The sequence below is a fragment of the Sapajus apella genome, unplaced genomic scaffold, assembly GCF_009761245.1.
Source record: "Sapajus apella isolate SASKATOON/1434 unplaced genomic scaffold, GSC_monkey_1.0 scaffold87, whole genome shotgun sequence".
NCBI classification, from domain to species: domain Eukaryota; kingdom Metazoa; phylum Chordata; class Mammalia; order Primates; family Cebidae; genus Sapajus; species Sapajus apella.
Genome location: NW_022437027.1, coordinates 5017243 through 5089331, shown reverse-complemented (window position 1 = coordinate 5089331; position 72089 = coordinate 5017243).

Here is a 72089-nt window from a genome sequence, read left to right as displayed (position 1 = left end):
AAAGCACAAAGAAAGAACAAACAGGCTTCATATAACTAGGTCACACCTATCACATTTTACCCTCCAAGACAATTAGTTGGGTTGGAATTTCCCAGTGAAAATATACATTTTATTAAACTGGAAACAGAACCTTGATAATGATTCTTGGATCCCAACATGAACAAAGTATTATATATTCTTGTCAGGAAAAAATATCAAAGTGAGTGCAAAAAATCTAGTGATTTTTGGAAATAAAAGTGATTGCAAAACATTTTTTTGGCTTAGAGTATAACTCAAATAATGATGCCTTATTTGGAATTGCTTCAACCTAGACCATTCAATATTTATTTGTTTGTATATGCATCTTAAAAAGCATGTGAGATACATAAGCAGTGTATGTATAAAAAAGACAAAAAAAGCATGCGAGAAAGAAGTAGAAAACACAGATAACTTCTACACGCCCCTACTACTTATTTCCCTAACTACGAGTATTTGTAGCAAAATTTATTTTCTTTCTAGTACTATGAGAGATTTATCCATGATTCAGTGGTATTTTGTTTTATTTAAAACTAGAATAAAGTAGATATGTAGAAAATTATATATCTATTAAATTTTAAATAACAAAGAGGAGGCATTATTATATTAAATTATTTTAATAGATGTTCAGTTCACTGAGGATTATCAAATAATTGAAAAAGATTTTGATGCAGGCTAATCACTTGCATCCAGGAATTCAAGACCAGCCCGTGCAATGTGCCAAAATCCCATCTCTACAAAAAAATACAAAAATTAGCCAGGCGGGGGTGGCATGTGCCTATAGTCCCAGCTGCTCAGGAGGCTGAGGCAGGGAAATCAATTGACTCCAGGAGGTGAAGGTTGCAGTGAGCCAAGACTGCACTCCAGCCTGGGCGACACAATGAGACCTTCTCACAAAAAAAAAAAAAAAAAAAAAAAGAAAGAAAAAGAAAAAAAATTGTCATTTTCCTACAGAATCGCTCTCCAATCACTGATAAAGAATACCCCTCTTTCTCAAGGTTTCCTAGAAATCTCATTTAACAAAGTTAGTTTAAGAAGCTTGACCACATCTAATGTTTTTATTTCCTTTGCCACAGTTTTTCCCCCTTCCACTAATTTCTACCATAAAACAACTTTTAAAAATTTTTTTCACAAAAGATACTTTATGTAAGATTGTAGAGTTCACCAAAGTACCCAGATATCATGAACCAAGAGAAGCTCTGGGGATGATAATCCTTTGACAAACCAATGTAACCACCTGAAGCCAATTATAATTTAGGTTTAACAAAAAAAAACTTGGAAGACAGTGGCTTTTACTTAAATCTTGAAATGACTCAGACATCCATGAAGACTGATCACTCTTTAGATGGAGTCTTTTATAGTTATATATGTCACATATATTGTTTTTCTTGGAGCTAGAATAAAATATGTGAAAATATTATAAGAAACACTTTTATCTGTGATATTTCTAATCCTGTTGGAAGTAGAAAGTAAAGACACATCAGAGTAAAATCAATTCTTATGAGATATCCAGCATAGTTCTTCATTCTCCAGAAAAAAAAAAACAGAAATATTCATACTGGAGCCTCCAAACATTCTGGCATTCATCTGTCACTAAGGTACTGTATTCTTTGTCTCCTTTACACAATTTTAATTCCTTAGTGGGAAGATGGGTATGATACAATGATTAGCCTCAAAAATTATTCCAAATTTTAAAAAGTGATTGGAAAAATACACTGGATGCAAGCCAATTTTATGAACTCGAATTAAAAGATTTTGGGGCTCAGAGAAAGCACATTTTAGAATGCAGAACCAAAAAGAAGATGGCCTTTATCTACTATTGGAAATAATCACTGCTTGCCCTGACAATAGTTCAAGTATGAACTTACGCTCAGGTCTTTCTGTATTCAAGTTTAGGATGAGACCTAGTCATCTGAAATTGAAGGACTGTGAAATTAAAAGTTTATTCATTTCAGGACTTCCCTGTAATGTAGAATAATGATTCAGTGTGTACTTGAGGACTATTCAGTCTGTATTAAGGACTATGAAGGACTATCCTGTGTTACTGACACTATCAGCCTCCAATAACCAACAATGTCTTACATACAGCTCATTATCCAAAATGAAGCCAAAGCCATTATTATATTGACTGTGGCTTTTATATCCTGTAACTGTTCACGGTAGCAATGATTGTACGGGAACAATCAAATTGATCTGTTCATTCAACATAGATTGACTGAGTGCTTCCTCTACATTCCATTCTCCCTAAATTGGCCAAAATTATATTTTTAAAATGTAAATCAGATCATATTATTCCCTACTGAAAATACGATAAATTAGTGGTTCTCAACCTCTGGCAATTTTGCCTCTCCAGGGACATTTGACAATGTTTACAGACACATTTAATTGTAGAAACTCGGGAGTACCTGCTACTGGTTTCTAGTGGATAGAGGCCAGAGATGCTGCTAAACATCCTACAATGCACAGGACGGCCCTGCAACAACAAAAAATCTGGGCTAAATGTTTACAGCACTGCTGTGGAGAAATCCTGCCCTAAATCCAAATTCCTTAACCTAATGTGCAAGGTCACATATTCTGACTTCTGCCTCCCTCTTTAACCTTTCCTCTGACCACATTCCCTCTTGCTCATTATGCTCTAGCCATGCTGGTTTAATGTTGTATTTCTTGAACCACCCAAGCCAGTCTGTCTTAGGACCCTTTAACTTGCTAATCTCTGGTTCATTTCCTTGAAATGTTCTTCTACCCGGAGTGGTCTTCTACCAAAACTTTGCATGGCTGCCTCTTTCTCAACGTTTAGATCTCTGTTCCAATGTCACTTGCTCAGAGAGAGTTTTTGTAAGCATTTCATCTAAGGCAGGGGTCTCCAACCCGGGTGGACCAGTGCCAATCTGTGGCCTGTCAGGAACCTGACCACACAGCAGGAGGTAAGCCAGTGAGCCAGCATTCCCACCAAAGCTCGGCCTCCTGTCAGATGAGTGGGGCAGCATTAGATTCTCATAAGAACGAGAATACTATTGTGAACTGTGTATGTGAGGGATCTAGGCTGCACATTCCTTATGAGAATCAAATGTTCACCCCACGCCCTGGTCCATGGAAAAATTGTCTTCCATGAAACTGGTCCCTGGTGCCAAAAAGGTTGCGGACTGCTTATCTAAGATATGAACATCCATTCCACCCCTGTGACTCTCGGTCTCTTCATGGTTTCATTTCCATTCATGTACTTAACACACTGAATTTACCTTCTTTATAAACTTCCTGTGGTTCCCTTAGAATGGAGGCTACAAAGACATAGAAGCCTGGACAGATGCCTGGCAGAGGACTAGCCAGTCTCAATCACTCTTCCATTCCCTAAACATGGAGCTCGGTCAATCTCACTCTCCATCATCTGCTGAGCCCAATTACAAGGTCAAAACATAGGAAAAGAGATGGGGCAAAAAGTGAAATTACAAAGCTGACAAGAAAGGAAAAGAACATGCATACAAATAAATGATCCTAGACTTAGAGAAAGTAGTACATTTTAATTCTTCCTTTGTTTAGAATACTGTTTTAAGTATTTTTCGTGGATTACCTCATTTAATCCTCATACCACCATCACTCCCCCAAAAACTCTTAAGTTCTATTGAGGAATGAGATCCCTTCCTCTTAAGCGTCTAAGACCACTTCTCTTTAGCTTTGCATTTCAAAAGAAGTAAAAGTTGAGACATAGCAGGCATGACGTCAGTGGCAAGGCTGGCTGGCACCACTAACCACGCCTGGAGGTTACAGATTAAACCCCCCACCCTTAATCACACTCCTATCTATAGATTGCAGGCATATTATGGAGAAACGACCTCCGGAAAGCATTGTCCTCACTCAATCTTGCTCAAACCCCCACCTAGTTATGTATCCCATGCCTACTTCATCGATCACAACCCTCTCACATGTACTTTCTAGAATTGTAAAAGGGTTAGGATTTTCTTTGTCGGGGAGTTCGGTTCTTGAGACCTCGAGTCTGCCTTGACTCCAGGCGAATAAAAAGCCACTTCCTTCCCAATTCGGTGTTCGAGAGGTTTGTTCACAGCAGCCCCTGCTTCACTATTACTATTCCTGACTTTAAACATAAGGTATAGCAGCACAGAGAGGTTAAGTGACTTGCTCAAGCTCACCCACTCATGGAGTAGTGACACTGGAAATTAAACCCAGGTACCCTGCCTTCTCAGCTCTGCTCTCTTACCCCCAACCTTCCCCAACCCCATGCTATGTGCAAGGTAGAAAACTGACTGCTTAGGAATGCAGAAGGCAAGGAATCTTCATTTCTTCCTCCTTTATTTTTTCATATTCATGTTCTCTTTGAAATCAGTAAAGCTACGAGAATAAAGAGAGCAGCAGCAGAAGAAAGAACTGCCACAAAATAATGGATATAAAAAAAAAGGAGATTCAAAGATTTAATATAGTGAGATTCATATAAGCATAGATGTAAGCTTATATAAAATGTGTTTAAAATATGTGCTTAAAATGTATGTAAAAGACACACTTCTAACAATTGTGAAAGACTATAGAATACTCACCCCAAAGACCAAGCTTTGGTGCCAATTTTTCTTGAATGTGTTTTATGATGATATTTAAGTGGGGTGAAACAGTTGTTTTTAAATTGAATTAAAATGGCCCTCCTTTATTCTCGTTTGCTTTGAAGCACAGAGTCTAACAAAGAGTCTCTACCATGCTTTGAAAAGAAAATATAAATCCTCTACCAGCACAGTGTCAAATGACTACAATTGTCTTCTCCTTTCTCCAGTTTCCTGCTTCTTATTCTTAAAACAATGTAGTATTAGGATGTCCCTCTTCCAAGTTTCCAACACACTATATTTGAAACACGTGAGTTTATTTGTCAGAACTCATCATATCCTCCCTTCATATTAACAGGAAGCAGGGCTCAAAATCTCTGATCCATGTAATATTATTATGGCTAGAGGAGAAAACCTGGGAAAATAGTTCTTTTCTCTGTGGTTGTCGGGTCACATATTTTATCCTGCAAATGTTGGCAGTGGATTCAGTCCACCATTCACAGACATTAGGTATTGAAGTGATCATATTAATGATGAGTAGACATTGTCTCTTCCTTACACAGACAGCCCCACAGTTCCTAAAGGGATTTGTTCCTGAAAATTGTGGGTTACATAAACTTGACTATTTCGGCAATGCAGCTCCCCCAATACCTTCCTATGCAAAAGTGGCCAAATGATTCACTTTTAGTTTGGTCATGTGTATACATATATGTGTGTACTGACTAGCGCTGGTTTTTGAAACACTGAGTAAGCAAGAGACACCTCAGCTAATCCTCTCACTTGGGCAAAAGCTGGAAGCATTCTCCTTGAAAATTGGCGCAAGACAAGGATGCCCTCTCTCACTACTCCTACTCAACATAGTGTTGGAAATTCTGGCCAGGACAATCAGGCAGCAGAAAGAAAGAAAGAAAGGGCATCCTAATAGGAAAAGAGGAAGTCAGACTATCCCTGTTTGCAGATGACATTATCCTAGTTCTAGAAAATCCCATTGTTTCAGGCCAAAAGCTGCTTAAGCTGAGAAACAACTCAGCAAAGTCTCAGGATACAAAATCAATGTACAAAAATAACGAGCATTCCTATACACGAACAACAGTCACTCCAGGAGCCAAATCAGGAGCCAAATCCAGAAGAAATCTCTTATTCACAACTGCCACAAAAAGAATAAAATACCAAGGAATACAGCTAACTAGGGAGGTGAAAGATCTCTACGAAGAGAACTGCAAACAACTGCTCAAAGAAATCAGGGATGACACAAACAAATGGAAAAACATTCCATGCTCATGAATAGGAAAAATTAACATCATTAAAATGGTCATATTGAACAAAGCAATTTAAAGATTCAATGCTATTCTTATTAAACTATCATTGGTATGCTTCACAGAACTAGAGAAAACTATTTTAAAATTTACATAGAACAAAACAAGAGCCTGAATAGCTAAGTCAATCCTAAGCAAAAAGAACAAAGCTGGGGCATCATGTTACCCAACTTCAAACTGTACTACAGAGCTACAGTAACCAAAACAGCATGGTACTGGTACAAAAACAGACACATAAACCAATGGAACAGAATCGAGTACCCAAAAATAAGACTGCACACCTACAACTATCTGATCTTTGAAAACCTGACAAAAACAAGCAATGGGGAAAGGACAGTCTATTTAATAAATGCTACTGGGATAACTGGCTAACCATATGCAGAAAATTGAAACTGGACCCCCTTCCTTATAGGATACACAAAAATTAACAAAGGATGGATTAAAGATTTAAATGTAAAACTCAAAACTATAAACATCCCGGAAGACAAACTAGGCAATACCACTCAGGACATAAGCACAGGCAAAGATTTTACGACAAAGACACCAAAAGCAATTGCAACAAAAGCAAAAATTGTCAAATGGGTTCTAATTAAACTAAAGAGCTTCTGCACAGAAAAAGAAACTATAAACAGAGTACATAGACAACCTATAGAATGGTAGAAAATATTTGCAACCTATGCATCCAACAAAGATCTAATATGCAGAATCTATAAGGAACTTAAAATATTTACAAGACAAAAGCAAACAACCCTAGTGAAAAGTAGGCAAAGGACATGAACAGACACACCTCAAAAGAAGACATACATGTGGCCAAAAAGCATATGAAAAAAAGCTCAACATCACTGATCATTAGAGAAATGCAATCAAAACCACAATGAGATACTATCTAACACCAGTCAAAATATCTACTATTGAAAAGTCAGAAAATAGCAGATGTTGGTGAGGTTGTGGAGAAAAAGGAACACTTCTACACTGTTGGTGGGAGTGTAAATTAGTTCAGCCGTTGTGGAACACAGTGTGGCAATTCCTCAAAGACCTGAAGACAGAAATATCATTTGATCCAGCAATCCCATTACTGGGTAGATACCCAAATAAATATAAATTATTCTGTTATAAAGACATATCCACATGTATGTCCACTGCAGCACTATTCACAACAGCAAAAACATGGAATTAACATAAATGCCCATCAATGATAGACTAGATAAACAAAATGTGGTACATGTACACCACGGTATGCTATGCAGCCATAAAAAAGAAAAAGATCATGTCTTTTGCAGGAAAATGGATTGAGCTGGAAACATTATACTTACCAAACTAACACAGGAACAGAAAACCAAGTATCATGTGTTCTCACTTGTAAGTGGAAGCTAAATTATGAGAACACATGGACACATAGAGAGGAACAACACATACTGGGACCTACCTGAGGATGGAAGGAGGAAGAGGATCAGGAAAAATAACTAATGGGCATTAGGCTTTATACCTGGGTGATGAAATAATCTGTACAACAAACTCCTGTGACACAGTTTACCTATGCAACACACCGGCACTTGTACCCTTGAACTTAAAAGTTTTAAAAATTACTTCTCTCTCTCTCTCTCTCTCTATATATATATATACACACATATATATATGTATGTGTGTATATATACACACATTGTGTATGTGTATATACATATATATGTATATAAAGAGATAATTTTTTACATACATACACATGTGTATATATACATATACATGTATGTATACGTGTGTATACACACACACACACACACACACACACTCTCTCTCTAGAATTCACTAAATATTATATTAAAAGAGACACCAGGTGAGGAGATAGAGATCCCTATCTCACTGCTAAATAAAATACTTACAATTTGCTACTCTTTCACCTAGAATACTCCTGAAACTGGGATGCTCATAAAAGTTGTTAAACATGTAACAGATAAAATGCCTCTTATGCTAAAAGGTACTAATATAAGACTCCATTCTATCATGAAATCATATAATCTAGAAGCTCTATACTGGGATATAAACATGTTTATATATACACACACACACAAGCATGCACATATGTATATATAAAACACATAGTCATGTGATTGACTTTTAAACTGTAACATGCTGATGAAATGTGCACAGTATTTTTTAATATTAACCTAAAACATTTTTACTTCTGATCATCTCTTGTTCTTGAGGAAAGTGGAACCCAGCCTCAAACAAACAAGTCAATTTTAAGTCTTAGATTCGTTTGTTCTATTAACAAGGTTTGTCTTTATAGAACAAGATGTTTTCCTTGGAACTTGGAGATCTTACTGTAAGTCAGAGAATAGCAGGGGAAGACAACATGAGGTAAGAGAAGTCTCCATGGTACATGAGGGAGGAAGCTCTTCTAGACCAAGGAGAAGGAGCCAAGGGAAAAACACAGAAAAGGAAAGAAAGTCCAATACAGTGTCCTTGTTGAACAGGCAGGGAGGGTTGAACCCCAGATGGAAAAGTGTGGTTGAGTTGCCCAGAGTTAGCAGGAAGCCAGAGGTTAGCAGCTTATTCCTTGCCTTCCTGGAGCCAGCCTAGGAAGCCTGCTCCCTCCCAGAGAAGCGCAGCCTTCACAGGGCACTATGTAACTATGGAACCAGAGCAGTGAAAAACAAGTAATCCCAAGAGATGCCTAGGCACTGAATTCCAAAAAGCTCTGAAAACCAAATGTGTTTTTTATAACTCATTTGATGATAAAATGTGAACTAAACTTACTTGAAGCTGTTTACAATTTTCATTTACCCAGATTACTTTAATGTATTTGATTATAGTGTGCTGGTTATAGATAATATACAGTCTATGTACCTATTGCCTTTCTAAACTTCAAAAAATATATAAACATTGCAAAATATACCTGACCCCACTGGTTTCAGATAAGGAAGATGAGACTGTATTGAAAACTAACGATGACTTTGCAGGCTTTCCTTCTATAACACCTGTATAAGCTACTGAGAATCCTTCCATTCTGCAGAATAATAGGCTTGTAGAAAAATTAAGATTGTGACTTATTATTCAAAACCCATGCAAGTTTTTCAACTGCTGACTAATAAAAATAATCATTGTACCTTCTAAGATAACGAGCAAAAATGATAAATAACTGACAAATGTAAATAACTTACTAGCTCAGCAAGCATGCAGGATGCCTCAGATGATGCTAAAAGTACACAAAAATAAAGTGAGGATGCTGGTTTGGGAGCACTGAAAAATGCAGATATTGGGTTAAAAGCAACCTGCTGGCAGCTCAGAGCCCTGTAAAATTAAAAGCGCTTCTCTCTGAGAATAAATGCAGGGTACAAGTGTTCATTTTGAATTTTCATGAGATAGAGTTAAAAGCGTTCTATTTTAGCTTGATTTCACACAGCTGTATTTCATGCAGCAGCCATGTTTAGGAATTTTGGTTTCCTGCTGAAAGTTATAATTCTACTTCCATTATTCCACTTCTTTTGCATAGGAAAATTGCATATGAACTAATACCACTTCCACTTTAATCTGAAATTATCTGTTATTTATGAATCACATATTCTGAGTGTATTAGTCCATTTTCACACTGATATAAAGAAATGCCTGAGACTGGGTTATTTATAAATGAAAGAGGTTTAATTGATTCACAGTTCTGCATGACTGGGAAGCCTCAGAAAACTTACGATCATGGCAGAAGGGGAAGCAAACACATCCCTCTTCACAAGGCAGCAGGAGAGAGAAGTATGAGGAGTGAAGGGGGAAGAGCCCCTTATAAAATGAGCAGATCTCATGAGAACTCACTCATTATTACAAGAACAGCATGGGGGAACTGCCCCCATGATCCAGTCACCTCCCACCAGGTGTCACCCTAGACTCATGAGGATTGTGGGGATCACAATTCAAGATGTTATTTGGGTGGGGACACAGTCAAACCATATCACTGAGTTTAAGGTCTGACTGTGTGGAATTGAATCTTAACTGAGGTCCCTAAATGACAAAAGAGATATAAAACCTGACCACAATCCTGGCCTCCAGAATTAGAGTCCAATAAGATGCTATACTAGAGCTGATGGCAAATGACATTTATGAAAAAAAAGAATGAAAATATCTCCAGACTAAAATGTGACAGGAGAAGCAAAGCTTTGGTCAGGCCTAGAAAAGTCACCAAACCATAATGTTAAATCTTTTTTTTTTTTTTTTTTTTTTTTTCTTTTTAATGTGGCCTTGCCAAAATTGTGAGTTTGCTGGGGCATAAGAGGCTGAATATTGAATCTGTACTTAATTAACTACTTCTCTTTAGACAACCAACTTAACCTTCCTGAGCCTTGATTAGCAAAAGCCACCTAATAACATGTTGTAGTGATATTAGATCAAATGCGATACAAGACGTGAAAGTGGCGTTGAGTAAAGGGCTCTAAAAGGCAAACTTTAAAGCTAATGTTTATTGAGTGTTTTCTAAAGCTAAGCACTTTTCAAAGTGCTTTACATATATGTTTCATTTAAACTTCTTAGAATGTAGTAATACAAACCTACATTTTCACAGATGAAATACTGAGAGAGAAAGAGGTTAAAAAGTTAAACATATTGGTCAATCTCAAACAGTAACTGCTAAGCCCCAGATCATATCCCTGGAAGGGTTTGGGTTAAAAGCCTAGACTTTTAAATGTGTTGTTTCCTGGCAGTAGTGATACTACATTTATTTGGAAATAACAAAGTTGAATTTTGAAAAGATATTCTTGGCCAGGTACAGTGGCTTATGCCTATAATCCCAACATTTTGGGAGGCCTAGGTAGGTGGCTCACTTAACTCCTAGAGTTCAAGACCATCCTGGGAAACATCGTGAAACCCCATCACTACTTAAAAAAAAATGGCTGGGCACATGCCAATAGTCCCAGCTACTCAAGAGGCTGAGGTGGAAGGATCACCTGAGCCTGGGAGGCAGAGGTTGCAGTGAACTGAGATCACACCACTTCCCTCCAGCCTAGATAAGAGAGTGACACCCTATATAAAGAAAAGAAAGAAGATATTCTCCAATTCAAATTGTTTGTCATTCAAAGAATCCTCTCCTTTCTTTTAAATTATTAAGGTTTTCCTGGTATCTACAGGTAGCAATCATTCTCTCCTGAATTGCTGCACTTGCCTTAAATAATTCAAAGAAAACATAACTCAGCATCTCAGTGCAAATGACAGATGGCAAGTGTAACAGGCTTCTATGGTTTGAATGTTGATATAGTTTGGACAGTTGTCCCCATTCAGATCTCATGTTGACTTGTAATCCCTAAATTGGAGGTGGGGCCTGGTGGGAGGTGTTTGGACCACGGGTGCGGATCCCTACTGCTTGGTGCTGTCTTCACAACAGTGGGTTCTCATGAGATATGGTCATTTTAAAGTGTGTGGCACCTCCTCCTCACTTTCTCTTGCTCCTGGTTTTGCTCTGTGAAGTGCCTGCTCCACTTTCCCTTTTACCATAAGTAAAAACTTACTGAGACCTCCCCAGAAGCAGATGCCAGCACTATGTTTCTTGTACAGCCCGCAAAACCATGAGCCAATTGAACCTCTTTTCTGATAAGTTACCCAGTCTTCACTGTTTCTTTACAGCAATGCAACGATGGCCTAACACAAATGTGTTCCCCAAAAAGCATGCATTGGAAAGTTAACACAGTATTTGCAGTGGGAAATGTTTATATCCTGAAGGCTCCATCCTCAATGAATTAATGCTATAAAAGGGCTTGAGGCTGCCAATTTGATCTCTTGCTCTCTCACGTGCTCTCTTGCCTTTCTGTCATGTGATGACACAGCAAGAAGTCCCTTACCAGATATTGGCCCCTCTACCTGGAATTCTCAGTCTCCAGGGCTATAAAAATCAATTATTCATAACTTAGCCAGTCTTCATAAACTAGCCAATTTTAGGTATTCTGTAATAGCAGCACAAACAGACTAAGACACAGGCAAACATGACTTCTGTACCTTAATGTCTTACACAATGTGCACCTTCATAAATAAAACTTGATAACTAAACCCACCTTTCATACCCAGAAGGGGTATTTCCTAACTACATAATGAAGGATGCCACCACAGTGCTGTAGGTCCATCCTAATCATGGAGGCAAAGGCAGGGCTTCGACTACAGAAGGAAAGGATGTACACGGACAACCAGTGAGCTGAAGACAAGCAGCCTCCAGACCTCTGTGTCTTCCTCACACCCATTTTAAACCGAAGACACTGCCTGGGAAGTTGCATCTACCCCTCCCTTGACAAGGAAGCTTGAGTGTAGACATTATCTCTATCATCAACCTTACCATATGAAACATAACTTTCTGTTCATTATCTTTCACCACTAGAAGATCAGCTTCTTAGGGGCAAGGGCTATGAATTAGGTACCTTTGAATCCCCAGCACCAGCACAGTGCATTGTGTGAAGTATACACCCAAGTGTTGAATATATGAACACATACATTTTCCACATTAAAAATATTTTAATAATTAGTGTTTTCATATAAGGTCATGAATCACTTAAAGTAACAGTAAGAACCAGATGGTAGCATTACTAAATTAAGCATTTCCATAGATTGGTATGCTTAAAAATACATTGGAGATCATCAAATTCTTTCATACAGATAAGGCTAGATAATTTGCCCAATAGCAAGAAGCTAGCTAGATCTCAACATTTTCTGCCCTGCATTTTATTTTCCTAATACATTCTACAAAGGCATGCAAGTCATTCTGGCTAAAGAAAAGTTCTTGAAATAAAGTCAAATTGAGGATTTATTAGTATTGGAAATGCTTGTAACTCAGAAGTAGATATATGTAGTTTCATTTGTGGGCAGATAAAGGGGGAAGTTTTGATGGAAGAAAGCCAATTGTGGGAAATAGTCAATAAAGTGAAGCACAACATATATGACCCTTGACTTATCTTAGTATGTCTCCGAGCAACAAAGTGATCTAAAGCAATCATACAAAAGAAAGGGCCGCACTTCCCAAACTCGCATGTATGGACACAGAATGCACACATGGTAAAGACTGCATGGCAAACATCGAGGTAAACGGACAAGTCGCCTCTAGCCCAAGGTGATTGTCCCAAAGGCTCCAGCTGCCCTGGGCCCTCACAGTCATCTTGAGGGCTAAGGCCAACAGCAGCTTGCACACTTGTAATGTATTCTTTTCAGTTGGTCTAGAGTAAAGTGAAATCAAGCTTTAATGGACAAAGGCTTAGTTTCAAAATCCAAGAAAAGAAAGAGAAGTTTGCATCATAATAATAACAATAAACTGGCTATGTAAACCCTCATAAAAGTCATCCCACCTCTCAATTACCACTGACGTGCACAACTGAGTAAAATTTTAATTCAAACTCATGAACTGTTTCCCTATCACTTTAGCACTGAATAGTTCACCTCATAAAATAGGCTGTATCCTATATGAGGTTTTTTCTGTCACATGGAAGAGTTTGTAAAATACTCCACGTGTTACCCACAGGTAACAATGAGCGATGAATAACCCTGGCATGAACACTACGTATCCCATTGCAAGCTTTTTATTCTGCAAGCTGTCATATGGTAGTGTGAACGTTTCTATTCAATTCCCCATGAAGAAGGTAGAAGATTTTAGCAGCCCTGAACACAAGGCAGACCACAGAAATATGGATTCAACCACAGGAAATAATAGTTACCACTGTAAACTGTTTACGCCTGGAGCCAACACACAAAACTAACGCCATAATAGAGATTCTAAGTCAGAACTGGAAATTACTGCCCAGGTCAAGCTACTCTCTAGAGTCTAGCTAGGATTACTTTGGGTGCATTCTGGAATGCCACAGCTGGTCTAGTTTTTATTGTCTTATATAATGAACTTTCACCATTTTTTTTTTAAATAATCCTCAACTCCCTGCCTTGGATAGTCAGTATGAATTTATCTTTTTCTAATTACATTAAAAAAAATTTCTTCCCATACCTATTTCAGACTCAGTTTAAAAAAAAAAATTCTATGTCCCTATGGAATTGTACCTAGATTTTCTTATTTAGCGCTTACCTTTCTGCAGAGTCTTTGCTCCTTTATTACAACGGTCACTTTTTTCCCTAAAACTGTGCCAAATTGTCAAATTTCCATAGGTAAGTCTAAGAGCCACAATAGATGTGTTATAATAGAAAGAATAGTTCATTGGTCAGGGTTCTAGATCATAAACCTTACCTGTATTCTACTATTCACTTATTTGTTAAGAGAAAAGAAAGGACTTTGGTGCTGTATGTCTTGGTTCTCCAATTCACAAAATTTAAATAAGAGTTTTGTGGTTTCTACTTGCCTTCTTTAACACTGGATTTTCTCCCAAATAAAAATTATTCCCTATTAACTTGGTGTTGCAAGGATTTAAACTAATTTATTGCTAGTTGCATAGCATTATACTTTGTAATAACACATGAAATCCATAGTACATTTTCAACACTTTACAATCCTTCAACCCCAGTAACCCACATTCCCATACATCAACTCTTAAAGTATGCTATCAATGGCAGAAATTCCTCAGAAGCATTTGTTTGAGCAATTGATGTGAAATAAATCATTTTAATTGCAGAAAGAAAAAACCATAGGCTTATAGGCTTACCTTAGCCAAGAAAATAGTACCCCTGCCTATAGCAATTTCAGTTTGAGTTCCACTCCACTTATATTCACAGTTATAGGAGAATCTATTAATTTATAATACATAAGTAATCCTTCCTTATCAGGGCTAAAACTGAAGTATCTACTAAAAGCTGTAGTTACTGTAAAAGAAAACATTGTGCCAATAAATGTGACAGAATGTTATATCTCACACAAAATAATCTTTTTTAAAATTTCCTTTATCTAGACACATTAAACAGCTGCTGAATTAAATAACCAGGAGCCATGGGCTGGAGGCTGTCTTTATGCTTTGAATTCCTACATAAGGAACTATAACCTAACTTACAACATAAATGAACCAAAACATGACTTAGAAATCTAATTTTTGTAACACATAGCCAGGTCTCAGCCAGTCTCAAGCAATCAAGAGCCAGCCATTCATAGGCTGCCAACTGAGAAAACCATATGCAAACAAGGCAAAAGCCTAGCTGCAAACAAGCAAGCTACTTCTGCACTTTTCTTCAGTGTTCTGTCAATAAATACTGCCCACAGTTGTGGAGTGGAGCTCCCTGAACTTCTTCTGGCTCTGAGTCCTGTCTGATTTATGAAACTTCTGTTGCTGTTGTTCAAATAAACTGTTACATTTAATTTGTTGAAAGCTTTTCTAACACACACAAAAAATGTTTTTTACATGTTTAATAAGATTATCCCTTGTTCCAGTTTAATGTCCTAGTAAGCAAAGCTGATTTTCAGAATACTGTTTTTTAAAGAGATGTGTTATTTAAGGTCTCTGAGAAGCAGACATCAAGATGGTATTAAATGTGAACAATGGTCAACTTCTAAGACGGACTGCAGTAATTCTCTCTATCCAGATTTAAGCCTTGCATAATTTCTTTTAAGTGCAGGCTGGTCAAGTTTTTGTAGCCAGTAGAATATGGAAAGGTAACAGGATTTGATTTCTGTGATTAAGCTACAAAATGTCTTGACTTCTAGCTTAAGAGACTGTCTCTTTACAGTATTTATGAAGGAAATCATTATGATGGAAAGACCCATGTGGCAAAGAACCAAGAGAAGCTTGCAACTAATAATCAGCAAGAGTCTGTGGTCCTCAAAAGAATAGCCTATGAGAAACTAATTCCTGCAGATCCTTCTGTATTTGAGCCTCAGATGACATCAAGCACTGGCTTACGCCTTGATTGAAGCTTTGTGAGAGACCCTGAAGCAGAGGGCCCATTTAAGCCATGCTTATCTTAACTATGTTGTTGTAAGATGCTAAGTTTTGGGATAATTTGTTACACAGCACTAAATAACTAATACAACATGCAAGTAATGTATTGGGGGAAACAGAAGAAGGCAGGAAGGCCTTTGATGCAGATCTGACATGTAAAACGTGAGAGAGAGAAAAAAGAAAAATTGGGCTGGAGGAGCCTTGGACTCTAGTACAGTCCTAGGCAAAGTTGCCCATTGGAAGAGTCTCACTTTTTGCTGGAACCACTCTGCCTTTTTACACTTGCCATGCCTAGTCATTGGCTGAGAGCAGTTGAAAGAACCATGGTCCTAGCATAAATGAAATGATGAATCAACAGGGGAAGCAGCTGGAACCCCGTAGCAGGAGAGCTGACTGGTGTATTTCCATGCCACAGAAGAGAAGCAAACCAACATTATAATATTGGGAAGAAAAAAAGAATATTTTAAAAAATCACTTTGTTTACAATATTAAAAATCGTATCTCCTGTGATAGGCTATTCTCAGTTGTATTGCCCAGAGTGAGCAGAAGAGCAGTTGGCAAGGCACAGGGTGACTCAATGCAGCAGGAGTGCGAGTTCTATCACCACTTGTCTGCATCGCCTCACTGAAATCACATATGCTGGATTGACAGGCTCTATCATTCTGCTTATAAATCTCTTGCTTTAATGAATATGGAACCTAATCTGATTTCTTTCTCATTCAAAAGGCACCTTTTTCAAGAGAAAAGAATTATTTGAGGACAAGAAAGAGTTGAAATAAAGTGATAGAGGAAAACCCTTGACTAGAGGAATGATGAAACAAAAAGGGAGACAGGGAGAAATATTAACGTGTCTTTTATACATTTGAATAGTCATTGAGCATAGTTCAGTGAGTATAAGACTGTCTTTTATTTTAGAAAAAGACAGAAATGATTCATGCATATGAGGAACCTGAACATGATTACCAGCAACTTCTCAATGAATTTGGAAGAGCTTACATTTGTTAACAAGAATTTTAAAATTTTTGACTAATCCAGTTCACAATCAAATAAAATTTTAGACTTGGCTCTGCCAGCCTGTATTAGGAGAATATTGAAGAAAAATCAAGGAGTTGCAAGGTAGAAGGATTGGAGTAGATGAATTACATGAGACGATAAAACTCCCCATGAGGGACTAAAGTACGCTCCCTTCATTGAGGTGATAAGGGATATATTCAGCATCATTGAGAAGCTCAGGGAGGCTATTTTCTGTGAGCCAGAAATGATGGCAGAAGGTACTTTAACAAAAACAAACTTCCTAATGTCTATATGGATGATATGACTTCAGAACAGCAAGGCAACATGACAGTATTTAACAATTAGGGGCAATGTAGATATAACTATTGTAATCATCAGAGTGATAACTGGAAGCCCCTGAAGTATGAAAATATATGTCAACAGCTAATAAGCCATCCTGATCCTGGAAGCAAGAGAGACAGACAGCCAATGAGAGTGTTGCTCAATTTATGTAAGAATTACAGAGAGGTGGTGTACAGAAGGTCAGTGTCTACATCTTATTAGAAAATGATCCCTTACCCACCTCCTGTTCTAAGCTAGTTTTCAGAACTTCCAAATCAACTGCCAAAACAAGAACATACAATATATATTAGATTATGCCCCAGAGGGACCTATAGCTATTTTTCAAGTAACTACACAGGGGAAAAGGAAATATCCAAATCCTTTGAGAGTAATTGAATATAGTATCAGAGCTAACCCTGATACTAGGAAACACAAAATGCCACGTTAGCCCCTCTATTGGACTGAGAATCTAATTGCTTCAAAGAGTCTGTGGATTCACTTTTAATGACTCCCCAGCCTCTAAGTGCATAATCAGAATTAGTTGCTAGCATATCCATTCTGATTATGTCACATTAGTTTTCTGATCTGCAGAGTAGCAATCATCAAGATGGTTAAGGGTCAAGTGAAGCCCTTGATAATACCCGATAGCCAACACAGTAAATCAAGAACCACACAATATCCTGTTTGGAATTGCAGATATTCTCTACTCTCAGAGTCACAAGATGTAAGGATGTTTCTCCCCGTCATGTCCTCATTCAGATAACCACTGCTGCCCTTCCAAAAACAGAGGAGGTAGGGGAGATAAATCACTGTAGTCCTTTGGAGAATGAAAGACAAAGATGTCTGCAGAAGAGGCATGTGAACATACCTGTGGAATTGGAGACAAGTTGTGCAGATCTCTGCCTCACATTCTTGCTAATCAGGAAACATCTATTAGCAGAGATTTTGAAGGTGTTCATGAATAAGCTAACTCATTCAGTGGAGGTAAACCAGCTTCTGTTCTTAGCCACCCCGGTGCTCACACAATGGGTGCATAAATAGAGTGACCAGGATATGAGAGATGGAGGCAATGCATGGCTCTATCATCTTGGGACCAGCTGCAGCAGTGGGGCCTGTGGCTTATTCCACTAATATTCCCATTGAAAGGATAGGGTGGGGAGGAGGGTCTTTCGGTTTTTCTTTTCAAGAAATTGTGGCTATCCACCACCGTGAAACATCAATAACAGAGGGGAAATCAATATATGAGGCATGAGTGTATCTGGGTAATGTTAACAGGTGCTCTGTAGCAGACCTGATTCATTCTCTAATCCATTTCATTATACAACAGCAATCACAGACCATTTCCAGCATGCTAATAGTTTCCTTCTTAAGTGCACTTTCTCTTTTCTTCTCTGCCTAAGGGCTTTCTCTGGCACCTTGGGCTCAGTTATAAGCAACAGCCTGCTTGCAAGGGTGTTGTTCTCTTTCATGCATGGGAGCAACATCTCTGCAAGCAGGTTGTACCTTGGAAATATAAGAGAATTAACACCGCAGAGGCAGTTCTCAATCAGTAAAGAATGAATGCTGGTAGCTAAATGTTCCAAAATCTCCATAACTTAATGAGATGATTCTGAGATATGTTCTTCATGGTTTCTTTGTGGAAGAGTATTAAGCTACAGTTCCTTAGCGCAACAACCTCCCACTGACACATCCTTTATTAACTTTTCTCATTTCCTTATGTTATTTCCTGTCATGCTTCCTGGGAGCATTTCCAAAATGGACAATCTGTTCCCAAATCCTTTTTTCAAATCTGTCTTTGAAAGAATGCAAGCTAAGAAAATATTAATGGCCTAAAACAATAGTAATAATGCCTTATGTCGGTTAAAATGTAATGAGAAACAAAATACACAGCTGTAGCATAAACTTCAGTGGATTGACAAATGAAATGTTCTAGGATCTTTACATTGTCTAATAAAGGGTAAAATTAACAAATAACATTAGATTTTAATGAATCAAAGATGTATGTTTTAATCTCTAAAATGACCGGTATAATTCAATAAGAATATGTACATCTTCCAAACTAAGACATTATAAAATATTATCCAATAAAAGCAACAAAGAAACAAAAGATATATAGAACAGGAAAGAAAAAACAGGTAAATTGTTAGATTTATGCCTAAACATAGCAGTAATTACATTAAGCAGAAATAGCCTAATGAACCAATTTAAAGGCAGAGACGATCAGACTATAAACAAAAGTATATCTATATGCTCAGTATAAAACACATGGTCTGACTTCTCCAGAAGATAGAGCTGAGGCCAAAACACGTGCAAATTCAGTGAGTAAAAATGAAAGACAAAAGTGATGTAGAGAAGGAGAAAAATAATAAAACACCTAGAATAAAAATATAGTTTCAAGATCTCAGGGAAGAGAAAGATTGGTAATTTTTTAAAAGTACTAATTACAAAGTAAAAATTGATAAACTGGCCTACATGAACATTAGAAGTAAGAATATTTGTTTATTAAAATACAAGCTTAAGGAATAAAAAAGCAAACCACAGGGAAATAAAATATTTTTAACATATATAATCACCAAAAGCTTTATAATATATGACACTCCTTAAAATCAACGAAAAAATGGCAAAGAAAGACAACCCAATAGAAAATTGGCAAGGGAACTTAACACATACTTTAGAAGAGAAGATATCCAAATGGTCAATAAACATGCGAGCAGGTGCACAACCTCATTACAATCAAGAAAATGAAAATGACAAGGAATTATTAGTGTGTAGACTCCACATGGCTAAAATTTAGATGATTGACAATTTCAAGTTTTGGTAGTCAGGCAGATCAACAGGAACCCCTTTATGCTGCTCTTAAGAGTATGAATTGTTTCAGTCTTCTTGAAATATAATTTATTATCTACTACAGTTTAAAATATTTATTCTTCATGACCTTCGTTCATTCCTACCTAACAGAAATGCATGCACATGCAATTCAAAAGACATATACAAGAATCATAGCAGCATTATGTACATCAACTTTAGAATGAACAGATAAATTATGGTATGATCATAAATGGAATACTGTGGTAATGAAATGAACAGCCTACAACAATACTCAACAATCTAAAAAATATAAAAAAGAGAAAATTATATTGTTCAAAGATCTGCTATTAGATAATAGTCTATAAAAAATCAAAGAGATAATTCCCATAAAAGTAAGAATAATAGTTTATTTTGCAGAAGACACAGAGTAGTTACTGGGTGGAGGGAACACTTCTGAAGTGTTAATAATATTCCACTTCTCATGAGAATAGATGGTTACAGAAGTTTACGTTTTGTGTTTACATAAACGAGCCAATTTATGTTTTGTATACCTTTTTACATATGTGTTATAGTTCATGGAAAAAGAAGAAGATTTTTAAGGGGAGTAACCCTGGAGGGCAACTCAGAATAAATCATAAGGGATCTCTTTTCTTTCATCAATGACATTGAGTTTATATTCTTGGGCTTATTCTCTGGTAATAAGTCACAAATGCATCTGTCATTTGTTGAGATTTCTTTGTTGAACAATCTCTTTGTTGCTCTGTAATGAAAATTGATGCACAAATTATATTTAAGTCACCCTCCCTGACCTTTTAGTGCACAGATCATCATCACACCACTAAATATAATCCTGTCTGACAAACTTCAATTTTCTGTATCTTTATTGCTAAGTTTCCACCCGTATCTGCCTAGGAAGGCAATACTTCTTGAACAGTCTGGTTATGGTTTTTGTAATGCCGTAAGGCATGTTTTGAAGCTTCTTTTCAATATTCTCTAATGATGTAATAGCTGTTTTATTCACTCTCATGATCATGAAACTCTCCTTACACTCCTTTCTTAGAGGTCATGATGTCCAGGGGCTCCAAATTTAATTGCTACTTTTTGGTTTTTTTCATATTTAATCTCTGGTTGAAGCATTACTTTTTTCATCTGTAGTTTTCAAAGAACAAATCAAATTTTGCTTCTCTTGTGCTTAAACTTGAATAGCTTCTCTGCAGAACAAAGAATGAACTTCTTAAGCATGTGTTATAGGGCCCCTAAAATCCAGCCTCAACCTTTCTCCCCAATCTCATTTGCCATGAAAAGTATACTCTATCTCATAAATCCACCCTCCCTAGAACACACACACACACACACACACACACACACACACACACACACACACTCTATTCCTCCTGTACACACTTCACATACTTTCCATAGACTTGTGTTCAAACCATTCATTCTGTCTATAGCTAACAAAAATAGCACCAAAAATGGAGATTAAGTCAAATATCATTTATAAACCTTGATCCAAAAATAACAAATGTAATATTAGCCAATGTAAAAAATACATTCTGAAAAAGTTAGTTTTGTTTTAATCCAAGAAAGTGAGAACATTCATTGAAAAATTTATTCATGTAATTCACAACTACAATAAAAGGGAACATTATTTAACTTGATAAAGGATATTTATCAACAATCTGCAATGAACATCTCAGTAAAGACAAAAATAAACCAAGGATGCCCACAATACCGCCAAGTCTGTATTGACCATATTACCAATGTAATAAAATAAGAAGAAAGAATAAAGTTAGCAATGTAACCATCCAGTGTGTTCACCTTGCTCACTGCCTACAGAGGACAGGGGAATTGCAACAGAGAAAGAATAATTCACACAGAGCTGGTTGTGCAGGAGATCAGAGTTTTTTTTATTACTCAAATCAGTTTCCCCGAGCATTTAGGGAGCAGAGTTTTTAAGGACAACTTGGTCCGTGAAGGGAACCCAGTGAGACAGTAGTGCTGACTGGTCAGGGATGAAATTATAGGGAGTTGAAGCTGTCTTCTTGCACCAAGCCAGTTTCTGGGTTGGGGGCTGCAAGATTAGAGGAGCAGGTTTATCAATTTGGGTGTTGCTAGCAGATCCATCAAGTGCAGGGTACACATAACATCTCAAGCACTGATCTTAGGAGCAGTCCAAGGTAGGTCAGAATCCTGTAGCCTTCAGCTGCACAACTCCTAAACCATAATTTCTAATCCTGTGGTTAATGTTAATCCTACAAAGGCAATCTAGTCCCCAGGCAAGAAGGAGTTCTTCCCTGGGAAAGAGCTATTATTGTCTTTTCGTTAAATCATAAATTATAAACCAAGCTCCTCTCAAAGTGAGTTCAGCCTATGCCCAGGAATGAAGAAGGACAGTGTGGAGGTTAGAAGCCAGATGGAGTTGGTTAAGTCAGATCTCTTTCACTGTCTCAGTCATAATTTTGCACAAGTGGTTTCAGAAATGGGAGAAATAAAAAGACAAAACTGTATTTTTTTTTTTTTTTTTTTTTTTTTTTTTTTTAAGACTGAGTTTCACTCTTGTTACCCAGGCTGGAGTGCAATGGCACGATCTCGGCTCACCACAACCTCTGCCTCCTGGGTTCAGGCAATTCTCCTGCCTCAGCCTCCTGAGTAGCTGGGATTACATATTTTTCCTATCAAAGATGAGAGTCAACTGAAAAATTAATACTTAACTAGCAAAGCAGTAAGATCACAGATGACGGGCAATGGATGCAGCAGACACTACCATGGCATGTATATGCCTATGTAACAAACCTGCACGATCTGCACATGTACCGAGAACTTAAAGTGTAATTTTTAAAAAATCACAAAAAAACACAGAAAAATCAAAATATAAATATCAATCATGTTTCTATAAATCAATTTTAAAATGTAATTTTAAAAAGTATATTCATAATGGCAACCAAAATCTTCAGAATATCTAAGGAAACTGAAAGAAATGTGTAATACTTGTGTGGGGTAAAAAGTAACATTTTACAGAAGTCTTTAAAGGGTTTATAAAAGGAGTTGAAGATACGGTAATTTATGGTTCTAGAGAAACTCAACTATTTTAAAGATAACAATTTTCCCCAAAAGTAATGATATTAGAAATCCCAATTAAAATAGCAATTATATTTAAATATGATTTATTTAAATCATATAAATCTATTTAAAATCATATAAATTTGATAAATATTTTCCCTTTTACTAAAAACTTCCATGGAAAGATCTTTTGTAAAACTGAAAAGCTAATTCTAAAATAATATGGAAGAGAAATTTAGCAAGAGCAAAAAGGAAATAATTATAAAACAAATGAGAGGCTGCTCTAGATGTCAAGGATACGCCAAAGACAATGCAGAAATAAACTAAAACTTCAGTGTAACCGAATGGAAGTCATATACAGCATCCATGTATCTATAGGAATTAAGTATATAACAAAGCTTGTATTTCAAACTCAAAGGTTAAACCTTTTTGGAAATGATACTGGAACAACTGCATATATATGGAAAAATATAATGACATATCATTGAAAAAACACAGTCCATATGGAGTAAAGAGCTAAGTATCAAGAAAAAAGTCTATACAATAGTTATAAGAAAATACAGGAAACTTTTTTTGTACTTTTAGAGCAGGGTTTTTCTAAAACAAAAAACCGAAGTCATGAAGGAAAAGCAAGATAGATACAAAGACTTAACTATCCATAATTTTTAAAGCTCCCCCAAATTTATTTTTAAAAATCAATTTTGAAAAGGGCAAATGATCTAAACATGCAATTAAAATTAATGAAAGATGTATCATTAAAGCAATTAAGTCAACTAATGTATCTTTCAACAATATCCAAGTTATAAAGCAGAAAATAATTTCAAAATTTTTGAAATATCATATCAAAAATTTAATAAATCTGTCCTTTAGAGAAATTAAAACCAATAAAGTTGATGTTTTGTTAGATACAATTGAAATTTGAAACATGAAACATACAAATGTTAAAATAATAAATGAACAATCAATATCTATAGTGAACTTGAGGTAGAACAAGGTAGCCAAATAGAATCCACCAGTGATCATTCCCCCACAGAAACATCAAATTAAACAACTATCTTTGTAGGAAAGCACCTTGATAAGAACAATAAAAAAAGGTAAGAGATTACAGTACCTGGTTTAGCATACTAACAAGAAAAAACACATAAAAAGGGTAGGAAGGGCAGTTTTTCATTGCCTTCATCACCCCTCCTCCAACCACAGGCAGAACAAACTGTGTGCTTATGGGATTGAGAAGGAAGTGAGTGTGGGATTTTACAGTGAAACTCAGTGCTGGCCTCACCAGAGTAAAACATAGCACCAGGCAAAATTCTGTAGCCCTTGATTGCAGGCTGGTACCCACAGAAGGAGCATTTATATCCGCCTTGTGCCAGAGGAGAATCTGCCACCCCAGTAGGAAGAAACCAAGTTCCACCTGGCTTTACCACTGTCTGTCTAGAGTCACCTCAGAGCCTGAGTACATTTAGTGGCAGAGACTGAGATCTACCTACAGGAGACTGCTGGTAGAAATCCCACCCACACCAACCACTGTGCTCTGGCATGCCCTGGGCTCAGGTTATTTACACATATCACCACAGATCACTCCACCACCTCACCCTGCCTACTATACTGCCTAATATAGCTTATGCCCCCTGAACACCACTAAAGGCCTGAGATCAGTCCTGCCTAATCTGGTACCACCCCCCAGTGCCTAAACATGTCACTCAAGGACCTGGGGATCACTTTGCCCATTCCACCAACTCTGGCATCTATGCAGTCCTCCAGGGAATCTGAACATGGACCCACATAGCCTGTCGACAATACCAACAATAACACCCACATACACTTACCACCTAGCAGTTTGAGGGCCAGCCTATCCAGACCATCACAGTCACCATGAACACCCAGCACACACCACCCAGGACCCAAAGGGTCATCCTGCCACTGCTACTGCCATTGCCCATACCCCATTGACTGTCCAGGGGCCTGAGAACCTGCCCTTTCACCCAGCATACTGCTACCACTACCAGCATCTGAGGAAGCCAGCCAGAGGCTCAAGAATCAGCTCATTTGGACCCACTAACATTATTGCCTGTGTATACCATCTTGGGACTAAAGAATAGGCATGCTCGGCCCTTCACTGTGGTATCTGTGATTTCCTCAGTGGGCTTCGGTGTGGTTATCAGTGGAGGCTGTGGTGAAGTTGTGCAGGGGACAGGAATGCCAGGTGGACCAGTCTTTGGGATCCAGTGATGGCAATGAAGGGTAAACATAGGTCCACATGGGCTGAGAAACAGCCTTTTCCAGACAAGCAAAGGCTAAGGGAATTCATCACTACTAGGCTGGCTTATAAGAAATTCTCAAGGGAGTCAAAGTCTGGAAGCAAAAGGACAGCAGTTACCATCATGAAAATAAACATGAAAGTGTAGAACTCACTGATAAAGCAAACAGACAAATGAGGAAAAGAGTCAATTGGTACCACTAAAGAAAGCCACCAAACCACAAGGACAAACAATAAAAGAAAAAGAAAGGAAGAAAAATATACAAAATTACTAGAAAACAATTAACACTATGACAGGAGAAAAACTTACATATAAATAGTAACTGAATGTAAATGGATTAAATTCTCCAATTTAAACAATATAGACTAGCTGAGGGGATTGAAAAAAGAAACATGATCCAACTACATGCTGCATATAAGAAACATACTTTACCGGTAAAGACATACAGGTTAAAAGTAAAGGGATGAAAAAAGATATTCAATGCAAATGAAAACCAAAAGTGAGCATGAGTAGCAATTCTTACATAAAGCAGACTTTAAGTCAAAAATAGAAAAAAGGGGGAAGGATCCAAGATGGCCGTTTAGGAACAGCTCAGGATTGCAGCTCCCAGTGAAAGCGCAGAGGGTGAGTGGATGCCACATTTTTATTGCCCACAGACTAGGCAATTCCCAGGCGGAGGAGCTCCACAGGTCACCAGCGCGGCTGCTTCAGCCAGCGCGGCTGCACTGGCCGGGACCGCTGCTTTGCCCCACGCAGCTGCTTTGTCAGCGCCCCGGAGCAGCGGTTCTCCATACAAAATACACCGGTCCAGGTGCCCTTTTGGCTGACTATTGGAGCCACGGGAAGTTGCCCATTCGTCTGTTTAAAAAGGGGACTGAGCAGGGAGCCAGGACAGTAGATTCCAGGGCAAAAAAAGCGCCACGAATCTCAGTGCCGCTGTTTAAGCCAGCACAGTTAGTTGTCGCACGGGAAAAAACACACACCACAGCGCCTCTTCAACAGGCGACTGGAACACCAACTTAAAAAAAAAAAAAAAAAAGGCTCTGAGGCAGGGAGCCAGGTGATCAGGCTAGGCTGGTCCCACCCCCACAAAAGAACAGCAATCAGAAACTCTGGATTGAGTTTCACAGCAAGCGCAGCTGAACCCGGGACAGTCCAGCTCTGTGGGGGAGGGCTGTCCGCCATTACTGAGGCAGCCAGCCACGACCGAGGTAGTCAGCCAATGCTGAGGCAGCCCGCCCGTTGCCAAGCAACCCCATTGCTGAGGCAGTCCGCCATTGCCAAGGCAACCCGCCACTGCAGAGAGGCTCCACCTTAACAGGGGCAGGCCACCATTGCCAAGGCAGTTCTAACTACACCCATATAAACAGGACTGCAGGGAAGTTCACTCAGCAACTGGGCGGAGCCCACAGCAGCTCAGCAAAGCCTCTACAGGCAGACAGTGACTAGGCTGCCTCCTTGCTGGACAGGGCAGCTCTGAAGGAAAAAAAAAAAAGAGAGAAGGCAGCAGCATAACCGAAACTCATAAAGCCCTAAATCCCTGGGAAAGAGCACCTGGGAACAAAAAGCAGTTTATGAGTTCTGCTGCAGCAGACCTAAACGTACCTGCCCAGCAGCTCTGAATGAAAAACAGAGCTCACAGCTCACCATTTGAGCTCCTATAAAGAAGAGACCATCTCCTCAAGCAGCTCCCTGACCCCTATATATCCAAAGAGCCACCTCATAAAGGAGAGATCAGATTGACACTTGGTGGGTATCCTTCTGGGACAAAGATAGCAGAAGAAAACTGCTAACAACCCTTACTGTTCAGCAGCTGCTGCAGGTGAACCCCAGGCAAGCAGGGTCTAGAGTGAACCTCAGCAGACCTACAGCAGAGGGGTCAGACTGTCAGAAGGAAAACCAAGAAGCAGAAATAACCTCATCATCAACAAACAGAACATCAATCTGAAAGATTTGAGACCCAATCTGAAAGCCAGCAACTACAAAGTCGACAGGTGGATAAATCCTTAAAGATGGGAAGAAACCAGCACAAAAAGGATGAAAACACCCGAAACCAGAACACCTCTCCTCCTACAAGGGATCACAACTCCTCACCAGCAAGGGAACAAGGTTGGATGGAGAACGAGTGTGATGAAATGACAGAATCAGACTTCAGAAGGTGGGTAGTAAGAAACTTCTGTGAACTTAAAGAACATGTTCTAACCCAATGCAAAGAAACTAAGAACCTTGAAAAAAGATTTGACGAAATGCTAATGAGAATGGACAAAATAGAAAGGAATATAAGTGAATTGATGGAGCTGAAAAACGCAACACGAGAACTTCGTGAAGCATGCACAAGTATCAACAGCCTGACCAAGCAGAAGAAAGGATATCAGAGGTCGAAGATCAACTCAATGACATAAAACGGGAAGGCAAGAATGGAGAAAAAAGGGTAAAAAGGAATGAACAAAGTCTCCAAGAAATGTGGGACTATGTGAAAAGACCTAATCTACGTTTGATAGGTGTACCTGAATGCAACGAAGAGAATGAATCCAAGCTGGAAAATACTCTTCAGGTTATTATCCAAGAAAACTTCCCCAACCTAGCAAGGCAGGCAAACATTCAAGTCCAGGAAATACAGAGAACACCACAAAGATATTCGTCAAGAAGAGCAACCCCAAGGCATATAATCGTCAGATTCACCAGGGTTGAAATGAAGGAGAAAATCCTAAGGACAGCCAGAGAGAAAGATTGGGCTACCCACAAAGGGAAGCCCATCAGACTCACAGCAGATCTCTCAGGAGAAACCCTACACACCAGAAGAGAATGGGGGCCAATATTCAACAACCTTAAAGAAAAGAACTTTCAACCCAGAATCTCCTATCCAGCCAAACTAAGCTTCATAAGTGAAGGAAAAATAAAATCCTTTGTGAACATGCAACTACTCAGAGATTTCATTACCACCAGGCCAGCTTTATAAGAGCTCCTGAAAGAGGCTCTACACATATAAAGGAACAACCAGTACCAGGCACTCCAAAAACATGCCAAAAGGTAAACAGAATCAACACAATGATGAATCTGCATCAACTAATGGGCAAAACACCCAGCTAGCACCAAAATGGCAGTATCAAATTCACACATAACAATATTAACCCTAAATGTAAATGGACTAAATGCCCCAATCAAAAGACACAGACTGACAAATTGGATCAAAAGCCAAAACCCATCGGTGTGCTGTATCCAGGAAACCCATCTCACATGCAAGGATACACAAAGGCTCAAAATAAAGGGATGGAGGAAGATTTACCAAGCAAATGGAGAGCAAAAAAAGGCAGGAGTTGCAATTCTCATCTCTGATAAATTAGACTTTAAACCAACAAAGATCAAAAGAGACAAAGAAGGACATTACATAATGGTAAAAGGATCAATGCAACAAGAAGAGCTAACGATCCTAAATATATATGCACCCAATACAGGAGCACCCAGATACATAAGGCAAGTTCTTAATGACTTACAAAGAGACTTAGTCTCCTACACAATAATAGTGGGAGACTTTAACACCTCATTGTCAGTATTAGACAAATCAACGAGGCAGAAAATTAACAGGGATATCCAGGACTTGAACTCAGACCTGGACCAAGCAAACCTAATAGACATTTACAGAACTCTCCACCCCAAATCCACAAAATATACATTCTTCTCAGCTCCACATCACACCTACTCTAAAATTGACCATATAATTGGAAGTAAATCACTCCTCAGCAAATGCAGAAGAATGGAAATCATAACAAACAGTCCCTCAGACCACAGTGCAATCAAGTTAGAACTCAGAATTCAAAAACTAACCCAGAACCACATAGCTTCATGGAAACTGAACAACTTGCTCTTGAATGTTAACTGGATAAACAATGAAATGAAGACAGAAATAAAGATGTTCTTCGAAACCAATGAGAATGAAGACACAACATACCAGAATCTCTGGGACACATTTAAAGCAGTCTCTACAGGAAAATATATAGCAATAAGTGCCCACATGAGAAGCAAGGAGAGATCAAAAATTGACACTCTATCGTCAAAACTGAAAGAGCTAGAGGAGCAAGATCAAAAAAACTCAAAGTCTAGCAGAAGACAAGAAATAGCTAAGATCAGAGCAGAACTGAAGGAGATAGAGACACAAAAAACCCTTCAAAAAAATCAATAAATCCAGGAGGTGGTTTTTTGAAAAGATCAACAAAATAGACAGACCACTAGCCAGATTAATAAAAAAGAAAAGAGAGCATAACCAAATTGATGCAATAAAAAATGATAAAGGGGATATCACCACAGATTCCACAGAAATTCAAACCATCATCAGAGATTATTACAAACAACTCTATGCACATAAACTAGTAAACCTGGAAGAAATGGATAAATTCCTGGACACTTGCCTCCTCCCAAGCCTAAACCAGGAAGAAGCCGAAACCCTGAATAGACCCATAACAAGGTCAGAAGTGGAGGCAGCAATTAAGAGCTTACCACCCAAAAAAAGCCCAGGTCCAGACGGGTTGACAGCCAAATTCTACCAGACATACAAAGAGGAGCTGGTACCATTCCTTCTGAAACTATTCCAAACAATACAAAAAGAGGGAATTCTTCCCAAATCATTTTATGAGACCAACATCATCCTGATACAAAAACCCGGCAGAGACTCAACAAGAAAAGAAAACTTCAGGCCAATATCCATGATGAACATAGATGCAAAAATCTTCAATAAAATACTGACAAGCCGATTGCAACAGCACATCAAAAAGCTTATCCACCATGATCGAGTAGGCTTTATCCCGGAGATGCAAGGCTGGTTCAACATACACAAGTCTATAAATGTAATTCACCACATAAACAGAACCAAAGACAAAAACCACATGATTATCTCAATTGATGCAGAGAAGGCCTTTGACAAAATTCAACAGCCCTTTATGCTAAAAACCCTCAATATGCAAGGTATTGATGGAACGTATCTCAAAATAATAAAAGCTATTTATGACAAACCAACAGCCAATATCATACTGAATGGGCAAAAACTGGAAGCAATCCCCTTGAAATGTGGCACCAGACAAGGATGCCCTTTCTCACCACTCCTATTCAATATAGTATTAGAAGTTCTAGCCAGAGCAATCAGACAAGAAAAAGAAATAAAGGGCATTCAAATAGGAAAGGAGGGAGTCAAACTGTCTCTATTTGCAGACGACATTATTGTATATCTAGAAGACCCCATCGTCTCAGCCCCAAATCTCCTGAAACTGATAAGCAAGTTCAGCAAAGTCTCGGGATACAAAATCAATGTGCAAAAATCACATGCATTCCTATACACCAATAACAGACTTAAAGAGAGCCAAATCAAGAACAAACTTCCATTCACAATTGCCACAAAGAGAATAAAATACCTAGGAATACAACTAACAAGGAATGTAAAGGACCTCTTCAAGGAGAACTACAAGCCACTGCTCAACGAAATAAGAGAGGACACAAACAGATGGAGAAACATTCCATGTTCATGGTTAGGAAGAATCAATATCGTGAAAATGGCCATACTGCCCAAAGTAATTTACAGATTCAATGCTATCCCCATCAAGCTACCAATGACCTTCCTCACAGAACTGGAAAAAATCACCTTAAACTTCATATGGAACCAAAAGAGAGCCCGCATAGCCAAGTCAATTCTAAGCAAAAAGAACAAAGGGGGAGGCATTACACTACCGGACTTCAAACTATACTACAAGGCTACGGTAATCAAAGCAGCATGGTACTGGTACCAAAACAGAGATATAGACCAATGGAACAGAACAGAGGTCTCGGAGGCAACACAACATATCTACAACCATCTGATCTTTGACAAACCAGACAAAAACAAGCAATGGGGAAAGGATTCCCTGTCCAATAAATGGTGTTGGGAAAGCTGGCTAGCCATGTGCAGAAAGCAGAAACTGGACCCCTTCCTGACACCTTACACGAAAATTAACTCCAGATGGATTAAAGACTTAAACATAAGACCTAACACCATAAAAACCCTCGAAGAAAATCTAGGCAAAACCATTCAGGACGTAGGTGTAGGCAAGGACTTCATGACCAAAACACCAAAAGCATTGACAACAAAAGCCAAAAAAGACAAATGGGACCTAATCAAACTCCACAGCTTCTACACAGCAAAAGAAACAGTCATTAGAGTGAATCGGCAACCAACAGAATGGGAAAAAAATTTTGCAGTTTACCCATCTGACAAAGGGCCGATATCCAGAATTTACAAAGAACTAAAACAGATTTACAAGAAAAAAACTAACAAGCCCATTCAAAAGTGGGCAAAGGATATGAACAGACACTTTACAAAAGAAGGCATACGTGAGGCCAACAAACATATGAAAAAATGCTCATCATCACTGGTCATCAGAGAAATGCAAATCAAAACTACATTGAGATACCATCTCACACCAGTTAGATTGGCGATCATTAAAAAATCTGGAGACAACAGATGCTGGAGAGGATGTGGAGAAATAGGAACACTTTTGCACTGTTGGTGGGAGTGTAAATTAGTTCAACCATTGTGGAAGACAGTGTGGCGATTCCTCAAGGACCTAGAAATAGAAATTCCATTTGACCCAGCAATCCCATTACTGGGTATATATCCAAAGGATTACAAATCGTTCTACTATAAGGACACGAGCACACGAATGTTCATTGCAGCACTGTTTACAATAGCAAAGACCTGGAACCAACCCAAATGCCCATCAACGATAGACTGGATAGGGAAAATGTGGCACATATACACCATGGAATATTATGCAGCCATCAAAAACGATGAGTTCGTGTCCTTGGTAGGGACATGGATGAACCTGGAAACCATCATTCTCAGCAAACTGACAGAAGAGCAGAAGATCAAACACCGCAAGTTCTCACTCATAGGCGGGTGTTGAACAATGAGAACACATAGACACAGGGAGGGGAGCACTACACACTGGGGTCAGTTGGGGGGAAATAGGGGAGGGACGGTGGGGGGTCGGGAGAGAGAGCAAGGGGAGAGAGATGCCAGATGTAGGTGATGGGGAGGAAGGCAGCAAATCACGTTGCCACGTGTGTACCTATGCAACAATCTTGCACGTTCTTCACATGTGCCCCAAAACCTAAAATGCAATAAAATAAATAAATGGGAAAAAAATAGAACAAAAAAAAGGAAAAAGAAGGTCACTATGTAATGATAAAGGGATCAATGCAGCAAGAAGACATAATAACTGTAAATATATATTCACACAGCACTCAAGCACCCAGATTTATAAAGCAAACATCCCTAGATCTAAAAAGAAAGACTGTAATACAATAATAATGAGAGACTTCAACACCTCACTTTCCACATTAGATAAATTATCTAGGCAGAAAGTAAACAAACAAAAAAAATCACTGGATTTAAATTGGACATTAAACCAAATCAATCTAACAGACATTTACACTACATTTTATCCTTTTATTAGAAGAATACCCATTCTTCGAATCAACACATAAAATATTCTCTAAGATAAACTACATTTTGGACCAAAAAAAAGTCTTAACAATTGTTAAATATCGAAATTATATCAAATATCTTATGAGACCAAAATGGAATAAAACTAGAAATTAATACCAAGAGAAATCTTAGAAACTATACAAATAAGTGGAAATTAAACATGTTCCTGAATGATCATTGGGTCAATGAAGAAATAAAAATAGAAATCAAGACATTTCTTGAAACAAATAAAAATAGTAACAGCACACCTCAAACCTTTGGGGTACAGCAAAATCAGTACTAAGATGAAAGTTTATATTTATCAGTATAGTGAATAAATGCCTGCCTCGAAAAAGAGAGACAGGTTTTGTTTTTCTTGCCCCTTTTTTTTTTCTTTTGTCCAAAATGGCTGACTCGAGATGTTTAACACCAGTTCTCCTCAGGAAGAAATACCAAAGCTACAGGTGAATAATCATAACTTGAATAAAATATTAAAAGAAGAGTGCTAGAGCCTCTCAAGGAACTCATGGGAAGAAGCTAGGGCACAGGAAAGAAAAAAAAAAAAAAAGGAAGAAAATTTGGTTGAAATCAAACCCTAAAGGAATTGGAGTTCCATGAAAAGGGTAAGTGGAAATATTTTTGGCTTCCCTCCCTCTGAGGCAGACTGCTAGTTTTAGAACTGTTGGAGAGCTCCTCTACTTTCCAGAGCCAAAGCACTGGTGTGAGTGCTGATTTGGGAATGTTTTAATGTCACTGAACTGGCTGCCATCAGGCAGCTCTCTCAGGATCACTCATTCTATCCACTGACCTGAGCTGAGGTGGTGGGCCCATACTTGCACCCATTGTGGGCATTGTCCTGCCCAGGGAATCTCAGCCTTTGTGTCTCATCACCAGATCCCCTGCATCATTGGATCCCCTGCAAACATTCACTGGTACCACTTGCACATTGGCAATCACAAAAGGACCACCAGAACACAGGGATTTCCAGTGGGCTGGCCATCAAGCAGTGTTGCTTGATTGTTACAGAACATTCTATCCAACCATACAATATACATTCTTCTCATCTCCAAACTAGACCATATGGTCAGGCCACAAAAGTCTCAATGAATTTTTAAAAATCAAAATCGTATTAAATATTTTCTAAAATCACAGTGAAATACAGCTAAAAATAAATATCAGGCCAGGCTTTGTGACTCACACCTGTAATCCTAGCACTTTGGGAGGTCAAGGCAGGTGGGTCACTTGAGGAGTTCAAGACCATCCAGGCCAACATGGTGAAATCCTCTCACTACTAAAAATAAAAAAAAAAAATTAAAAAAATATTAGCCGGGTGTGGTGGCACAAGCTACTCTGGAGGCTGAGGCAGGAGAATTGCTTGAACCCAGGAGGTGGAGGTTGCAGTGAGACAAGATTGTGCCACTGCACTCCAGCCTGGGTGACAGAGCAAGACTCCATCTTAAAAAAAAAAAAATCAACGTCAATATGAACTCTTAAAACTATACAAATACATGGACATTAAACTACCTACTTCCTGTATGATCTTTAGGTCAACAACAAAATTAAGTTCAAAGTCAAAAACTTTTTGAGCTTAATGAAAATGGAGATACAACATATCAAAACCTCTGAGACACAGCAAAATCAGTGCTAAGAGGGAAATTCATAGCAATAAATGCCTATATCAAAAATATACAATGACCACAAATTAACAACCTAACATCATACTCAAGGAACCAGAAAAACAAAAACAAACCAAATTCAAAGCTAGCAGTAGGAAAGAAGTAACAAAGATCAGAGTGTAACTAAAGGAAACAGAGGCAAAAAATAATAAAACAGACCAAGGAAATAAAACCATGGTTCTTTGAAAAGATCAACAAGCTGAATGGACAACCAGATTGATTAACCAAAAGAAAGAGAAGATATTCAAATAGGCACAATCAGAAATGCAAAAGGATTGATCACAACTGATACCATAGAAATTCAGATCATCCACGACTACTATGAACATCACTACATGCACAAACTAGAAAACCGATATGAAATAGATATTCCTAGAAACATACCACCTCAAAAGAGTAAACCAGAAAGAAACAGAAACCCTGAACAGACTAATAATGAGTAGTGAGTTTGAAACAGTAATTTTTAAATCTCCCAATTAAAAAAAAAAAAGCACAAAAGCAGACTGATTTACAGCCAAATTCTACCATTTGTACAAAAACTGTTTCAAAAATTTTAGGAGGAGGCGTTTCTCCCTAATCTACAAAGCCAGTATTACCCTGACATCAAAGCCAGGCATGCACACACACATACACACACACACGCACATGCATACGCACACACAAAGAAAACTGCAGGTTAATATGTCTGACAAACATAGATGCAAAATTCCTCAACAACATACTAGCAAATCAAATCCAACAGCACATCAAAAAGATAATACACCACAACCTAATGAATATTATATCAGGGATGCAAGGATGGATCAACATACACTAATCCATAAATGTGGTTCACCCCATAACCAATTACAAACAAAAACCATATGATCATTTCAACAGATATAGAAAAAGTATTTGATAAAATCTGTTGTTTTGTGATAGAAATTCTATACGAACTAGGTATAAAAGGAATATATTTCAAACTAATGAAAGCCATATATATGACAAACTCACAGCCAACATAATACTGAATGGGGAAAAGTTGAAAGCATTCTGTCTGATAACTGGAACAGGACAAGAAGGCTAACTTTCACCACTCCTATTGAACAGAGTACTGGGGGTCGTAGTTAGAGTAATCAGGCAAGAAAAAGAAATAAAAGGCATCCAAATTGGAAAAGAGAAATTCAAATTATCTGTTTGCTAATGATATTATCTTAAAGCTAGAATACCCTAAGACTATTCTGAAAGATTCCTAGATGCGATATATGATTTCAGGAAAGTGTCAGAAAACAAAATTAACACAAAAAAATAGGATTTCTGTACAACAATGAAAATCAAGCTGAGAATCAAATCAAGTCTTCACATTTACAATAGCTATGAGAAATAAAATACCTAAGAATGCATTTAACCAAAGAGGTGAAAGATATCTACAAGGGGAACTAGAAAACACTGCTGAAAGAAATCATCAAAGACACAAACAAATGGGAAATTATCCTATGCTTATAAATTGGAACAGTCAATATTTTTAAAGTGAGCACACTACCCAAAGCAATATACAGACTCAGTGCAATTCCTATCAAATTACATTCAGGCAACAAAATTTTTTCACCGAACTTAAAAAAAAAATCCTAAAATTAATATGGAAACAATAAAGGCCAAATAGCCAAAACAATCCTAAGCAAACAGGATGAAGCTAGGAGCTACACATTATCCAACTTCAAACTATATCACAAGTCAATAGCAACCAAAACAGCATGGTGCTGATATAAAAACAGAAACATAGATCAATGGAACAGAATAGAGAATCCAGGAATAAAGGCACATTCCTAAAATCAACTGGTCTTTGACAAAGCTGAAAAAAACATACACTGTGGATAGCATACCCTAATCAACGATTGGTCCTGGGAAGATTGTATACCCATAAGCACAAGAATGAAACAGTACCCCTATCTCTCACCAGATACAAAAGTTAATTCAAGGGGAATTAATGATTTAAATGTAAGACTTAAAACTATTAAAATCCTAGAAGAAGATGGTTTAATATCTAGGAAAGACTCGTCTGGACATTAATCTAGTCAAAGAATTTATGACTAAGACCTTAAAAGCAAATATATAAAAAAAAAAATAGACAATAAGACTTAATTAAACTAAAAAGTTTCTGTCCACAAAAATAATAATAATAAACAGACAGTCCCCAGAATGGGATAAAATATATGCCAACTATGCATCCAACAAAGGACTAATATCCAGAATCTACAAATAACTTAATCAACTAAACAAAACAACAACAAATAATTCCATGAAAACATGGGCAAAGGCTATGAATAGACATGTTTTTCAAAAGGCATACAAGCAGCCAAGAAACATACGGAAAAATGCTCAGCATCACTAATCATCAGAGAAGTACAAATTAAAACCACAATGACATACCATCACATACCAGTCAGAATGGCTATTACTAAAAGTCCCAAAAACAACAGATGTTGGGGAGACTGCAGAAAAAAGGGAATGCTTATACACTGTTGGTGAGAATGAAAATTTATACAACCCCTATGGTATGGAAACAGTATGAAGGTTTCTCAAAGAGCCAAAAATAGAATTATCATTCAATTCAGCAATCCCACTACTTGGTATCTACCCAAAAGAAAAGAAATCATTATATCAGAAAGATGCCTGAACTCATGTTTAACCAGCACTGTTTACAATAGCAAAGATATGGAATTGACCTAAGTGTCTCTCAATGGATAACTGGATAAAGAAATTTGTTATATAAACACAACAGAATACCATTCGGTCATAAAAGATAATAAAATCATATTTTTTGCAGCAACTTGGATGGAACTGGAGACCATCATCCTAAGTGATATAACTCAGAGAAGTCAAAAACCATATGTTGTCAATTATAAGTGAGAGCAAAACAATATATACACATGGACATACAGAGTAGAATAATAGACACTGGAGACTCTAAACGGTGGAAGGGTGGAAGGGGGGTGAGGATGAAAAATTAGGTATTGGGTACACTGTACACTATATGAGGAATCAATGCATTGAAAGCTCCGACTACACCACCATGCAATATATCCATGAAACAAAACTGCACTTGTACCCCCTAAATCTATAAAAATAAAAAATAAAACCAGAAATATTTCAAATGAACAGTCTAGTGATCCACTTCAAGGAACTATTAAAGCAAAAACAAACCAAACCCAAAATTAGCAAAAAACGAAGTAATAATTATCAGAACAGAACTAAGCAAAATAGAGACTAAAGAAACAATATAAATAATCAACAAAAAAGTTTGTTCTTTAAAAAGATAAATTAATGAACTGCTAGCTAAACTAATTAATAATAGAAAAAGAGATGACCAAAATAGACAAAATCAGAAATGAAAAAGATACATTACAACTGATAACCACAAAAATAAAAAAGATCCTAAGAGACTATTTGAAGCAACTATATGCTAAAAAACTGGAAAACCTAGAGGAAATGGTTAAATTCCAGGAAACATACAACTTATCAAGATGGGGTCAGGAAGAAATAGAAAATCTGAACAACCAATAACAAGTCGTGAGATTAAACTGGTAATAAAAAGTCTCTTAACAAAGAAAAGCCCAGGACCAAATGGATTCACTACTGAATTCTACCAAATGTATAAAGAAGAACTAATACTAATTCTCCTTAAATTATTCCAGGAAATATAAGAGGAATTCTCCTTAACTCAGTCAATAAGGCCAGTATTACTCTGATGCCAAAACAAAACAAAGATATAACAAAAAAATAAAACTACAGGCCAACATCCCTGTTGAACAGATATAAAAATTCTCAGCAAAATACTAGCAAGTCTTCACATTTACAATAGCTACAAAAAGATGAAATACCTAAGAATGCATTTAACCAAACAGGGAAGTGATATCTACAAGAAGGAATAAAAGGCACTCCTGAAAAAAATCATCAATGATACAAACAGCAGGAAACTATCCTATGCTTATGGATTGGAAGAATACACATTTTTAACATGACCACACTGCCCAAAGCAATCTGCAGACTCAATGTAATTCCTATCAAATCACCAAAAAAAATTTTTTCGCAGAATTAGAAAAAACAATTCTAAAATTAATATGGAAACAAAAAAGGCCAAGTAGCCAAAGCAATCCTAAGCAAAAAGGACAAAGCTGGAAGTGTTATATTACTCCACTTCCAACTATACCACAAGGCAACAAGAACCAAAACAGCATTATATGTTCTTGATCATATGTGGGAGCTAAGAAAATTGATCTCATGGAAGTAGTGGGTACTATGGTGGTTACCAGAGATTCAGAAGGTATGATTTACAATTATAACATTTATAATTTATACATAATATTTATATTTATAATTTATATTTCAAAATAGGTAGATGAGAAGATTTAGAATGTTCTCAACACAAAGAAATAATAAATGTCTAAAGTGATATCTCAATTACCTGATTCAATCATTATATCTTATATGTATATATTAAAATATAAAGTACCCCATAAGTATGTACAACTATTATGTGTCAGTAAAAAGGTACTTCTCAAATCAAGACATACATGCAGCCAACATACATATGAAAAAAAGCTCAACATCATTGATCATTAGAGAAATTCAAATCAAAACCACAATGAAATACCATCTCACATTAGTCACAATGAATACTACAAGAAGTCAAAAAATAACAGGTGCTGGCAAGATTGTGGAGGAAAAGGAACATTTACACACTGTTGGTGTGAGTGTAAATCAGTTCAGCCATTGTAGAAAATAGTGTGGCAATTCCTCAAAGACCCCAAAACAGAAATACCATTTGACCTGGCAATATTATTACTGGGTATATACCCAAACAGATATAAATCATTATATTATAAAGATGCATGACCACATATGTTCATTGCAGCACTATGCACAATAGCAAACATATGGAATCAACCTAAATGCCCATCAGTGACAGACTGGATAAAGAAAATTTGATATATACACCATGGAGCACTCTTCAGCCATAACAAAGAATGAGATCATGTACTTTGCAGAAACATGGGTGGAGCAGGAGGCCATCATCCTTAGCAAACTAATGCAGGAACAGAAAACCAAATACTGCATGTTTTCACTTGTAAGTGGAAGCTAAATGATGAGAATACATGGGCACATAGAGGGGAGCAACACACACTATGTCCTACTTGAGGCTGGAGGATGGGAGGAAGGAGAGAATCAGGAAAAAATAACTAATGGGTACTAGGCTTAATACCTGGGTAATGAAATAATCTGTTCAACAAACCCCCATGAGATAAAATTTATCGTATAACAAACCTGCACATATACCCCTGAACTTCAAATAAAAGTTTAAAAAAAAAAAACAGAAAAAATATATTTATAGTGAACCTGTAGGTACAGTTTTTAACCCAATGACAACCAGATGAATTAGAAATTGTCAAGATCTACAAACAACTAAACAAAAAAGTCTAATTTAGTTTTAAATTAAAAATGTTTTTGTGAATAACAAACTAAAAATGCAGTAACCAAAGTTTAAGAAAGAATACCAAAATGAGAGAAGGTTCTTTGCACACCAATCAGTTAAACATTTCTTAGCAGACACAACAGCAGGCAGTCTCTGTCCCTAAAATTATCCTTGAGAACTTGAGCTCTTTTTGGGTGATTCTTGGGATTAAGACGACATTAAATATAACAATTCTTATACAATATGTTTTTGAAAAAAATTACACATTTTAATATTTTTCTTATCTTATTTCTACATAAAAGTAGTTTTCCAAATATAAAAATATTGAAAAAGTTTCAGGAAAATTCTGCTCAAAAGATCTGATTAAAAGGCTTAGAGATTTTTATAGTTGTGAGCATAAATCATGTTTTGTACTATGCCAAACTCTAATGAAATCATTTAAATCATTAGAGGAAAAAAATCCACTAGTTTCTTGGAAATTATAATTCTGGTCACTAAAGTAATACATTTTGTATAAGGATAGTTAGTATATTTAAAAAAAAAAAAAAGGATGAAATACCTGTGTATTTGGGCCTTTGTAGTGTTCAGCCAGCTTTGTCTGTCTTTCTACCCTACAAACTTTTAAACACAGGTATGTTCTCTTTCAAGGTTAAAATGTTTTTAAGCAAGCTGATAAATAATCTTACTAGGTTTATACTGGAATTAACTTTAACAAATGAAGTATATAAGCAGAGGTCTAGAAAAAAAAGTCACTGAGAAGCTGGAGAAGAAAAAGAACCAATTACTTTCCTCAGTCTTTATCGATTGTGTTCTATGGGCCCAGAACTGTGTTTCAAACTCTGAGGTTTGGCTTTATACTTTGTTTTTTTGAAGACTGACAATCTCATTGATGAGACAATCATGCCACTGTAAACTACTTAATAAATGTTTACTAAATACTATATCTCTGGAATTGTTGCTAGTTGTAACAATAATGATTAGACCACAAAGTCTGTATTACTATGGAACTTAAATTTTGAGGGGAAGCCATACCAAATAAATAGTAATCAAAAAATAAAATAATAGTAAGATCATTGTCTTAGTTTGTTCAGGCTACTATAACCAAGTACCACAAACAAATGTTGCTTATAAGCAACAAAAATTTATTTCTCACAGTTCTAGAGGCTGGGATGTCCAACATTGAGGTGCCAGGAGATTTACTGTGGAATGAGGACCCCTTTCCTTGTTCATGGATGATGCCTTCTCCCAGTGTCCTCACATTGTAGAAGAGTCTAGGGTCACTCTTGGACCTCTTTTATAAGAGCAGTAATCCCATTCATGACTCTGCCCCCATGACCTAATCTGCTCCCAAAGACCTCATCTCATAATAACGTCACCTGAGGGTTAAGATTTCAACATGAATTTTGAGAGTCTATGAACATTCAGTTCATTACAAGCATATACCTCAGATGTTTCAATAGGTAATCTATGAAAATCTTCTAGCGCAGGTCTTAGCAGGTAATAAACACTTGGAAAACATTGACTCTTTTTTTCTTTTTAAAATTTTCTTCTTAAAATTATGTAGTGTGTAAACCCCCTCAAGGCATGCAAAACTGAAACAGGCATATTTGAAAGTTTACAGAGCTTCCCACAGCAAGCAAAGAGAACTGTGCATGTGTGCTTATACTCAGAGCTTTCCTGAAAGGTTCCTTTGCTTTGTTCTAGTATCCTTAAATAAGGACCCTGAAAGGGTCCTCATCTGCTTTGTTATAGTATCCTTAAATAGCCTCAGCACCCTCCACAGTGCTGTACAAGCAATATATATGTAATAAATGTTTGTCTGATTGAATCAAACAATAGTTACTTGAAATCAAGGTCCAGTACGAATTTGTTTCAGTGGTGTGAAAACATCAATAACATTAGTGGGTTAAAGAATGTAGAATAGGTCAGAGTAGGCTTGTTTGCTAGTGGAAATGCTCCAGTAGAAAGAGAAAGATTGATGATATGAGAGTGATGAAAAATAAAGAAGTGGGCAATCAATTCCAGGAAATATATAATCGTCCAATGTTTCAATTTACCAGCTTCACCCAACTACTTATAGTTTCTAGTTTAACCTCATCCATGGTTCTCGAATGCAATATGCCTATGAGCCAGAGTATTAGAGTTCCCCAGAAAGACAGAACCAATAGGATATATATGTATGTATATATGTGCGTGTATATATGCATGTGTATGTATATATAGATATATTAGAGGACATTTATTATGAAAATCAGATCACACAATATGGAAGCTGAGATGTTCTTAAAAAGGCCATTCATTCATATGATAGCTTCATTTTTCACGATAATCCTTTATTTTAGTATGACAAAACATGACTGGTTTCTGTTCCTCACAACCCAAGAATACTGATTCCTAACCAAAAAATAATTCAGCAGTAAATTATGTATTCAAGATTCTAGCACAGCATCACCCAATAAAGCCAAAAAGTAAGCCACATACATAATTTAAATTTTTTTTTAATTTCATAGACATATTTTAAAAGTCAGATTAAACTATTGAAATTAATTTAAGAATATATTTTACTTAAGCCAATAACAATGTTAAAATATATTTTATTTAGGCCAATAAATTCAAACTATGATCACTTGAATAAGCAATATAAAAAATATTAATGAGATATTGTACAGTGTTCTTTTTGTACTAAGTCTTTGAAATCCTGTGTGTAATTACAGTTATAGAATATCTCAATTTGGATATGCCATATCTAAAATATTCAATAGTCATATATGGACAGTAGCTGCCATATTGGGTAGGCTAGTTTAGAAGCTCAGACAAGGGAGAGACCAATGTGAATATAATAAAATGGAGACCAAATGGGTTTGGCTTTGGCTGTCCTTGTGAAAGCAGCATGAGAAGATGCAGAAAGAGAATATATTAGGGAGAGTGGAGAAATGGAGACTAGCATTAGAATAAACTAACGAGAAGCATGAAGCACTCCACCAACTTTATACAAACCTTTAGCCATTATTCCAGAGAATACTGCTAGATAATCTCCAGTGTAGCTATGTATGTTTTCCTGAAATGGATTTCAACTTCAAAACGTGTAACGAACATTCTACTAGGTTGATGCAAACGTTAATTGCAAAAACCACAATTACCTTTGCACCAACTTAATATTTATCACCATCAGTGAATTTAGAAACTCTCAAAACCTGTTATTTGCTATTTTGTGAGACTTTCGTGTTCTTCCCAACTTAGAGGCCAATAATCTTTCATTGACTTAACCCAAAAACCCCAGGAAAAGAAAATAGGGCTGTTCCCAATATCTTCTGAAAAAAAAAGTAGCTATATTTCAATCTCAAAATGAGAAGCATCTCTAATACTCTTCCCCTCACGTGACTCTTGTGTGAATCTTCAAAATGTTTCTGAGGGTCTGAATTTGGAAACTGGTAGGTTTAATGAGCTAGCATTTATAAGGCCTTCTTTTCTCCTGCTTAAGTTTTCCAGGAAATACAGGGTCTGCATAATGGAGTTGAGGTCCATTTTTTTTAAAAATGCAGCATCTTGGGAAGATTTGCTGCTGCTCCTATCTGGGCAACAGCCCAGTGATCAGGTAGTGTCAGGCCTCCACCCTCTAATGAGTACATCACGAGCAGGAAAAGGAACATGTTTTAACTGTTTTTACCCTCCCAACACCATATTTGGCATCTTCACTTATTAAATAATCAATACAGGTGGAGAGAGTGAATAAATGAATGAATGAATGAATGAATAAATAAATAAATAAATGTGCTCTTCCCCCAGAAGAACACAAGCCTCAACCTGGTATGTGAGTTTGTTATGGTCCTTTCCTCTGTGATGCTAAGTCTCGAGGAGAGTCATGAGACAGAAACACACTTCTGGAAGTCACTATTCATAGCAAACCTATTATCTCCAAGGACCACTGAGAAATTTCACAAAGCCACACAGCTCCTTGACTTCCATTCCAGATAAAAATGGACATATAACCCTGGCACTCACCATCTCTTCTGCTTAATTGGCATGAGCATCCACATATGCATGAAAATATGAGCACACTCTTGCCCTCTCATTTCTTCAGTAACTTAAAATCAGTCATTTGGCTTGATCCTCCAGGATTTAGCAGCTGAGAAATCTTTGAATCAGTTATTAATGCAGCTTAGCATTCTGCCCAAATCATCATACTCTCTTAACAATTGTATAATGGACTCTTATTGTCTGTGTTCACCATGCTATCAAATAGATCACAAAGAAAAAAGTACTTACTCCTTCTGAGACTTTGTATCCTTTGATTATAATATTCTCCCTACCCCATACCTCCAGCCTCTGTAACCATAATTCTACTCTTTGCTTCTATGAATATGACTGTTTTTAGACTCCATATATAAAGAGAGTATGTAATATTTCTTTCTATGCCTGGCTTACTTTATTTAACATAATATTTTCAAGTTCCAACTATTTCGTCACAAATGGCAGAATTTCCTTTTTAAGGCTTAATAGTATTCCATTGTGTGTATACACCACGTTTTCTTTATCCATTAATCTGTTGATGGATACTTAGGTAGATTCCATACTTGGCTATCGTGAATATTGCTACAAAGAACAAAGGAGTACAGGTATCTCCTTGACAAACTTACTTCAATTTTTTTTTTGGGTAAATACACTGAAGTGGAATTGCTGGATCATATACTAATTCTATTCTGCTTGATCAAGTCTGCTACTAAGGCTTTCTATTGAATTTTTCATTTCAGTCATTGTGTTTTTTATCTCTGGAAGTTCCATTTGGTTTTTTATTATTGCTGCTGCTTCCTTGACAGAATTCTTGCTTTATTCATGCTTTCTTTTACAAGTTGCATTTAATATTTGAACTGTATATCCTTATAGCCTGCTGTTCTTAAAAGAATTATTCTATTTCTATCGGTCATTTCATAGGTCTCCCTTTTTTAAGATCCATGATTAGAACTTTATTAGTTTCATTTGGAGTCGGTATGAGTCACCGATTCTTCATAAGTCTTGTATTCTTTCACTGTTGTCTGGGCATTTGAGGAGATAGCTATGTCTTTCATCTTTTACGAGTATTCTCTGGCATGGGCAGAACTTCACTAACTGTTCTAGTCTATAATTCTGGAAGTGCCAGCTAGTGACAACCCTGGGTAGGGACAACTTGTTGTGGATTCTCTAGTTGGCTGGATCACTGCCTTTGCTCTGATGTTGGTGGGGCTGCTGATTGTGCTTCACTGTCTGGTGAGATAACTGACTGAGCTCCATTATCAGGCAGAGTTGCTAGCTGGATATTGTGATGGCTTCTAGTCAGGCTAGCCACAGAATACATTCCCTGGCCGGGTGATTGTGCTATACAGGACCTACAGCTGGGCAAGGCTATAGGCTGGGTTATGAGGTTAGGCAGAGTAACTGTTTAGTACAAGCAAAAGCAGAGGCTATGTTCCTTAGAAATCCATATTTGAGAATTGCCTCCCTGTCTGGGTGGAGCCATGGGGTGGGCTTTTGGCTGGGTCAAGTTGCTGTTTGACCCTCACAGGTTGTGCATATCTAGTGACTACAGTTCTCTAAAATGTGAAGAGGTAAGCATCCCCCTTCCTGGGTGAGGCCATTGGGTGGGTTTTTTGGCTGACCTGAGTCACTTTTCAGACCACTGGGTCAAGAAAGTCTAACCTTTCTGCTTCTCTGAAATGGGTAGGGAAGGCATTTCCCTGCCTGAGAAGGGTAGTTGGGGTGGGCTTTGGGGCTGGGCATCAAAGTTGGTCAACCAATTGGTGGGAAGTCCAACTCAAGCCAGATTCAATTTCCCAACACACTTCTGAAAGTGACCTTCTCATCTTTGTAAATGAGCTATGCAATGGGCTTGTGTCTCCAAGTGAGCACCACAGCTGGCAGGAACACAAAGGTACCACCAAGATCCACACACTAGTCACCACGAACTTTGTCTCTTTTCTTTGTTTCTGTCTCACCACTGATGGTATAGCCATGCTATTACCTGCAGTATTCTCTGTGAGATGAGACTGGCATGGACTTCCTGGGAAGCATCTTGGAGTGCTAGGAAAGCTGGGATGATGTCCTCCAGTTCACCTCTCCCCTGTAGAAACCATGAGCCCCGGGTGATTCTTTGCCTGGTATTTTTCTGACTTGGAGAAGAATGAGTGGCACAGTCAAAGTTAGACTATTCTTTTTATCCTTCTGAGTTTGTTTTCACTTAGTTCTGTGGATCACACAGCTGTCTTGAGCTTGTTTACAAGTATTGGGGTTTTCAAATAGATGTTGTGGTGTGGTCTGTGGGTAGTTGCTAGCTGAACTTTCTGCGGAAGGCAGTGTAACCTGGGACTTACTATTCTGCCAACTTGCTTATGTCTCTCCAGTCCTGCCTAGCATTACGTCACTGTAGTGCTCCCCGGTAATCCAATCCCAGTTATACCCTCAAAAAATGGAATAAGAGAGACAAAATTATGAACTTAGAGAGGCTATTCATTTATAGTTGGAGGTTTCAGGCACATTTCAGAAAGTGGAACTCAGAAAATAAAATATTGTTCTTAACTGTTTCTGTTCCTATAAAACAAGTTGAATCAGAGTCCTGTTATTCTCCAGAATTAAAACTCAGATGATTTGCCCCACTCCTTGCATGAGTTCAAAATAAACAATTTGTAATAGATTGTTATAAGTTGCTTAGTATAAAATTTAGTATACTACGCTTATTACGAAAACTACAACATACATAAGATATTATCTGATGTATCTAAGAATATTGTTTTTTGCTTTTGGATAAATTTTTTGCTTGTTTTTTGTCTTTTGTCTTTTGAAACAAGCAGAATTCATGTCTTATGGACTACATTCCCAGTATTACTTGCCATTCCTGGTGTGGTAGTGATTTGGGTCTTTTCTACCCCTAACACTGAAATGAAGTCTGCTGCCCTATTTTGTTTCTTCTTTTGTACGGACCAGAGACATATTGACCACCGCTATTAACTCTTTGATCTTTTTTATTTTTGAACATACGGTCAGGACTTGCCAGTGCCCAGAATGACAGGCTGAAATTCTAGTAGGTTCAAGCCCAAGTGATAAAACTTCTTTGCTCTGGAAAAAAGTCACTGTTGGGCAGAGCAAAAGCTGGTACATATTAAACACTACAATCATTGGGAGAGAATGTGCTTTCCTGAGCATCTGTGAACATAGCTGCCTCTCCATAAATTTAAGGGACCCTCCATCAAAGTCTTACTCTATGAGAGAGTTGGAAGATCCAAATGTCGCCAAATACAGTAGAATTCAAAAGCTGCACTGACTTAAGGGATTCTATTTCACAAGTAAAAATGTGTTTAATTGAACCTGTTCTCTGTTCTTATTTTCCATTTTATGTACCCCCTGCTTCTTCTAAAACAGTATCTGTATGGAACTTTATTCTAAAAGAAATTAAGTCATCTATGCCCGCTGCTTACATTTCAACAAGCCTAGTTTCTCTTAATGGCATTTAATGATCATAACTTGTACTTTTGAGAAAAAAAAAGTCATCAAGCACTTTTATTGAGCAAGAATATTGTTTGTTGAGTTTTTAATATGACTTTACTCAAAACTCTGTAGTGCTAATTTAACAAATCTCTGGCACTTTGTTTTCCAAATTCTAAGCCTCAGAATAAGGCTTAGAATGTCCAGTGAAGCTCCAAAAACAGTTCTAACTTCTGGAAAACAATTGTGGTTTCTGTAATCATTTATGAAAGGTAATAGGATATTATGGTGATGCTAGCATAGCCACAGGGACTGAATCTGAGTCTGAATCTGCCACTAGCTGACTTTAGGTAAGTCACGTCTACTTCTCTTAACCTCATTTCATCTGTAAAATAGAAAAAAAAAAAAAAAAGGTAGACCTATGTCAAATAAACTGTATGAGAATTAAGTGTGTAGAAATGTGTGCTTAATTATATAAAGAAATTCAGGTCAGGTGTGGTGGCTCACTCCTGTTATCCCACCACTTTGGGAATCTGAGGCAGGTGGATCACCTGGGGTCAGGAGTTTGAGACCAGCCTGGCCAATATGGTGAAACCCTGTCTCTACAAAAAAGAAATATAAAAAATTAGCTGGGTGTGGTGGGAGGTGCCTGTAATCCCAGGTACTCAGGAAGCTGAGGCAGGAGAATCACTTGAACCCAGGAGGTGGAGGTTGCAGTGAGCCAAGATGATGCCATCGTATTCCAGCCTGGGCAACAAGAATGAGAAAGAAAGAGAAAAGAGAAGAGAGAAGAGAGGAGAGAGAGAGAGAGAAAGAAAAAGAGGCAAAGAGAGAAAAGAGAGGAAAGAAAGGGAGAGAGAAAGAAAGAAAGAGAAAAAGAAAAAGAAAGAAAAGAAGGAGGGAAGGAAGAATGAAAGAAAGGTGGGAAGGAAGACAGAAAGGGAGAAAGACAGGAAGCAAAAGGAAAGAAAGAAAGGAAAGGAAGGAAAGAAAAGGAAAGGAAGGAAGGAAAGAAAGGAAGGGGAAAAGGGAAGAGAAGAAGGGAAGAAAGGAAGGGAAGGGAGGAATTTAAATATTGAATCTCATTGAATCTAATAGAAAAAATGGGAGCAGTGACTTTGTAAATTCTTATTTCTTACTTGAACAAGAGTAACTCTTTATAAATTATCCCTCCTTGGCTTTACCAAAAAATTTTTGGTCTTGAAATTTAGGGATAATGTTTTCTTTCATTTACACAAGCATGAAAATAGAAAACTTCAACCTGTAACATATTTCTACAACCTAAGCCTGGGTTTACTTTTGCTTACCTTTGTAGTACAAACAACCCAGCAGGCTGTGTGCCCAGCACTGTGTAAAGCAGTATCATGCACTGCCTTACCCTTACGGTCCTTCATCTCCTCCTCTTCCCTCATCACTGCCACCACAGCTATCACCAGCTACTGCCACCACCATCGCTGTCTACCACTGCCACGACTGCCACTACCTCAACTACCGCCAGTGCATCAAAAATTCTTCCTCATCCTAATGTCTTCATCACTCCACCTACTGCAAGAGCCTTTTCCCTGTGCCCTTGCCCTCCATCTCCTCTTGTCTAGATCCAACACAGAAAGTGAAAAATGAACTTTCCACGAAAGATTTTCCCTTTTCATGCTTTCTTTGTTCCTGGCCACCATCGTCCACATCACCATTCCCCAAACCAGGTTGATAGTTACATTTTCTCTGTCAATTTACACTTATATCTTCATCCTTCTGAAATATCAAGGGATAGCCAGAGTTTAAAATGTCTTGATCTTTTATTTAACTACTGATAAGAACATCTGTATTCAGAAATGTGACTCCAACAGTACCTGAAGTTATGGTTATAAAGAGATTGGTAGTCAGAATTTTATTTACTTATTTATTATTTGGGGGAATCAAATGGGGTGATGTTGGGATATAATTTAAGGGATGTTGACTTTTAAAATGTTGCTTGGGGCCTAAATTTCAAGCTTAAATTTTTATTTATTTATATTTATTTATTGCCATACCAAGCAAAGCACATAGCTCTATATTTTAGCTCCTCTGTTTATATATAGAAACTGATTACTATGTTTATCTATTGTGTAATATTTAATGTGCTGACATTTTCAGTGTACACTAAATTCCTGAATTAAAAATGGTATTACTTTAGCAGCTTCTACACAAGGCAAATCCTGATGATGTGGGTCCCCTGCTTCATTCTCCCCAGTGTTCAGGTCACAATGAAAGGGACTTGTAACATGTATGGAACATACTTTTACTAACAGGAAAACCTATCTCAACCCTGTTGAAATTCCACTTTGACATTTAGAAAAACCCAGAGGATGGGTTATTTTGATATTACCATAGCAAAAACAAAAGAAGTAGTTATGTGGAATTTACCCAAAAGAGCTTGGAATATTTTGAAAGCCATTCAAGGAGATTAATATCACAGTCCCATCAATTCACCAAACCATGTATGTATTGTGTTGCTGCATTTCATAGCAAAGATGAAAGCTGATTGCAATTGGCTCTTTTTTCCGCCAGGGATAGCTTTCCATACCCCGAATGTCCACAAGTGTTTAAGTCCATTTCCCTCTACTTCTCACTAAACAATTGTCAATGAGAAGAATGACAAGTGTTAGGCGAGGGGCACCTTCAGCATTCCAGAGAAAACCTGCATGAGTCTCTCTCTTTTCTTGAGTCTCAAAGGATTTCAGCCTGTAAGGACTGAATTGTATTATAAGTCTCTCTCTAACCTGGATACTGAGTGTTTTTGTTACATTTGCCCACACTGTAAGTAAGACACTAATAAATGTCAGTTGCTAAGAGGATATGAAAGGAAATGATTCCCAAAGCAGATTTTAAGGATATTTCTGGTTTCTTAAATCAGTGTAATAGAATGGCATATTTAGCAGATGGACAAAACATTTTCCCTCATTTTGATCTTTTACTGGTCTTCCATTTTGCCACATCAGTGAAGCAGCTTGTTCTTTATCTAAAGGATCTCTCTTGTTAGGGTCATTCTTCTAGGAAAGAAGTCTAGTGTCCTTATTTTAGTATATTCATATCAAATAACTACTTCATACTTTTGTAACATATATGTTAGAGGGAAGCAAAAAAAAAAAAGTGAAGTTATCAGAACAGAATGGGGTGACCCTCCATGTCCCTTTTATTTGTATACTTTTGATTTCAAGGCAATTCTGAAGAAGATTCTAGGCTTTGATACTCTCTCCCCAAGAGGAATAGAGTAGGGACTTTAGTCACTATGCCTTTTCTAGACATTATTCCTAGGCATTGCATAGAAAAGTCCTAGTTACCAAATAAGGTCATTCCATTTTAGACTGGAAGTATTATTAAACTTTGAGTTAGTTTGTTCTATCAAAAGCAAGGCAAAAGTTTATTTATATTCTTGTAGAATACCATATTTAGATAAACGGAGTAGATATACATTCTCCCTTTAAAAATCAGTCTTAGTTCAAGAAATGCTCCACAATTACAGACTCTTTCAGCCAAATATTTTAGGAATCAGGTAAATTGAATGTTTCACCAAAGGCAGTAAACCCTCAGAAAAAAAGTTTAAATGAGGCAAGTGTTCCTCCTTCAAAAGAATGTTTGAAGTGTTCTTCCAAATCATTTCAGTAGAGTGGAGCAAGTGGGTCTAGAATTGGGTCTGAGAAAGGCATCCAGGCAAGGATCCACCACTTCATCCATTTAGCAAGACTACTGCCTTACATGTATTTTTCTCTCATTTTAAACTTTAATGATTTTTAATTTGTTAATCTAAGAAAAAAAATCCCTTTCAAAAGAAATTTATGAGAAATCCAATATAGAAAACATATGCAAGAAATAGTTATGAATATATATTTTATGAATTTTTTATTTTTATAAAATTACTGTTAATCAGTAAAAACACACTGATTAATGTGACAGTGGCTTCCATTATGCTAAACTTTGGTACTTAACATGTTGTATGTGCATTCTTATTTTTTTTAATAATTTTGCTAAAATTTAGTTCTATAATAATGTTTAAGTCAAATTTTTATGAAACCGCTGAAGGCCTTTGTCAAGGTTTTGCCTAGTTACTGGGTTAAATACATGACAGAGATTCAAAGATGAAAGAAAATGATGTGTTCTCACCTTCTGACTACCAGATATTGCAAATGTCTCTCATATAAAAAAAATATTTCCCCAGTATCTTATCAGCAAATATAGAGTAAAATTTGTTTCATTATAAAAGGATTTCTCACATTGTAAAAGATTCAGAAAACACCTTTACATGACATTTTTAAGTGGGCTTATAAATCATTAAATATTCACCCAGAGGGATTTACATGTCAACCAGAAATTAAAGCAAATCTAAAGTTATAAGACAAAAGTAGTAGATGGAACCATCTAAATGTGATAGTTACATGAATTTTCTAAAAGGACGTACAGGTTTAACTGCATAAGTGAGTTGTTTTGTTGGCTGGTTTATATTTAAGTATGCAAGTGAGGACACCAATGGAAGAAAGAAGACTTCAAATGTCTTCCTGAGCTGTACTAGTGAAATGCAGCAAGCTCATGTCCAAAAAGGAAATTAGGATGTATTAGTATGTTCTCATGCTGCTATAAATAACTGCTTGCGACTGGGTAATTTATAAAGGAAAGAGGTTTAATTGACTCACAGTTCAGCATGGCTGGGGAAGCCTCAGGAAACTTACAATCATGGTAGAAAAGGAAGTAAACACGTTCTTCTGGGGAAAGCCCCTTATGAAACCATCAGATCTCATGAGAACTCACTATCATGAGAACAGCAGCATGAGAGTAACTGCCCAGTAATTCAATTACCTCCTACCTGGTCCTTCCCATAACACCTGGGGATTATGGGAACTACAAGATGGGATTTGGGTGGGGACATAGTCAAACCATATTACAGAGCATCACCTAGAGTTCAGCACTTGTAGGTATCAAAGTGCTGCAGGCAATTTCCAAGTCTGGCCAACACCTGTGTCTCTGCTTTTACGCACTTTTTTAGATTGTCAATGTGAGTCCAGGCCTGTGCAGTGTTTGAGAGAGTCAAAGCAATCCTTCTGTGGACTTTGACCTTTTCTGGATCTCACTCAAATGTCCATTCTTGTTCACCAAAACAAATCATGGACTATATTAAATTGAAAGCCCAGTGATTTCAAGCCACATGTTTGCTTTTGATGATGAATATCTTTTAAGCCACTAGTTCCTATTAAATACTTTGATGTGGTTCATAAATAAAATATAATCTAAAAACATAAACCTTAAATGAGTCACATATTTTTTAAATTAAGTGGATTTCTCTTTCTTATACACGCGCGCACGCACACGCGCGCACACACACACACACACACACACACCTTCAGAAAATAACAATTATTTTGTGTTTATCAACATTTTTTTTGTTTTTTTTTGGTTTTTTTTGTTTTGTTTTGAGACTGAGTTTTGCTCTTGTTGCCCAGGCTAGAGTGCAATGGCATGATCTCAGCTCACAGCAACCTCTGCCCCAATCCCCCAAGTTCAAGCAATTCTCCTGCCTCAGCCTCCCAAGTAGCTAGGATTATAGGTGCCCATCTCCATACCTGGCTAATTTTATATTTCTGTAGAGACAGGTAGGGGAGGATCAGGCTGGTCTTGAACTCCTGCCATCTCAGTCTCCCAAAGTGCAGGGATTACAGGCATGAACCACTGTACCCAGCATGGTTTTTTCTTTTTAAGTTTTCAAAATAAGTCTTCTGCAAGAAGAGTGACGGTAAGATCTTGCCCACATAAGTTGTTAAATTCCCAAAGAATGAAAAGAAACAAGCTTCAGTACTACTATCTTACTTCAGATTTTGTACTTTCTGTCCTCCTTAAAAAGAGAAACAGATGAGATCTGCGGCCTCGTCCCCGTGAGGATACCAAGCTCAACCATTAGCACAATCACTCGAAAAGCAGGAATTAATGAGGTTGAGTCTGAGGTCTAGGATTCAACCTCCAAATTTTCAACTGGGAAAGTGGGGAGAATAGAGCTCACCAAAGGCTCCTGTGATGTGGGAGGAAGTTCCATTTTCAAGACATGCTGCCCTCACCCTCCTTAGTGCCATTTTATCACCACTGATGCTCTATCATCATGCTACCCCCAATCCTTGATACTTAATGACTCAATATTAGAGGTAGGGAAGAAATATTTTAAGGCCACTATATGAAGCCTTGTTTATGTGGTTTTCCATGTCTCCTCTCACTTCTCCCATATCTGAGGGCAATCTCCTTTATTTTCATTCACCTTACCTTATGAAATACATCACCTGGCAGTGATTGCAGCACAAAAGTAGTTTTATCCACTTGCTCCCAACCAAATCTGGTTATTTTTTGGCCTTAAGGCACTCAAGGAAAATCTCTTTCCTTGTAAATCTCTTTTCTCCATGTTCTAGTTTCTGCAAGGTAGGTGGTTGTGAGATATGACAACCCTTTGCTATGATTATATTTTGAAGTAATCCCAAAATGTACAAATATTATACCAAATGGAAAGGCATACAATGAGACCTACCATCATGAATAAATCTTTTCTAAATTGTGTTTCATGAAATATGAATATGGTACTCTCAAAAAATTGTTCTTATATAAAATAAAAATGCAACTTACTTTTTTCCTGTAGTTATTTATGAGGCACATTAAAATGAGGAGCCCTAAAGAAATCTTCTTAATTTCATATAAGTTATTGTTTCCCAAATTTGTTTGAACAAAGAAACCACAGAACATAGTTAGAAAAATGATGACCTAAAACAATCTAATTAAGAGAGCTTGTAAAATTTTCTTATTGAAATGTCTTGAAGTATTATGCCCCAATCTTTTGCAATCAGATTTCTATAACATTGTCCTAGTTCTTCTGTGGTTGAGAGAAGCAACATGGCCCTAGCAATTAAGACAAAGTGAAAAAGAGAAATCCTAGAATCTACTCCAGAATCTGCTACCCATGTGTTCCATTTATTTCTGACTGTTCTTCCATCTTTTTTGCAGCTATCTATAACTAGAATTATTTTCTATTATAGTTGCTAAGCATTATTATGCAATATGAAAATACAAGCACTCCATACAAAGGATAATTCAAATCAAGGAAGATCATGATCAGGATTACCTAATTCATTCTTTTTCATTCATAAGGATTGGAAAAAAAATTCCAATACATTACCTATGCATTCAGAAAGCAAGTATTTCTGATAGTAATACTATTCCTGTCTCAGAAGTAGAAGAGTATAGTTCTAAAATTCTGCAAGGATACATTTAATCACACATACTTCCCCCCGACCATGTCTGTGTAATGAAGTGAGTTAAAATGAAAGAATTGTTTTGAGAGCTGTCAAATCATCTAAATTGATTATGTAAGCTAATTACATAATTACAGATTACAGGTAGAGCATTACACATATTATTAATATCTGCAAAATATCTACTTCACAAAAGATTTACTTTGCAAACATTATTTAGCTCCAGATGCTATCAAGGTTTAACTTTTTATTGTTTTGCCAAAACACAAGATTATATCTAGGACTTATGCCTCCAAATCACTTTTGTACCTGTACTTGGCCTGAGGCACTTAGTAAAAACAGACTGGGTCAATGAAACTCTTCAATCAAAACTGTGAAGAAAAGTGGTCAACAGTTTTTACACTTCTAGTGAAAACAATTTACACTAACAAATTACTTCAAAATAATCTAAGATTTACCCCCCAAAGCTTAGCTCTGGACACAAATCAGATTTAAAGAACTGCAGGGAAATGAGCTATGCTTTGTTGGTCTTCATCACTGTCTTGCTTGTGTAAACAGGGAAAGCAGGAATGTGTGGGCTAAAACAGAGTGGGAGAAAAAGGTCCCAGAAACATTCTTGATCCTCTTCCACTGGAAATGTGATTATAGAATGCCTTTTTAAAATAAGTATTTTTTAATTATACTTTAAGATCTGGGATACATGTGCAGAATGTGCAGGCTTGTTACATAGGTACACATGTGCCATGGTGGTTTGCTGCACCCATTAACTCGTCATCTACATCAGGTATTTCTCCTAATGCTGGTCATTAGAGAAGTTCAAATCAAAACCACAATGAGATAGTATCACACGCCAGTTAGCATAGTGATCGTTAATCTTTTTAGAAGGCATTCAGCACCTTAAAGTTCTTTTACAGTATTTGTTGAAAATGCAATGACGTCTTTATTGTTGGCATTGTTCAACAAACTATAAGTTCCTTGAACACCAAAGTTTGGGTCTGTTTTGATGACTGGCCCATGCTCCATGTTTTAGCATGGTTTCTGGAATATAATATATACTCAATTATTTTTAATTAAATAAGGACAAATGAAGAATTCAAACATTTTAGAGAAGGGGTTTCCTTTTTTTAAGAAAGGCTAAGAAAGTTGTAAGAGCAGAAATGACAGTAAGAAAAATTCTAACACTATGACCACACAACCACTGTTATCTTTTTGATAGCTAAGAAATGTTTTATTTTATATGGGCAAAAATCTAAAATTTATATTATAAGCAGATACTGAGAAACTGCTGCAGAAAGATAAACCATGATAGCAGAATACTAGTGAGATTAAAAGAGAAGAGAATTTACCTATTGAAGCAAATCTTATCATATGTAACTTTGACACTAGAAATCCCACCCCTCACTCCCCACCCCCACAAAAAAAAAAAAAAAAAAAAAAAAAAATCCACAAAATTGGGACCTCCTGCTAAAACAAAGATTTGGGAAGTTACTGCATTTCAGCTAAACTAAAATCACTGTACTCAAAGAGTAAATTTCAAATGTATGTGTGTTTTAATGCAATAATTAGGAAAAATATATATATACAGAAGGAGAAAAGAATATAATAGACCAAATCTTCAAAACAGATGTAGAAGTAAGAACTGATCATTGTTTCAGCATGTTAGTATTCAGCAATATTTCAGGGGTCTATATAAGACCTCCAGGCACCCCTGTTCACCACCCAGTATCACAAAATGGATAAATTCTGACAAATAGCTAAAAGACCCAGAAGTGTAGTATATTTATTTTGTGCATGTCAAAAAAAGAAAACCTTCAGGAAGAAAAATACATGTGAGAAACACTTCAGAGTTCTGAGGTATTATTGAATAAGTCTTTTAAAAATAATTTTGAAGTCAAAAGTTTAATACTAAAAAATGTAAAAAGGAAATACACTTGAAAATACAGATTTTTTAACAGGCATATGCATTATATGTATATTTATAAAGTATATACATGTTATCAATTCATATATTAAATAGTAGAGAACTGTAATCTATTTTTTTACATAAACTATATATAAATAATATTTCTTTCTTCCTCTTCTCCAACTAATTATTGTGCACTCTCTCAAAGTTACACACAGTCCCCTGAATGGACCACTGCTCTGGGAGTTTGAAAATTGATAAATACATGTTCAAGGTCATAAATTACATTGGAAAATAGGTGGTAGGAAATTTGAGAGGGAATAGGACATTTGAGGAATGGGTTAATTTCCTCTTTATAGGGACATAATAGGAAACTTATTTTCACCGTATTAATTGAAACTGAAAAAATGTCATGGGATGATTATATGTTTTTAGCAGTCAAGGATGGATTTCTCAAATTGTACATACAGTTTATTCCCTTATCCATGGTTCTGCTTTTTGTGGTTTCAGTTACCTCTGATCAACCTTGGTCCAAAAAAAATTATATCTTGAGAGAAAGGTGGGGGGAAGACCACATTAACATAACTTTTATTACAGTATATTGTTAAAATAATTTTATTTTACTATTGTTGTTAATCTCTTACTGTGTCTACTTTATAACTTTTTACTGTATGTATGTATGCATATATATATATATATATATATATATATATATATATATATAGAGAGAGAGAGAGAGAGAGAGAGAGAGAGAGGGTTCCTTGCTATCAGTAGTTTCAGGCATTAATTCAGGATGTTGCAAAGTATTCCTTGCAGATAAGAGAAGACTACTGTACTGTTTATAATATTTATTTCTTTTTAAATATTAAATCAAACATGCATAAACAAATACTTGTTGGGAAAAATCCAACTGATAATGTGGATGCTATCAGAATGGAGAGAAGGCTGGATATAGCTAGCCAGAGTTAGGGAAGCAGGAAAAGGGAATCTGGTGACATAAGATAAAAAGAAAAATAAGGGAACCAGAATGGCACAAGTAGCAATTAAAGCTGTAGGAATATTTTTATCTGAGTCATTTTAAAAGGACATCATGGCAGGAGCCTATTTTATTTGCATATAAGGAAGTATATTCACATGGCAGCTATAGACCTTCATTTCTGTATAAATTCCCAATATCTTTATTTACTATCCTCATTATTTGACTTCAGTGAAATTTCCAGTGATAGGAAAAGCTAGTTTTACAATTTTCCCTCAAGTTCTCAAATATAAATTCAGCTTTTTCAACTCCCAAAGTTGCAGGTGCTTTCTATTTTTACAAATACATTTGTGTATGACTTGGCTGCCACTGGATGAATTTTTATTTTATTTTTCATAAAAGGCCATGCATTAAAATCTCATTTCAATGAGGAAGCCTTAGAACAAAAGGAACTCTAGTCCAATTACTACTGGGTTCTTCAGCAGCAGTGTTTTATGCATCAATGTCTTCCTGTGGTGTCATAGTTGTATTTCTAACCTGTTCAGTGTGTTGTTCCCTTTCAGGATTTTTCTTACTCAATGACTCCCCACTTTTCTCCAAGAATCATTTCACTTCAGCAATTTGGACTCATTTTTCAGCAAAATTTTTACTGTCACTCAGAAAAAAAAAAGTCACTGCAGTTGTCACCTGTTGAACATTTTCAATTTCCACAATTTCCTCTCAAAAAAATGCTGGCCAAAGTTACAATGATTCTGAATGTGACCTCACTGACTCCTTATTTAATGATGGAAAAACTTACCACTGATATACTATTTCTTTTGATATGTATACATTCCAAGACCTTGCATTTTACTACTGCCAAATCAAATGCAGATGGCTTCAACGTAGAAGCCACAATCTACCCCAGGTCTCTTTCCTGATTAGTATTCTTCATGAGGCCTTCATTTCAAACTCTTGATCCCGATCCTGGGAGTCTCTGGCCTTGTCTTTATGACTTATCAATTCTCTACACAAACCACCTTTCTCTTTCAAAGGGTGAAATGCTAAGATTATTGCAAAATGGACCCCTTTATACCAACAAAACCACTATTCTTTTGCATTTGTCATCACTCAAATCACTATGTATCAAATACTCACCCCTAATATATCACGCACACATCATCAGGTTGGTTGCAACATTACTTCTTGAGCACTTACTTAACTTCCTCTCTCCACCCACCAGTTTTCAACATTCACTATATTTTTCCACCTGTAGGTGAAATGTTGATTTCCTTTTTCCCCATCTTCCATTCTAAATTAGACCTAGACACAAACCACATCCTCGAACTTTTCAACTACAGAAAATTCAGAAAATCTGTGTATGGAAGGGTAGTTGGGAAACCAGTCTGAGAAATGAGACCCCACTATAAATGTTGACATTTTCCATTAACCCATTGGAATGAGGTGAATAGCGAATTTCCAAAAGATGTATCCACATCCCAGAACCTGTGAGTTTGACCTCATTTAGAAAGGGACTTTAACAGATGTAATTAAGAACTTTAGGAATCTCACCTGAGATTATTCAAGTGAGCCCTGCAATCCAATGGTAAGTGACAGAAAAGGATAAGACACAGAAAGGAGATGGCATTGTGAAAACAGTGGCACAGATGAGTTCTGCAGTGACAGCCAAGAAACACCTGGGGCTATCAAAAGCTGGGAGAGGCAAGGAAGGGCTCTTCCTTAGGCCCTTTGGAGAAAGCATAGCCCTGCTGACACCTTGATATTGGATTTCTGGTCTCCAAAACTGTAAGAGAATAAATTTCTGTGTTTTAAGCGACCAGTTTATGGTAATTTGTTACAGCAGCCCTAGAAAACTAATAAATCCATTATAATTGCATAGAGCTTCCTAACAAGTTAAACACTACTTAAAAAGTCGAACCTTTGAATACAAGTACTTACTAGGATCACAAAAATTTGAGTCACCTAATGATTCACTCATTTAATAAATATTGAGCATCTACTATTTGCCACACTCTATGCTGATTACCGAGAATACATTGGTGATCAAAAAAACAAAAACAGTGTTCCTGACAGCCTGAATAGAGCTGACATGGTTAGTATTTCAACTCAAAATTAAACCAAAGACAACTTCAGTTTCTAAAAGAAAATAATCTTGGAAATGATTTTAACTGCTTGGAAGTTCTTAATTATGTGTAAAATAATTACTAACATGTGGAATAAGTGTTCTTCCAAACATGCAACTTCAAAAATGAGGCATTTGGCCAATTAAATTTTGGATATTACTTGAGTTTAAATCTTTGAAAAAATATTTAGAAGTATATGATGAACTCTTGAATAACAATGGTCATGATACTATATATATGCTATCATTTAGGTCAGTGTTTTGTGATCTTTTTGTTTTTCTGAAGATGTCAACATACTTCACATATGTTGTGTAAACCTTATTTCTTCACCATAGGCTGTAAAAATTGGGGAAATTTATGAGGTAGAATGAAACATGGAGATTCTCTACTTAACTACATGTATTAATAGTAATACCACATGTATTAGTAACTATCACTTATTGTGATTATTACTTTCCAGGTACTTTTCTAAGTGTTTTACACACAGAATCTTACTTGATCTTTAAAACAACCCTAAGAGATAAGTCCCAATGGCCCTCCTTTCTTTGAAGTCAACAGTATGCCTACATTCTTGAAAATCTCATGACTCTCAGATAAATGGTCATGGATTTGGAAATTTGTGTGACTGTTACCTCTTTCATTGTCCCTCTATGCCTTTGCATAGCCTTCCTCTCCGACAGTTAGCCATTGAAATGAGAATTGCAATCTTAGTAATACAACCACTGTGATTATGGCTTTCTTTTTTTAAGTCTTCATTCTTCACTAGGTAGAACTAAGGATAGACATGGCCCTGGGCTTGAGAAGACTTTTTCAAGCTTGGGGATGATCACTCCCATCTCAGCTTTGACCTCCAGTGTTACGTTTAGACTGACATACACATGTCAATGTACTGTCTTTCAAATACTCTCCATTCTCCCCTCCTCACGATCACTTTCCTGCTGTTTTATCCTTCCAATGACCAGGGCAGTAGCAATGCTACATGGATTCTGTGGCAGAACTAACAGATTTTGCAGATTACGTGAAGTCTAAAGATTGTCCAATGGTTAGAATGTAAATGAAGGGGCTTTAATAGAGCCTGAGGGAAACTGCTGTTTTCCTTGTATATTGAATATATAATATTCAATGATTATATTGAATATTACAAGCTACTGTCTCTCTTACAAACTCCTTGAGGTCAGGAATTTGATTTCCTGTTATTTCTCCAAAGCCTAGTTCACTCAAATGAACTACTGTCTGAACGTAACACTGGAGGTCAAAGCTGGGGTGGGAGTGATCATCCCAGACTGTGAGGAAAGAGTCCTCTCAAGCCTAGCACATTTTTTGTTTGGGTCATATTACAACATACATTTATAGGTCAAATCTTAAAATGTGATCACACAATCACTAGTTTTGGAATCTCCCACAGTGTTGTTAAAATGGAGCTTATCAGGCTGCCTCAAGCCTACTAAATCAAGAGCAGTGGCTTGAGGCCTGGAAATCTGTACTACTGTATTAAGATTCCCATTTGATTCTAATGTGCCCTAAAGAATGAAAACCACCAGCCAAGAACATTTCCCCGAAAGGGGATTCATACATGCATTTTTGCTGGTGTAGGTATGAAGTATTTATATATAGGGCAAGGACGGAGGACACAATGATTTCAAGAGCTGAGCACGAAACCATAAGAAAACTGTGGTATACGGTAAAAAGAATACTGGATTAGAACTCTAAAGACCTGGATCCTATGCTTAACACTGCCACACATTTATTTGAAATGTATTTATTAATTACCTACTGTGTAGCAAACATTGAACTAGGCTTTGGAGAAATAACAAGAAAGCAAATTCCTGACCTCAAGGAGCTTATGAGAGAGACAGGAGCTTGTAATATTCAATATAATTATCGAATATTATATATTCAATATATAAGTGCTATGAAGAAAACAGCTGGGAGCAGTGGCTCATGACTGTAATCCCAGCACTTTGGGAGGCCAAGACGGGTGGATCACCTGAGGTCAGGAGTTCGAGAACAGCCTGGCCAACATGGAGAAACCCCATATCTACTAAGAATAAATAAATTAACCAGGCTTGGTGGTGAGCGCCTGTAATCCCAACTACTCAGGAGGCTGAGGCAGGAGATCACTTGAACCTGGGAGGCAGAGTTTGCTGTGAGCCAAGATGGTGCGACTGCACTCCAGCCTGGGCAACAGAGTGAGACTCTCAAAAAGAAAAAAAAGAAAGAAAGAAAAATAGCACTGGGGATGAAGAATGGTGAGAGGGATACTATTTTAGATAGAGTAGTCAAATCTGAGAAGGAAAAAAGAGAATGAACCACACAGGCTTCTAGAGGGAAAACATTCAGGCTGATATAACAGTAAATGGAAGGCTTTGGGAAAAGGAATGTGTTTATTGCACATAAGAAAGAGAAGGAAGCTAATGTAGCTGGAACAATATGAGTGAGCATGTTATGGTGGATCTCACTTGTTTCATTCCATAAGCTTTATTTCCTTAACATACATTTACAGGTCAAATTTAGTTTTCTGTGTTTTGACTCACAGCAGGCTGGGTTTGTGAAGTCCTCATTTGATTTTGTTTTCTGTTTTTTCATTGTTTTTGTTTTTGAGGTGGAATTTTTCTCTGGTTACCCAGGCTAGAGTGTAATGGCACGATCTCGGTTCCCTGAAACTTCCACCTCCCGTGTTCAAGCGATTCTCCTGCCTCAATCTCCCGAGTAGCTGGAATTACGGGCATGCATCACCATGCCTGGCTAATTTTCTATTTTTAGTAGAGACGGGGTTTCTCCATGTTGGTCAGGCTGGCCTTGACCTCCTGACGTCAGGTAATCCACCCACCTAGGACTCTCAAAGTGCTAGGATTACAGTTGTGAGCCACCACACACGGCCTTGATTTTAATACAAGAATGACTTGAGAAAGGTCCAAGTTTTTATTTAAACAAATTAATCAGCTACATGTCTGTATAATCCTGCTGCTATAGTTTGCAACCTTTTCCTGACATCTCTACCTGTAAAGACATCCTACTGAGTGAGACAGACAAAAAACCCCACTGTGTCCGAAATACTACTATCTCTGCTAATTTGTTCTGCTGATATACATTAAGAACTTAGAAATTCTATTTCCTAGGCATGAATATATCTTAGATTTATTTATTAGATTAGCTAAGAGACAACAACCTAGATGCGTCCTTAGATACATAATGGTTTGGGGTGGAGGTCTGGGTGAGGAGGATGAGCTACGATAAAATTTTGTTTTCATGCAGAAAAGAGGAAGAGAAAGAGGCAAGACAGAGAGATGTCTTCATGCAGTCAGGACTCATCATGGGATTTCCAGTAATTCAAATCCTGGACAGCTCAGAAGGCAATTAGATAGAGATGACCTTCTTGGTTTGACAATAAAGACAATCAGATGATATGGTTTGGATCTTTGTTCCCACTGAACCTCACTGAATTTTGGTCCCTAGTGTTGAACATGGGGCCTGGTGTGGGAATGACTGAATCACTCCCACAGTTTCTCGTGAATGGTTTAGCACCATCCCCCACTGTACTACCCCACCATAGTTGAGCGAGTTCCATGAGATCTGGTCATTTAAAGTGTGTGATATCTCCCCCGCCACTCTCTCTCTTGCTCCTGGCTCCTGTCATGTAACTTGCCTGCTTCCTCTATGCTTTCATCATGAGTAAAAGCTCTCTGAGGCCTCCAGAGAAGCAGATGCCACTATGTTTCCTGTACAGCCTGCAGAACCATGAGCCAATTAAACCTCTTTTCTTAATAAAGTACCCATTCTTGGGTATTTCTTTATAGCAATATGAGAATAGGCTAATATGGAGAATTGATATCAAGTAGTGGGGCACTCCTAAAAACATACCTGAAAATGTGGAAGCAACTTTGGAACCTGGTAAAGTAGAAGTTGAAAGTGTAGAGGGCTCAGAAGAAGACAGGAAAATGAGGGAAGTCTGGAACTTCCTAGAGACTGGTTGAATTATGACCAACATTCTGTTAGTGACATGATCAGTGAAGGCCTGTCTGATGAGGTCTCACATGGAAATAAGGAACTTATTAGAAACTGGAGTAAATGTCATATAAGTTATGCCCTAGCAAAGAACTTGGCTGGACTGTGCCCCTGCCTTAGGGATCTGTGGAACTTTGAACTTGAGAATGATGATTTTTCTGGCAAAAGAAATTTCTAAGCAGCAAAGCATTCAAGATGTGCCCTGGCTGCTTCTAACAACCTATGCTTATATGCTTGAACAAAGACATGGCCTACAGTTGAAACTTGTATCTGAAGGGAAAACAGAGCATAAAAGTTTGGAAAATTTACAGCCTGGCCATGTGGTAGGAAAGAAAACCCCATGTTCAGGGGACCAATTCAAGAAGGCTGCAGAAATTTGCATGAGTAAAAAGGAGCTAAATTCTAATGGCCAAGACAATGGTGACACAGCCTCAAAGGCATTTCAGAGAACTTTGAGGCAGCCCCTCCCATCACAGGCCCAGAAGCCTAGGAGCACTGACAGGTTTTATAGGCCAGATTCAATGCCCCATTACCCTGTGTAACCTTGGGACACTGCTTCCTGTATCCCAGCTATTCCAGCTCAAAGGATCCCAGGTACAGCTCAGGCCACTGCTTCAGAGGTGTAAGCCTTGATGGCTTTCAAGTGGTGTTAAGCCTCCACGTATGCAGAATACAAGAGCTGAGGCTTGGGAGCCTCTGACTAGATTTCAGAGGATGTACAGGTATTGATCGACTTACAACCTATGCAACTTACGATCATTCGACTTTACGACTACAATCGCTAGCCACGACTTCTCCGCGTCTGGCAGCACAAACGTTGCCCAGGTGGGCGTATGACAGTGCAGACCAGCTTCCAGCAGCACTACCATCTCCGCGTGCATATAGCCTACTCAACTTATGACCAAATCATGTTACGACCGGTCTGTCAGAACCAATCATGGTCGCAAGTCGAGCACTAGCTGTATGGAAAAGCCTGGATATCCAGGAAGAAGTGTGCTGGAAGAAGTGTGCTGCAGGGGTGGAGGCCTCATGGAGAATCTTTACTAGGGCACTGCAGAGGGGAAATATGAGGTTGGAGCCCCCACACAGGTTCTCCGCTGGATACTGCCTCATAGTGGAACTATGAGAAAAGGGCCACCATCCTCCAGATCCCAGAATAATACCAACAGTTTACACCCTAGAAAAGCCACTAACATTCAATGCCAGCCTTTGAGAGTAACAAAGGGCTGCTGAACCCTGCAAAGCCACAGGGTTGAAGCCACCCAAAGCCTGGGGGGCCCAGTCATTGCTCCAATATGCTCTGGATATGGAACATGGAGTCAAAAGAGATTAAAAGCTTTAAAAACTTTAAGACTTAATGACTGCCCTGCTTTGGACTTGCATAGCTCCTTTCTTTTGGTTGATTACTCCATTCTGAAATGAAAATAGTTACTCAATGCTTGTACCCCATTGTATCTTGGAAATAACTTGTTTTTCACTTTGCAGGCTCATAGGTGGAAGGGACTTGCCTTGTCTCAAATGAGACTTTGGACTTTTGAGTTAATGCTGGAACAAGTTAAGAATTTGGGAAGTGTCGGGAAAACATAATTGTATTCTGCAATGTGAGGTCATATGATTTAGGGGACAGGGAAGAATAATATGGTTTGGATCTATGTCCCCAGAAAATCTCATGTCAAATTGTGGTCCCCAGCATTTGAGGTGGAGTTTGAGTCAGGGATGATTGGGTCATGGGGGCAGTTTCTTATGAATGGTTTAGCATCATCTCCTATGGTACTGTCCTCAATAATGAGTGCATTCTCATAGGATCTGGTCATTTAAAAGTGTGTGGCACCTCCCCTCTTGCTCTTTCTAATTCCTGCCATGTAGGACACCTGCTCCTGCTTTGCCTTCCGCCATGAGTAAAAGCTCTCTGAGACCTCCCCAGAAGCAGATGCTATGCTTCCTGTATAGCCTGCAGAATTGTGAACCAATTAATCCTCTTTTCTTTATAAGTTAGTCAATCTCAGGTGTTGCTTTAAAGCAATGCAAGAACAGACTAATACACCAGAAAATAAAAAGCTTTACAAATAATTCTATGTTGTTGAACAAACAAAAAAATAAAAAAGAACAATCACAAACATTACCTAATCTCTCCAGAATGATAGAGAATCCATCCAGATACTCAAACTATGTCAAGTAAATATATTTTCTGCCATAAATATTATAACCACATTCTACAAGTTGCATCAATTCAGAAATTGAGTTTATCAGTAGGTACAATTTTAGAACCAATAAAAATCAGGAATTTAGTCTCCCTTTTCTTTGTATTGCTATAAAAACAATTTATTGCAAAATAATGTTATTACAGAACCCCCACTGAGTGAAAAACAGTTGTTCTCACTGGTTTTCACAAAGCTGTTAGAATGTTTCTCAAGTCAAAATCTACCATCCAATCTTCTATTCACCTGAAATATGAAGTTGGAAATGTAAGAACAAGACAACATATTTTAATAATTCCACAGCTCTGTTGTTTTCAATGTTGACTTACTCCAGAGCTCACTCCTTTGTGTCCTCTTTTTAAATTCTACATACATTTCTATAGGAAGTTTTATCCATCTAGTAGCTGAAACAATCATCTAAATGTTGCTTAATCACAGACCAATTTCCAGAATCACATATTTAATGCCTGCTAGGCATCTACAAATATTTGGGGGCAGGGGGGTAGTGAGGAAATAGGGGAAAAGAATAAACATTCATTGAGCACCTCTAAAGCTCCAAACACCTCAGCCTTAGTTCGCCATCATTTATCAACCACACACAATATCTCCTTTTACAGATACTTACTTTATGCCTCGAATGGCTCCATCTGCCACCCCACCACTAACACCAGAAACTGAAGAATCGGCCTATATGCTTCACTCTTATTTGACCACACACTCAACTAGTAATGAGATATTTGAGATTCTGCCTCAAAAGTATTTTTGAATATGTCCTTTTGCTATAGCCTCACTTCCAATACCACAGTTGTGACTGTTATTTTTCACATGGTAGTAACCTCTCAGCTCTTCCTGCTCCTCTCAGCTTGGCTTCAGCAGGCAGAGTTATTCAAAAACTCAAATATAATCATAGCCTTCTCTTGCTTACAATCTCTGGATGACTATCAATTGTCCTTACAAACGGTTTAAACTAATTTCCTGCCAGTACCCCTGCCAACACCTGTCACAGCACCAACACTAACCTGTACACATTTACACATTTCCCAAGTGTGCCACACTCAGATGACAGAGCTTTGTGTGTTTTTTGCATGTGTAATTTAATTTTAATTGACATGTATCATTGTATATTTTTATCATGTACAATATGACATTTTGCAATATATAATATATACTGTGGAATGGTTAACTAGCTCATTAATAAATGTATTACCTCACATAGTCATCATTTTTGTGATTAACACATCTAAAATCCCCTTTTCATATTTTTTGAGAATACAACAGGTCATCATTAACTAGTCACCTTGTTGTAGAGTAGATTTCTTGAAATTTATTCCTATCTAACTGTAATAATGTATGCTTGTTTTATGGCTCCAGAAAACTGTCCTCTCCTCCTCACCTTTTCAAGAGCCCCTTCTCAGTGGCAGTGTAGATCTACAGTAGCGCTTATGCTGTGTTATTCTCCACAAGGTTGTCTTTTCTGCCCTTTCACTTTGTGAACTCCTTGAATCAGACTCTTTCACCTCTTCATCTCCAGCATGTAGTACGTTTCCTGCAACTCAACAGGCTTACAAGCATATGTTTGAACAAATAACAGTGCCCAAAGTTCCTTTACCTATCTCTAACAAGCCTGCCATGCAAGGAGCCATGACACATTTGAGAAGTAACAAGGTGCTTGGAGCAAAGTATCGCCTGGGATGCAAGTACGTACTGTGTTCCTTACTGGAGCTTTGCCAGGCACTGGTTAACATATGGATAAGGAATTTTTCCTCACCTCTTATGCAAGCATATTTTTAATTAAAAGACAAACCTGGATAACCATAATAGATGAGTTTTATATGTAAGCAAAGGGTGCCTTTGTGGCAAGAATGCCTAAAGGAGACTTTTTAAAATAACACATATTTTGAAGGTAATCATACAAAAGACAGTGGCACTACTACAAGTACCAATGGGTATTTCATTCTCTAGACCACACTGCCTCCCTGTGGGAAGTTTTTTTGGGCAAGGATGTATCTAAAGAAAAGTAAATCCAATTTTGCATAATTGTGAAGTAGTGGGAGCTAGAGTTTTTATAATTTTATACCAGAAGTCCACTCCTGAATATTGGGTTATAAACTGTGCTTGTGAGTGATTTAGTCTCCGAAAGACTTATGCCCATATTTATGGATTTAGAAGTGAAACATTTGTGGTCTTTTAAAAATAAGTGGCCCTGGGAATGATTTTTACAAATGCCAAGACCAAGAAATTACATAAGCACCATCTAATTTTTCTGTTTTTACTACTTTGAATAATTATACTTTAGAGGTCTTAATAATTTGATTTACTTATGAGAAATATAAGAGCCTAAGATTTCTAAAAATCAAGAATTTCAAGAGGAAGATCTACTGGCTATGTACCCACTATAACATTTTTTACTTAGCTTTTGTAATATTTAATGGCAATTATCAAAAAATCTATATAGTCACTGAAATTAATGACTGCTCCCTGCCTATAGATTCCTTCTGAAGTAGAGCTTAACAAACAATATCAAATGCACTTCTGAAAGTTAAAATGGTACAGTCAGTTTAAAAACACCTCAAGGATCATTTTTCATTTACCTTACAGAAAGTAATTTGTAAAATGCCACCTATCGGCTGGGCACAGTGGCTCGCGCCTGTAATCCCAGCACTTTCAGAGGCCAAGGCAGGGGGATCATGACGTCAGGAGTTCGAGACCAGTCAGGCCAACATAGTGAAAACCCCGCTCTACTAAAAATACAAAAAATTAGCCAGGTGTGGTGGTAGGTGCCTATAATCCCAGCTACTCAGGAGGCTGAGGCAGAAGAATCACGTGAACTCAGGAGGTGGGGGTTGCAGTGAGCCAAGATCAAGCCATTGCATTCCAGCCTGGGCAACAGTGTGAGATTCCTTCTCAAAAAAAAAAAAAAAAAAAAGCTACCTTCAGGATTAATTTCTTTAAATTTGTCCCCAAGTTTCTAATAGTATGTAGCATTATTCAAAGGCAGAAAATGGTCTTAGTCATCTGTTTCTACAAAAGGCTTTGAGCAATTTCCAGAAATGAAATAATTGCTCATGATCTACTTTAATGCAAATATTTGAAAACCCTGCTTTTAAATTTCCGGAATCTCAAAAGTATTCAAATTCATTACTTGTCTATTTCCTGACCAATTCCCTTTGAAGTGGTTCTGGATTCATGCTACTATTTGAAACGTCTGGCTGTCGGTAAATAGTTGTTATTTCCTTGATGTCAGTGAAGCTGCTTTCTTTTCTGTGACCTTTACCTATAGTATGTCACTGAGGCCACATATGTATTTACATGCCTGTGTACTCTGGTTCATACACATGGTCCTCATGTATGAACTTAGATGCTTTTACTACTTTACCTCAATAGGAAAGGAAGTATATCCATGATATTGACTCTTCGCTAAATCTGCATTTCTGTTTCCTCCAAGGGTGCAATTGTCTTATTTACTACACACATACAAATAAAAGCTTAAGCAACTTTATTTTTAATGATGGACAATAAAAGTACACATGCCATCCATATGACAAGGACATCATTTCTGTCTGTACTGGTATTACATAATTCAGAGATTAACAAAGACAAGAGTGTGTGTGGTGTTTTTTTATGAGCAGAGACATGAATTTCGAATATGGCAAGAGAAAGGTAGCCTGAGGGAAAGATTAGAGGAAAAAAAGAAGAGCTGAGGGATATGTCTGGCTCCCTCTGAAAGAAAGAAGCACACACCTTCATATCACAAACGTAGGCCAAAGGTGAAAATTAGATTGTTGACATAAAGGGAAATGGGAAACAGGATGTAAAGCAAGAATGTTTTCCTTTTTTTAACTCCATTATCCAACTAGGCTTATAAAGTACAGAGGAGAGACCACTCTTCTAAGACAGAAAACCTGGGATTTGTCACTAATTTTGTGATCTTGGCCAAGTCAGCCTCCCTGAGACTGTTTCCTTATACTTGAGACGATGGTTGTGCATTAGATAATTTCAAAAACAGTTTGGGTTCAAAGCATTCTAAAAGAAATCAGAAGCTTATTCAGAGACAGGTAGAGAAGGCCATTCAAAGATAATTTGAGGGGATTGGATTAGGTCATAGTTACAAGTCTCTCTACTTACTTTTTTTCTTAGGAACAGCTATGTTTGAATGTTTGTCCCTTCCCAATCTCATGTTGAAATGTAATTCCATTGTGACAGTATGAAGAGCTGAGATCTTCAAGAGCTGAGTAAGCAATACAGGCTCTGCCCTTGTGGGTGGAATTAGTGGCATTATAAAAACACAAGATTGGCCCCTGTTGCCTCTCTTTCCCTTCTGCTTTCTACCACCTAAGGACACAGCACTCTTCCCCTCACAGCAACAAGGCCCTTGCCAAAAGATGGCACCTTGATCTTAGACTTCCAAGCTTTTAGAACAGAAAGAAATATATTTCTGTTCTTTATGAATTACCCAGACTGTGGTATTCTGCTATGGCAGCACAAAACTGACTAAGACAAATACTGACTTAATAAAATTACTCACTTTTTAAAAGAGAACTTCATACACCCAAGAGATAATACTTTACTGCTCTTCATTAGGAATGGAGGAGATATCAAGTAAAGAGAAATAGACAAAAGCAGAAGAATTAGCCTGGGATGGAAGTAACTTTTTTTATATAGGAAGGATGAGAGCGATCAAGCGAGAGAGAGAGAGAGCGAGAGAGAGAGAAAGAGAGAGTGAGAGAAAGAGAGAGAACCAGCAGAGTGGGGAGAAGAGGAGAAAGATCCAAGAAGAGGGAACAGCATGTACTAAGACTTAGAAGCACATCGGCACGAATTGTCAGTGTATGCAAGAAGCAATAAGCAGTTTGGTGCTGATAAATCTGACATGTAAGGAGCTAGAGAGTGTTCTGTGCTAAAGAACATTGACTTTATTTAACGGAGAGTTTTAAGTAGGTCATCATAGTGGCTGAAGTCAGACTCCCCAAACCAAATTCTAGCTCTCATTGGACATTTGAGTGATTTAAGGAATATACCTTGCCATTCTGTGCCTCAGATTCCTCAGGTGTAGAGTGGAGATAATAACCATTCATCTCATAAAGGGTTTGTAAAAACGTGTATAAGTTAGTGCATATAAAGTTCTTATAGAATATTTCTTAATGTTTTGTGTTTAGTTAATACTGATTGGAATAAAAATTTGAGGCATATGTTTAACTAAGTTTGAGAATTTTCTCTGAATAACATTACATTTTTCTTTCCCTGAATGAATAAAGCAAAGTCACAATGACCTTTCAAGGGACTAAGACAGTAAATATGTTTAGGGTTGAAATATACAATGGATTGGAGATTATTTACAAGGATAAACAAAACCTAGTCAGAGAAATGATTCATATCATCTACCAGTAAAGTTACCTCTCTAAGTCAAAGTAATCACTAGAGATGAAAATAGCCATCTTCTAATTCCTCTGCATGGGTTTTAGGATACATAGCCAATAAAAATGAAGATACATTCTTTTAATGTCCAGCATCAGAAGAGATGGCCCAGTAAGAAGTTAGCCTTGGGCTGACAGGCTGACGTTAACATGGTATGAGAAGTGAGCCCCATCATAACAGGATTCCTGTGAAGGAAAGCACTGCCAACCTGCTAAGGTAAGGGTTCATTACCCCCATGCAATTTCTCGTTTTCCTTAGCCTGGAAACATGGGAACCTGCTCAGTGAAGTCGGGGCTACAGGGGGATTTTAAGCTCATCCCCACTATGAACAATTATGTAGGGAAGAATGCATGTATTCTTAACCTGGAGTCACAGCCAGAATAACGGGCATGCTAGAGATAATGATTAACAGAAAGTCAATGTCTTCCTATTTATAGTTTGCTGGATCCAAACAAACATGTTTCTTTTCCATCTTTAAATGATCGGACCTAAGAGAGCTAACCCTTGTCGAATCATGAAGGATGGCTAAGGAGAATAAAAATTAGCTATATCTCAATTATTCAAGTGACATAGAAATAACTCCAGTAATACTAAGAACCATAGATGTGATGTAAGCTATGTTTAATGCAGGATGGTCAGTTAAATAATTGTAATGTTCCAGGCAGAGATAATGAGGAGTTGAACAATAAAAATGGAAGCAGTAGATTTAAGAGTTAACTGAAAGATAAAAGGAGCAGGTGGCAGGTGAGGGTCAGTGTGGTATGGTAGTTAAGTCTGTGGGCCCTGGAGTCTAATGAACAGTCTCTAAATCCCAACTCTGTCACATACCAGTTACATGAGGGTGGACAAGTTATTTCATGGGTCTGTTCCTCAGTTTCCTCATCTATAAAATGGGCACAATAAAGAGCAGGATTAGGACTAGGAAAAAGCAAGTGAAGCGTTACTAAGAGTGAGTGCTTTCTTAAATTTTCCTCCCTGAGTGCCTCACTT